Below are 72,089 nucleotides of genomic sequence, written 5' to 3'. Positions count from 1 at the left end.
ATTTCGGTCAACTCTTGAAGGTCTTTGTCAACTCCAAATTGAGCTCATGATAGCTCATTGGAAATCTCTTTGTGTCTATTTATCACTGGACTCATCAGGCAAGTCATTTGGCCAACCAAGCTAGGAGAAAAATTGATTTTCCCAAGGTCACTTCAGAGGTGCATCAATTCTCTCGAGGCAACTGTATTTTTGACATTTCTATAAAACCATGACACCTGTGTAAAAATTAAGGAGGCTTTTTCTTCCTTGACCTATTTTGGACACAAACCTCTCTTAGTTTTCCCAAATTTATCTTTCCTTGCTCAGAAACATCGTTGGAGTAAACCTATCCCGATGAACAGTGGATTTGTCGAAATGAAGTGAAATGAAGGGGATAAGGGGCTTCTAAATTCTTGAAAAAATTTTGGGAAGTAGGGAGTGATGTTAGGAAGTAGAGGGAAGTGGAATTTCAAATATTGAGTGAGGGGAAGGGGTCCAAAAGTGAAAAACACAGATCTAGCCTAGAAAATTGCCAAGTTGTAGCAAGAAACAGGGTTTGTGCGAAAATGAAGAATTTGAGGGATATCAGTGGTGGGAAGTGTTTAATAAGGTACATTAAGGATAGGGGAAGGTGCGTGAACATCAAGATACAAGTTTTGCTAATTATTTGACCATCCAAGAGAAATTTCCTTCAAAACCCTAGGAGAGGGAAATGAACCTTACCGAGGCACAACTGAAGCATGAACAAGGTGTAAAATGACCCAGTGGAACTTGACATGATGATGAAAATCCTGTAAATGATGGTACACTCATCTGAATGGTGACATGGACCGAAATTTGGACAACTTTGAAAGGAGTTAAAGCAAACCCTAGACCTAATGCCTAGTGACCAAATTTTGCTTGAAGACTCACTGAAATGACAAAATTTGACCTTGACACCTTAAAATCACTTTGTAAGAGCATCTTTGATCACTGGAGGAAGGCTGAAAAGACTGACACTAACATTGGCTCCAGTGGGGATGGTAGCTCCTTGGAGGTGCCAAGAACTACAGATCTTTGGAAAGCAGACAATGCCTTCATCCATTGGGCAATGGAGTCAAAAGCTGAAGCTGAAATGCATGACTAAAAACTGATGAATTGATGACACAAACTGACTCTAACTCAACTAAAAACTGATTTGATACTTAAACAAAACCGACAAACTGAAAAGGATGCTCAAAGTAGAGCTTATTTATCAAAACCTACTCTAACAGTTTCATTCATCACCTGATCAAGTGAAATGAAACAATCAATGCAACCAAGTAAGTATTCTAGCTGCTGTTTGAATTCTCCGCAAGTGCTTTCTTATGAACAACAAGAGAGAACTACTGAAAGGAAACCCCCATGAAAACTTGTGAACAGATCCGTTGAATACTATGGATTCTCTATCTGCCTCCAAAAACACTGCATAAGGATCTCGAAATTCATGCACACTGGGACTTAGCTCATCCAATGGATTACTTCTCTTCTCTTCATACCATGAATGCAAACTTTGATCTGAGCTTTGTGATGAGACTCCTGCTAAAAATGACAAAGAGATCGGCTCCCGGATCAAGTTTGTATTAGTACACATTTCAAGCTCACATGTAGTCAATGGAGATGGACTATGATTGCAGACATCATTCAACACATCAGCTATTGGATCATGAAAAACATGAAAAGGCTGCTACAACCCATTTTCTATTGGTACCAATGTGATTACATGATTCCCTACATGCTTCTATTCTTTACTGAAGATGTACTATGCAATTTTCCCCTCAAAAACTGAAATGATTCAAAAGAGAAAGGTACGGAATCATCTTGCATCATTTGATCATATGTGCCAACTTCCAAGTCTTCATCTACAACTTGACAATCAATGGCATTTGGGGGTTGTAAATCTAGATATGAGAAGTCTTGAACAAGGTTTTCATTGCCCTCAAGATGGTCTAGATCAAGACTTGTCGACAATTGATTTCTGATTGCATGAATGTTGTCTCTGATGAACTAAAACGAAGCAAAACAAAAAGGCAAAGATCCTTCACTTACTTCAAAATTTGCTACACTTTCCTTGTCATTGTCATAGCTAATATGCATCAGTTGATCACTATATTCGAGCTGTTGTAAGTGAACTTCTTCCTCCCACAAACTAGCTGCTGGTTTGTCTGCAAGATTAGCTTCTGTTTAGAGAACATAATCATCATCATACAGATCAAACTGAGGAAAATCATCACTATAAAATACATCATCAAGCATACATGTAATATCAACAGATCTCTCTTCTCCAAGATGATCTAACAAACAATAATTATCAGATCTATGACAACTGGGATAAGAAAGAAGAGGTTTTGGATCAGCAACTTGTTCTTCTTCAATCAGCAAGCCATGGGCTTAAACACTATACTCATTCCTTGTGGTGATCCTTTGCATCATCTCTTCCACTGCACTTGCCAAAATGTCAAGCTTTACCTCTAGAGATGTTGATTCCTCCGGATCTATGTTTTTCATCTCTTTTTCCTTCAACTTTTCCCTTCGGATCAGCAAATGAGCCTCTACATCTACTACACTATTTTGCATCTCTTCAAGTGTTGCAAGGTTCCTTTCTCTCGGCTAAAACTCCATTTCCGGATCAAAGGCACCCAAGTAGTACAAGAGAGCGGATCCAAGAGGAGGTCTTATATTAACCAGCATCGAAAAATAAACTTGGTTAAATCTGGCATAAAATTGTTGTACTATCTCCCCTGGCAGTCTTTTCAGTTGGTTATACTCTTCGATAATCAAGAAAGGGTTCTATTTGACCACCCACCTGTCGAGGAAAACTTTGATGAATTGCTGGAGATCTGAGATGCTTGTGTCAAGCAGGGTTTTGAACCAACTCTTGACTTTGCCTCACAACAAAAGAGCAAAAAGTCTAATACTGACATCTTCTTCATCAAATTCAAAAAGGTCAAGAAAGGACTCAAAATTCAATACATGTCTCTCAGCAGTGATATTGTCGCATTCACCATCAAATCTTGGTAGATATAGGTCATGATTTTTAGGGAAAGCATGGGATATAGGAGGTAAAATCAGATGCTTGTATTGATATGGAATTTTACAAGGTATAGGGGTATGTACAAAAGGTATAAAATCAGTCTTGGTCTCTTGAGGCTCATCAGTTTGAAGCCAGTCATCACAAGATTCGGAAAAAGGGTCTTGATCAAGCTTAAAGGCATGCAAATCTTTGGTATTTACAATCTTCAAAGGGAAGGAATCAAATGTAGGCCGAGAATCTCTTCTCAAACATAGTATACTTTGCAAAGCCTTCTTGACATTCTTGGAAAAAGAGAAGAAATAATTTATGACAAAGAAAAAAATGTCTTCGATGAAATTCCAACTTGAATACCTGATCTTTCCATATTGTCCCTTCATGTTTCTACTGGTCAGGTTCATCCTCCAGTGGAGTCCTTGGATCTAATCTTGAAACTGATTTGGAATTGCCAGGTGAATGATTTCAGCCTTGCGATGTTTGATCATTGTCCACCATCAACAATCAGATTTGAATTTGATTACATTTTATTGAGGAAACTAGATGTTCAGTTCATAAACTTGACTAGAGATTGACTGAAGCAACATTCATCTACTTTCGCTAATGCAAAGCAAGAGCGTTTCAAAGGCTACCTAGCTAACTTCAGGCTCTGTTTGTAGTTTATAAAGCAAAATAATGATAATAAACTTCAGTCCCCAGTATGGTCACCACTATGTTAGTGCCTAGATTTACCTCAGGCTGAGAAGGTAGGATCCAGGGCCAACATCAAACCATGCTCAACCTGGTAGCTAGACCTACCAGGTCAGTAGAGGGCTCTCTCCGGGTTAATCTCAGCAAATTATGATCAATGAGGGCTTGAGATGACCATTAGAAATACTGATTTTAGGCTAGGTATATGTGCAATAGAGTTTTATTTAATAAAATGATGTTTTGTTGGCTCAGATGGAAAGATAGATTTTGGGTGCGGGGATTGAGGCTCAGTCCTGCAGAGATCTCAATGGGGCAAGGTAGGCAATTGTTTTTGGCACATAAAATTGAATGAGATGGAAGGAATAGATAGGTTAGGTGTTGAAGAGGGCAAGAGAAATCATGGATCCTCCCCAAATAGCTGAAAACATCAAATAACTAAAGCAAACATCAAGTAGAGCACTGCAATTTCAATGGATTCTACTTACACTCTTGTTTGTTTAGTTCAGAAGAAACAACATAGAGAATGGCATACATAACACATAAGAAAATTCAAAATTACAAAGAAAAGCACTATACCAAGACAAATTTCCACATGAATCCCAAAGAGTGCTACAAATCCTGGTCTCAATTCCTCAGCCAAAATGAAAATATGAGTGTACAATGAAGTTCTTTCCTTTCTCAAGAGTCCAACCATGCTAATGACTTAAAAAACATAAGATATAGGAAAAAACAACTCATCCTGGCCTCCAGGGGTCAAGCTCATGAGTTTAGGAGCTGTTCCAACTAAATCTAAATTGAGAACTACAAATTAGGCAGTGGAACAACATGCCTCTAAAAACTAGGGAAATGATTCATTTAGTTGCAAACTGACTTCTTATGGATGAATCTACCTCCATGAGTGAAAATTTGACATAATTACATCATGATCCATCAATGTACCTTAAATTACATCACAAATTTGATGATAAGAAGGTGAAAAATTTAAACTGGCAAAAGCTAGGCGAAAAACAGAGTATACTTGGTCAAACTGGCAAAATTTTCCCTATGCGCCACGCCTGATTTCTCTATGTGTAGTGCCTATTTGGAGCCACTTCTGAAAGCCTTTCCGGTGTCCAAATGCGCTCTAGGAATTCTTGTTGGAAAGGTCTACCTTTCTACTTTCGAAATCAAGTGGAATGTTTCAATTTGGCCTCCATTTGCCCCTCCAAAATTCAGTTCTCCCAACACTGCTTCCTGTGTGTCAAAATAGGGGCAATTAGGTCATTTTTTGAGTGTTTTTGACCCTTTTGAGGGCTCAAAACTTGTCAAAATTTCTTGGCCATTGGTAGGGAAGCATATTTTTCCATGCAAAATCCAAAAATTCTTATTTTTTGTCATTTGGAGGCTCCCATCAAAAGCACGCGTCAGGTGGCGCGACGCATAGAGCATAAAACTCTATTTTTTGTGCCAAAAATTTAAAAAATGCAAAAACTGTCCCAAATTTTTTGAAATTTGGGTTGAGTCTTCTCCATCAAGCATTGTGTTGGGCCAAGGAAGCCTCAGCCAATATATGAAATCCTTCATGCTCTGTTTTCCTCCTTAATGCTCTCTTTAATTTTGCCTTCAAGCTCTTGATTCTATCCTTGCAAACTTTGTTTCTCACCATATAATGATATGCCATATGTCTCAACAATGTCTTCTCCTTGTTGGCCTTCTCCAACAACCTCTCTAAGTGGATATTAGCTTTTTCAAGCCATTACTCATGATCGGCACTGACCCCTTGCTGAAGTGAAGTGAACTCCACCTATTTGGGCTGCTTGGCGATTCTCGAATATGTTTGCCACCTCTATGAGGCCTCCTGGGTGCATGTACCTCTTTGGGAGAGTCATTGTATGTCTCTTCTTCATGATCATATGATGGATCAGATTCCATGATGAAAAATAGGAAAATTATGGTGTTTCTTGATTTTCTGCCACCAAGGGAAAAGTGATATGAGGGACTGTAGAGGGAGGGAAAAATGAGGGATTTTAGGACTGTTAGGATAGTGTTTATTTAGGGAAACAGGGGATTAGGGAGTGATATGTGAGTCTTAGGGATAACAGCTAGGGTTTGGGAATTTGTATTTTAGGAATTGGGAAATGGGAATTGGGATAAGGATAGATGATTTATAGAAATATGAGAGTTTAGGGAATGGGGGGAATAAGGTGAGAAAATGAGTGAAGGAGCGAAAGGGTGAGGGAATGGCAAAATGAACTTGGCAGCAAAATAACCACATCAAACCATAGGTAACAATTTCTTGAGAAATGGCCAAGGGTAGGGTTTGATCTTCCTATTAAACAACCACCATAAATTGAATGGAAAACTCCTTTACTAATAGTGATGTGAGCTTAACTTACTTGCACAGTGGAAGTGTTTAGCGTTTTGGGCGAGTTGATGAAGTTTTTGAGAGAATTGGGCTTAGAAGCTCTATGCGCCATGCCTCAAACCCAACGTACCATGCCTTCTCTACACGTCATGCTAGTGTAAATTTGCATTGGAAATTGCAGGCCAATGCGCCGCGCTAGTTATGTGCGCCACGCCAGTTGCCCAATGCATAATGCTTCTTTAAGGAGACTTTTGGAGGCCTTCCTAGTGTCCAAATTAGACTCAGGATAGCTCGTTGGAAATTCTATTGAGTATACTTTCTAACCCAGCTCAAAATTTTCAATTTTGAGTTCATTTTCCCTGTCAAATATCAAATCTCCAAAGACTGGTCAAAATGGGCAAAATGAGGCTGCCTAAAGGTAAAGTGCTGTTACGGTAAGCTTTTGAAGGTCTTCCTCAACTCCAAATTGAGCTCATGATAGCTCATTGGAAATCTCTTTGTGTCTAGTTATCATTGGACTCATCAAGTAAGTCATTTTTCCAACCAGGCTAGAATAAGACTTGATTTTCCCAAGGTCACTTCAGAGGTCCATCAATTCTCCCGAGGCAACTGCATTTTTAACATTTCTCTAAAACCATGACACCTGTGTAAAAATTGAAGGATTTTTTTCTTCCTTTGCCTATTTTAGACAAAAACCTCTTTTAGTTTTCCCAAATTCATATTTTCGTACTGAGAAACACCATTGGATTAAAACCTATCCCGATGAACAGGGGATTTGTCGAAATGAAGCGAAATGAAGGGGATAAGGGGCTTCTAAATTCTTGAGAAACTTTTGGGAAGTAGGGAGGGATGTTAGGAAGAAGAGGAAAGTGGAATTTCAAATATTTAGTGAGGGGAAGGGGTCCAAAAGGGCGAAGCACAAGTCTAGCAAAGAAATTTTAGGCACATGGTAAAGAAATTTATGTAATGTTACATGATAGTTATAGGATTACTCCAAGATGCCTAGTATTGCTACACGATTGCATCTAAGAGAAATATCATGGTTCTAAGAGTAGTTTGAAGGTGGTAGAAGGTGGTAGGAAGTTTTGGAATGGTGTGAGGGACCTTTCCTAAGCATAAATATATTCAGTAGACCAACCTGTGCAAGGAAAAAGAACAAAATTAATAATATCCTCTAGCTCAGTGGTGTAATTTCTAGAATGTATACAATTTGCAAAGCGAGTATAAATGGAAGGTGGAATGTTGAAGAAGTTATTATAATGCATAGGAAATGGTTATATTCTAATCTAAGAAATAATAGACCTAATCTACCCACAAAATAAATGTTTAGTTGACAAAGACAACGTCATTAAATGACTGCTAAAACACTTATTGCAGAAAGCAAAAGACATGTGAAAGGATGAGTTGAATTTGAAGAAAAATATAACTCTTTGCTAAAAGATAAATTAATTTTAGTTATTTTAAACACATGGTACATAACCAAGCTTCCAAAGGGAGCTCACTCGCTAACCTGTAGAGACAATTTTTTTGTTATAAATTAGATTTACATAGCAATGAACTAGTAGGCTAAACAAGGTACCCATATGCCTAAGCAAATCAATTTAAAATTATATGGGATAAATTTTGTGATTAATTTGAATTTTCTTAGACCTTAATACAAGTGGAATCAACAGAAAAGAATCCCATTAACATGTGCTAAAATTCAGTTGAAATTTATTTCTAAAACCAGAAATTTCATAATTATGAAATAATAAACCAATCAAAGTAGCTAAATGATGAATATGACTTTGTAGAGCTACTCTAATGATGCATCATACTTGCAATTGTATAGATTGCTATCAAAACATCTTACCTCAATTAATTAACCAATCTAACTTACAAAAAATGAATCATGAATATTAAACACATAAAAAGAAAATGGAAAAGCAAGAGATGCAAGTGAACAAGAAATGCAAAGAAGATAAATAACTTGTACGATAGGGCTTTGAGGCTCCTGGGATGGCCAAACCCAAGGATAATCATTGTATTATTAAGGAAACTAATCCTTATAAGTTGAAATGAAACCAAACTACAATATTAGAATTAATTCAAATACATCCTTGTTGGAAATGAAAGTAGAACTACTAAATAAAAAAGTTTTCTTCACAATAAGGCTAAAAAATCCATGCCCTTAGAGGATAATTTGAATTGGTACTTATATAAATTTATGGGAGGCATATTATTTATAAGGAGGTATCTTTCCCCTCCAAAATCCCTCAAAAAGTGGATTTAGTTCCCAACAATGGGAATCTTCATTAAATATTCAGTTTTGGCTTCTCCTAAAGCAAGGAACACATCCCTAGATTTTATTGTTGAGTGGAACTCAAGAATATGTTGATAATTTCTTGATATACTATTAATTTATTGGTACATTATATAGCATGTGGTGGTAGGGAACAATTGCCTAAATTATCTCATTTTGTAGATCTTGATAATTTACTTACTATTGCCTCAATATTCGGCAAAATAAATAATATTAGGCACATGATATGAAATTATCTCTAAACCTTCCTAATAACTTAGTAAAGATAAGAAAACATTATTAAGTGTAGAAGGATATATATATATAACATAGATTTTATGTGCCTAGGAAATGTTGTATGTGCCTTAATTTGTATCTAACTTGGAGGCACATCATACACCCCTACTGAAACTATTACACAACCTTTGAGAAACATATTCATCCTCCTTGCAGTATTTTTCTTCATGTATGATGGCATGTTTCATGCTTTGCTTTTTAGTCTATGTGTTTCTATTTCTACTTCTCTTCTTGCTACTCTTCATCTCTATTTCTTCCTATAGAGTCTCCAAAATGTATTCAAAATATCATCCACTTTCACCTTTACCGCCACCATTTCACTCACATGTCACAACTCCATAGCCATATAATCTTTTATTAGCCTCTATTTTCATAATTATATGGGTTACCTTTGTTTTTTCTAAAAGATAATGATTTCTAGTATTATAAGTGAATTAAATGGTTAAAACTTAGAAAAATGACATATACTTGCTAATACTTAAAAGTGGCTTGAGTTTCATGACATGTGTAGGTCATTTGGAAGCTTCCAAGGCACCCTTATGTGGCCTCCAATGCTCAAATTCGGATTACCATCAAGATATGCAAGAAGATCTGGATAAAGGTCAAATAGGATATGTGTCTCATCATTTTATATTTGAGTTGTAACTCTATGAGATTTTCTAGGGATCTAGGGAGAAAATAATGGACCTCCATTAATGAGGTAGCTTCTTATATTTTTGTATAAATAGGAGAGCCTTCTCCTTTCAAATGCATGTGCAAAGTTGGGGAAATGCTCATGTTTTGAATATAGAATTTGGATTTGGCACCATGCTCATGAGAGATGTTCACTTTGATTTGGATATGGAAATTGGAGCCTCTCAACTTTCCATCTCTCATGCTTTTGGAATGGCCACCTACAATGTGTGAGATTTATTGTTCTTTTTTAGATTTATTTATTTCATAGATTAAGATTTATTTATTTCATATATTTTCCTATGTGAGAGGTTAAGAATGATTGTCTATATTTGATTTCTACCTAGAAGTTAAGAGAAATTGTTTTTATTTTCTTTCTACCTAGAGGTTAAGAGCGATTGTTTTTATTTGCTTTCTATGTAGAAGTTAAGAGAAATTGTTTTTATTTTCTTTCATATCTTTTCCTCTGTGAGTGGTTAAGAATGATTGTTTTTCTTTCATTTGATGTAATTTCATTTCCACGCGCTATACTATAATCTCTTTTGAGTTGATTGTTGAATTAGAATAGGTGAATTTGGTCTGTCGTTATTTGGTTTTGTAGTTAGATTGATCTAAATTGAAAGTCAATTTATAGCATATACATTGCACGCATTCTTCACAAGTTTTACAAAACCCCGGGCTTGACAATTAAATGATAGGTAATTAATTTGCCTCAACATTTTGTTGTTGCTGTCAGGGAAGTGTGCATAGGAACTAGCTTTCAGTCTAGAGTTCATTTTTTAGTTTTTTCTAGATGCATGATTAAAGTATGTAGATGCATGAATCATTTAGTTGCATAACATTTTTATAAAAAAAATATAAGAAATTTTGATATTAATCATTTATGGACAAAGGATCTAGAATGCAGATCAAATAGTCCTTGGAGCACAAGGACTACATTGAGGAATGGTATCAAAACACGATTGCACCACGACATTCATCCGTTCTTCAAGAGATCTTTGCGGCACATCTAAAGGTCAAAATGATTTCTCATGTCCTCATAGACAATCACGTACATTTCGAAAATTTGAATAAGAACATTGTCGAAAGTTTAATATGTAAATGGCTCCATTGGAAACATTCATATACTTAAAAATTAAAAAAAATGAATTTCTTTCAAGTAGATAAATTAGGAAAAATAAAATTAAGCTTGATTGGTTTTTTTTTTAAAGATCTTGATTGCATTTTTTTAAAGTTTTTAGACTTTAAAATCTTTTAGAATTTTATTCATTTTCTTGCATTTTTTTCATTAACATCACAAATATTTTCAATAAAAAAATTTCATGCTTTGATTCTAAAGAAATAAAAATAAAAATAAAAAGTCATGTTAGATTTTCAATAAAAATAAATAAATAAATAAATAACATAAAAGAAAACTCTTCATGTTTTTGAATAAGGGAAATGTAAAATTTTAAATAAAAATGATCAATTATTTTTTTAAGAGAATTGAGAAATTGACTATTTAGGCTCTCATGCAACCTTTAAAGAAAAAAAAATACATTGCCTTAAAAATCAAAATCCAAAATTCATCATTTAAAAAAAAGATTAAAAAGAAATAAAATTAGATCTTGCTTTAAATTGCTGCCTATCTATTTCATTTTGAGGAGCTGCAAAAACCTCTCGTTTTTGCAGTTAAACCTAATTTAATTCCAGCACATCCATCACAATCCTGGATATTTCCCAAAGTGAACTCCTCACTTTAAGGATTTCTTATTCCCATGGCTTTAGAATCAAAAACATTGGATCTCTTGTCAAAGAAGCGATGAACGAGAGACATGTCTGCAAAGAATATCCACTCTACCATAATCAAGGATTGGAAAATTGATGATGCAAATATCAGATAAGGGTTTCTTCTTAGTTTTGAATAATGAAGGGACCTGATAGACGTGTTGCAACTGTATCCAATTAATCATCAAAAAAATGTAGGGATTCTCCATTCACAACCTATTTAGTGTTGGCAAGCAAAGAAAATCTACTTTTTCATGTCTCTAGTTGCCACCGTTGTGCCATTCACTTCCTAGAGATTCATTAATATCTTCCATACAATTCCTTTCAACCTTTGGCCTCAAATTCTTGAAGGACCACTATGCTATGCCTAATCATTTACAAGATATTATGGTCGATATTACTTGAGCAGGCTATTACTTGAGTCAATATTGATAGCATTGTGATGATCAAATTCATTGCAAGGAATGGTACCTTCACTAGAATAATCCATTCATGTAAGAAAATATCCTCCATGTTCCACTAAGAATTCTCCCTTGCTTTAAGATCTTCATTCGACGAAAAAGCCTGTTTTCCTAACATTGTAACATGTCTCTCATATAGCTCTCTCAAAAACTGTGAAAATCAAGATTCTACTAAATCAATTGATGCATCACTCGCATCTACTAAAGCTTGAACTTTGGACAGTTTCAACCTAACATCTTGCAACTCCTCAATGTACTGCTTCCTAGCATAGGCAGTCGAGCTTCGTGCTTGAGAGCAGCTTGATATTGGCAGGAGAAGCAACAACCATTATTTAATTTTAAGACCCAACAGTTACCTGAGCATTTGCCACAAATGTGTAGCATCTTAAAAACGCTAGTTTTAATATGATTTTTGGCCAGATGAAAATGAATTTGAAAAAACTAAAACGTGGGTTTTTCTCAGAATAGGGTTAATAATAAAACACGGAAATGATTTTCTCAAATTTGTAATCTATTAGGATATATTTGGGATTCTCTAGAGCCTTACCTGGCAAATTGCGTTAGAAAAAAGCATTTTTCAATGAACGCATAGACAATAGTTGCGGCCCTGATCTGATTTTCCTAATTTGGAGGAGGTAGATCTGCCATGGAGATACTCAAATGTTAGTGGCTCAACTCTTGATACACATGATGGTTTTGTTTTCGAGTATAGCAAGGATCGAGATCTGTTCTACAGCTATGGCTTCTGCGAAGGAGTCCATTGAGGGATTTAGCAGTGTCCAGATTCCTTCGAGCTCAGTTTCATTTGGATCCATTAAGTTAGAAAGAAATTTGGAGAGTGGAGGGAGATCTAAGAGCACTCTTGTTCCCATTAATCGACCAGATGGTGGAGGCAAGAGAGTCATTTTCCCTATCAGACTTTATGCCAATCACTTACACGTTAGTTTTAACCCAGGAGTGAAAATTTTCCGTTATGACTTCATTAAAATGATTTTCATGGCAATTTTGTTTTCTTTTTATTACGTTGTTTCTTATTTTTTGTGTTATATATTTTTTTGTTACGTTGTATTTTTTTTTTTTTTAATAATGTTATATGATATTTATGTTATATGTTACATTTTTTTATGTGTTTTAATGTTTAATGTATAATGTTATGTTTTTTTCATATATATTTTAATGTTATGTTTTTTTTTGTTATGTATGTTATGTTTTATATTGTACATTTATTAGATATCATTTTTTGGGATTCAACTGTGTTAAGTAAGTCATTCATCCTTGAGCTACAGGGGATCTGGGATGCAGGACCTCCCGGGAAGTCCTGGTTACTAGGTGCAAGCCTCGGAAGTGATGATTGATGCTATGTGATTCATTTCACTAGTTTCAATTCCACTTCTTCACCCCTGTGAGCATCACCCGATGCAATGATTGCTAAGTGGACTATTCAAAAATCATGATAATTAGTCAATTACGACTACCTCTCATTGAAATGGTCATAGATGAATGACTTACTTAACGCAATTGAATCGCAAAAAATGATATCTAATATAATGCACTGCGAAAACCCCAAATAAAAAGTACTTAATTGTACATTTATGTTATAGGATTTTTTTTTCTTGTTAAATTTGTTTTTATATATATTATAGTTTGTAGATAGATTTTTCTTGTTATGTGTTTTTTTTATGTACATCTATTTTATCTTTATTTTTTTCAGTTTTGTAAATATTTCATTAATTTTTAGATGTGTGTTTTACTATTAATTTTTTTCTTAAGAAAATTGCCTTGGGAAATTGTCATAAACAATTTTATGTGAAATTCATTTAGTGACTGGAGCAAATTGAGAAAAATTTAATGTGATGGTCCACTCAAACACACCTATCGAAGCAAGAAATAAAAAAATATATATGTATAAAAAAATATAAAAGATAAAAAATAAAAAAATGAAATTTCCTAATTGCTAATGTTTTTGGAAGAGGCATTGGTCAATTTGAAGATTGGATTGGTTATTTGTTTATAACAAAAATGCATAGATATGTGTACTTAACTGTCTGTTTAGGATTTTAGCTATATAAACTGTGCAATTCTGCAGCTGAACCACAATTCTGTAGCTGAAAAACAATTATGCGGCTATGTATTTAACTCAATAATCTACTTGTCAACAATGAATTCTAATCAGAAAATCAGGATCAAAATTTGTTGGTTTTGTCTAGATTATGTTTTCAAGCATGATGCATGAAAGAAGAAAAACTATGAAGGTGCTTTATCTGCAAGATCGATTGATGAATTTTTTATCAAAGATTCTTTTGCAGGAATCATTAAGCATTCACAAATAATAGTTCTTTATCTGTATGAAATGTTATGATTAAAACATAAATGGAGGAAATTGTTTACCTATGCACATCGTCATTTTTTTAGAAATAAAATTTATTATCGCAATTGTGAAATTGGACTAACCATTTGAAATGAACACACGTCATGAACTTGTCAATGAAGCCAATTTTTCGTATGTATGTAGTGAAATTAATCACTTCTTTTTCAACACACTTACTTTGTTGCAGTGTTAGTGCCATGTTTATTTTTAGGTTCCAGGGCAATCAGAGAATTGAAGGAAGCCAATTTATGCATGATTCATTTTCTACGACCAATTTAGAGAAACATGAACCAACTGAATCCATTTCTATCATCCATAAATGCCATCACCTTTCATCTCCAAACTCATAAGCTATCCAAGAATTTTCACTAAGCATCATCATCACCATTTTCCTTGCAAGTGTCGCATGTTTTCCACTTACATTTTCCATTCACATTTTCATAATTTCCATTAAGACATTCAACTCGCTTACATGTTGATTTGTCCTTTTGCTTTCAGTTCACTTGTTTACCCTCTTCTCATTTTCCTTTCCATTAAATAAATCTTGCTTGATGCAAATTTTCCATATATATTCCTTCCAAAATCATTTCATACTCGTGTTAGATGATGGAGGATCCATTAAGGCCTCCCTTGTAACAAGTCTTGTCCTATTGACATCAACACATTATCTAGGTTCAGGGCTAGAGTCTTTATTAGTACCTTGAGACTTCTATGCATCAATGACAAGTTTTCTCAGTGACAATTATGGGAATACATCAATGTCCCTTGATCGTTAGATGTTGCAAGTGGGTCAACATGAACTCATCTATTCACACTTTGCAAGATGCACTTAGGTACCTTGGCACTCGTTGACATTAACAACGAGTTTGCCTCACATTGGTTAACAGAATTCATTAATGGTTGGTAATCCAATGACTTCTCTTCATGCTCGACAACAACACATTCATTCACATGACTAGAATTGTACCATCGAGTTTTTAGCAAATGAAGACTATATCATTTCAGCATTTTGTAGAAGATACAGTAGATTTAGTAGCAGCAATAAAGACTCCACCTTCTCTTCCTCATCCACCATTTATGCAACCAAGAAGCAGATGAAATTATACATTATATTCCATGATCCAGCAGCAGTTACAACTTCTCTACATATGCACAGTTTGTCCACTTCCTAGGTAGGTAAAACTGTGTTCTTTTCTAGCTTTTAATCATAGAACTCCTTCAATATTGAAATTATAATTTTTGGAAAATGCTTCACCATATTTCCTTTCTCATTTGAAAACAAACCGTAAACACCTATAGTTGGGGGGAAGGGACATCCATTTATGATCACTCTTCATATCACTTCATTCCATTTCACTTCATTTCATCCTAACATACTCATCGTGATAAATTATGATTGCATTATGGTTCAAAAGTTATTTAATTTGCAAATAAATGCCTAAATGATGAGCATATTATATGGATATTTAAAGATGCATTCTTAAACATGTTTAATAAATATTGCCGCAAAAAAACGAAACAAGGTATTGATACACAAGAACCAATACCAATTAAGATTTCGCTTTCACACAAGAACCAACCAAACATGTTGCAATTCAATGTATGACAAGGAATACTTTGCAAAAATAATTGACGTTGTCAAATGCAAAGTTTAAGGACAATTGATATAAGCCAATCTCATTCAAAAGAAAATCGTGATTAAGAAATTCAGTAGATTGCATGAGGACATGTAATAACATTAGTTGGAGGGTATGTAGAGTCTCCAAAATGTATTCAAAATATCATCCACTTTCACCTTTATCATCACCATTTCACTCACATGTCACAACTCGATAGCCATATAATCTTTCATTAGCCTCTATTTTCATAATTATATGGGTTACCTTTTTGTTTTCCAAAAGATAATTATTTCTAGTATTATAAGTGAATTAAATGGTTAAAACTTAGAAAAATGACATATACTTGCTAATACTTAAAAGTGGCTTGAGTTTCATGACATATGTAGGTCATTTGGAAGCTTCCAAATCACCCTTATGTGGCATCCAATGCTCCGGTTTGAATTTCCTTCAAGATATGGAAGAAGATTTGAATAAAGGTCAAAGGATATGTATCTCATCATTACCTATTTGAGTTGTAACTCTATGAGATTTTCTAGGGATCTAGGGAGAGAATAATAGACCTCCATTAATGAGGTAGCTTCTTATACTTTTGTATAAATAGGAGAGCCTTCTCCTTTCAAAGGCATGTGTAAAGTTGGGGAAATGCTCATGTTTTGAATATAGAATATCGATTTGGCACCATGCTCATGAGTGATGTTCACTTTGATTTGGTTATGGCATTTGGAGCCTCTCAACTTTTCCTCTCTCATATTTTTGGATTGGCCACCTACAATGTGTGAGATTTATTGTTTTTTTTAGATTTATTTCTTTCATAGATTAATATTTATTTCCTTCATATATTTTCTTGTGTGAGAGGTTAAGAATGATTGTCTTTATTTTCTTTCTACCTAGAAGTTAAGAGCAATTGTTTTTATTTTCTTTCATATATTTTCCTGTGTGAGAGGTTGAGAGTTATTATTTATATTTTATTTCTACCTAGAGGTTAAGAGAAATTGTTTTTATTTGATTTCTACCTAGAAGTTAAGAGAAATTGTTTTTATTTGCTTTCATATCTTTTCTTGTGTGAGAGGTTAAGACTGATTGTTTTTTCTTTCATTTCATGTAATTTCATTTCCGCACGTTGTACTATAATTTCTTTTGAGATGATTTTTGAATTAGAATAGGTGAATTTGGTTTGTCGTTATTTCGTTTTGTAGTTAGATTGTTATAAATTGAAAGTTAATTTTTAGCATATACAGTGCACGCACGCTTCACAAGTTTTACGAAACCCCCAATTTGACAATTAAATGATAGGTAATTAATTTGCCTCAACACTTCCCCTATCTCAGTTTCCTAATAAATTCCTAATGTAGGTTCATGTTGCCTCTTCCTCTGAGGTGATTCTTCAATTATAATGGGCTTTGTTTATGAGGGAATCGCCTTGCTTTTTTTTTTCTTCTTAGTCTTCCTGTAGCACTTAACCTTGGGAAAAGGAGGAATTCATTATCTCATGTTTGAATTAATTGTCCTAATGCACTCCCATTGGTAAAGTGATACACTACTAATGTCATTCTCATTGAAGTGGATATATAGGCCTCTTATTACCAACCAAAGTTCTTGGCCACTTGGATATTAAAATCATCCTCAAACTCATGTGCAATATCATTGTCATACCCCCTCATCCCTTCAAAAAATCCCGTCTAGTTGCAATTTTGAAAAATGGAAAGCACTTCAGGATGTTACTATATTCTCTCTATGTTGGTGAGTTTTCTCTTCTTAAATCTTCTTCCCAGATTTGAAAACATTGAATTCTATGTACAGGGCTACTGTTTTTCTTATATCAGTGAGTTTTTTAGTTCACAGGAGTACATGTCCTTGATACCTCCCACAACACACATTGAGGTATTCCCCCAATGTCTTTGCCTTCCAACCTTTGTAAAACTCTTCTCAGAATAAAAGAAAAATAATTTGGTGGCAAAAAAGGGCTGTTAGAAGAAAGATAATTTCCTACAATATCTCTAAAAAGGGAACAATTTTGACAATGGTTGCCTCATTATTCAACTGTGGGAGTGATTTTTGGATTCTTATTCATGAAACATCATACTATCCATCAAACTCTCATGAACACCCTTGACCATCAATCTAAATCTAGTTTTCTCACTAAATTCAAGAATTGAAAACACTTAACAAAAAGCTCTTTCTTCAAACTGAGGGAGAAATGATGGTGAATAACTTGAAGAAAAAGAAAGGAATGATGTGATGACCAACCTGGTGACTTGGAGACCTTTCATCCTTGGATAATGTACCATTGTGCATCCTATATTATCTATAACAAATTGTTTTTCATCTCTGTTATTTTCCTTTGTACCCTATAACAATTAATTAATCATTATCCAACACCCCAGTAGATTTTTTTGTATATAGGAGCTCTCTTGTAGCACTCTATTAACTTCCTCTAGCAATTTATTTGTCTCCTATAGTAGCCTTTCAAATCCTGTAACAAGTTGTTTTGTATCATGTAGTAGTTTTTATAGGTTCCTGTAGCAGCCAGTTTGCATTGGATAGGTGGTGGGTCAACCATTTTTATGTTTTTTAAACAACATTTCATAGAAAAACTTTGATTTAAGTGAGTTGGCCCCACCTATATTTTTTCACTTTTTTTCTTCCTAAGAATATTACATGCAAAATATCGAGTTAAGTGAGTTGGCCCCACCTACTTTTTGTACTCCGTGATAACATGCCACTTTCTTAGGTCCTTTTTCACTTTTATCTCATTTATCTTCCATATGTATGGGTTTCCTTTGGAGAAAATTTAAGTGATTTCTAGATAAGTTTGAGGCTTCCTAGCCCTAAGATTGGTTGTAAAATATATTTCCTTCTCACACATGTAACGTTTTCTCAAGCTATAATAGATTCAAAAGGTGAGGTTAATGAGTTACATATATGTGCATTACCATGAGTGTTTTTTGTTTAGGATGTTATTGGAGATGGCGATGTGACTACTAGAACTGATGATGCGGTTGTTGGAACTCCTCCTGATGGTCCTGAAGTTTTTGGTGATGTACTATGTAAGTTTGAGTAGTCCGTTCATTTCCATCGGATGTCTTTTGTAGCATCATTTACTAATGGAAACCTCTCTAGTTCAAGATGTCAGAATATTATTACTTTAAATAATTTGGTGTTATCTATTCATGATCATTAAGGGTCCCATGACAACCTAGAGGGAACCATGTAACTACTAAAGTCTTTCTTTTGAGTCTACAGAAGCTATGTGGTCTTCAAAGTTGCCAAACTAGTACTCCAAATTAGATTTTGTAGGGTTTACACAGGATGCTACAGGACTATGTGGTTTCCTGTAGCATCCACATAGACCCCTAAAGTTCATAATTTTCTCTGAATGTTTCCTTCTAAAATTTTTATTATTCATGGGAAAATGTTTAGTGGTATTTGGAGAGCCTTTTAGTGATGATGATGGATGAAGAGTAGGTGCAGGATTGAGTCTTTAGTGGATGGTGAGTGCGACAATGATGAGGAAGTGAAGGATTATAGATAGGATGCATAGTAGGCTCTTTTATAGACTCCTTCTCTTGCCCCAAATGTGAAAAACTACAAATATTCCCATTCTTTCTATGCTTGACAACTTCTTGTAGCAATGTGGGGACTTTCCTGAAGTAGCCTATAACTTTCCATTAGCATAATTGTTTAGCTGATATCTTTGAAATGGTAGATTGTATTCAATTGAATTTTTTTTAGAATGTTACCATCGTACTTATTCATCTCCCAATAAAGAATCTAGGTCAATGGATGCACAAATCTTGAAAAAAAAAAATTGATGTAGGTGATGGGGACCGACTACTTAAAAAATATACACTGGAAATTGCTGAAATTTTTTGATCATGTTACCATCATCATTATTCATATACCATAAAAATATTGGCCAATGTATGAATGATTTTAAGATATGGTCAAGACAATTTATGCCCTATGTTTTTTTAGCAATTCTGGTATATCATGTAGAAGCATAGAACTTTCCGAGACAAACACAAGACAAAAATAAAAATTAATAAGAAAGGTTTGGGAACGATCGGTGAAGGTTGAAAATGGAAAATACTAATGGATTGACCTAGCCTTGTCCCTATTTGATCATATTGGTAAATATAGTGAAATGTCAAGCTGAACTACCCTTGACTAGATGTTTATTTTTCTGATCAACTTCTTCTTATGGTGTTAAATTTTTGTTATTGTTTTTTGCATAGGTTGGAGAGAAATTGTATACATAAAAGAGAGATACCTAAAGAAATTTAATTTTTTTCATTTTCTTTAATTTTTTTTCTCTTTTTTCCTAATCTTACTGATTTCCTCGATGAGGTTTTCAATCAGCAGGTTTGCCTAAGTGCCCAAGAGGAGGTTTTCACCTAGCATCTTGTTTCCTTTCTTTTTCCAACACATTGACTGTTGCATAGAGGTTTTCAATAAATGATCAAACCTTAAGTGCCTAAAAAAAGGTTTTCACCCAGGATTTTATTTCTATTTTTCCAATTTTCTGTTTTTCCTTTTCTATCCTACTCTAGTTCAAAAATAAAATCTATTTCAAGTATAGGAATAATTCCAATGGAGCCATGTACATAAAAATATGACATATAAACTCATGTCTAGCCTCGAAATATATGCTTTGACTTGTACCTAAATATGATAGAATAACTGCTTTGATGATGCCAAGAATTATTGAAGAAGAGACTGGTACTCTAGCCTGATGATTTTATGGAACCAAGGTTCAATATAGGTATGTTTCCCTTGGTTCTTTTACACATATACATCATATTATATGTCTTCTTCTTCCATGAAAATTATATCTTCAACATTTTGTTGATTAGTCTTTTCAACACATAAAGAATCTAATGATAAGCATAAGACTTCAATCTCAAGCGCCAACAGCTTCTCTCCATCAAATGTGGTACATGATTATTTAGTCTCTATTGGATCATCTTCTTCTAGATGTTGTTCTTCAATGACATCAAGGGAATACCTTTTTTTCAATATTCTTCTTGGCCTAAGATGAATACCATTTATATGAAGAGGATTTGTTTGGAAGTTTTGTACCTAATCATTGTAAATGGGCTCAGTTATGTTATTATTTGTTTTCAAAATTGGCTGTCCATGTAGTTCAGTGTGAATTGATATTTTAAATGGATGTGGTTGGGGTTATGGTTGTTGTGTAGGTGGATCTTATGGAGCATTGAATTTGGTATGTTTGATATTGAGGATATTGTGGACTTCTTCCATAAGGACCTTACAAACCTTGTTTCCAAAATTGGTTTTTGGGTTGAGATGGCTAAGGATGCCAATGAAAATGTGTGTTCCAATTGCTTTGAGATTGTTGTGCATAACCTTGAAATTGTGAATTAGGTTCTTGCACCATTCTGGGTTGAATAGAATCCCATGGTCTTATTAGATCTACATAACAAAGTGTCTCCTGAGTTTAATTTGCTCCATTTTCTTCCAAGTAAGCTTCCTTCAACCTTGGTAATGCTGAGAAATACTTAGTAAAATGTGATTCTACATAGATAACACAAATTTCAACATTATCTTTTATCTTATTTTGTATTCTTAACATATTTATTGGTTTACTTAGATTTCTAAGAATTTTTGTTTTAATGTTATCAAGAAAATTTCCCAGTTCAACTTAACTTACCGATCTCAATGTTGATTTACTTACTCTTTCCCTTCCTCTTGATATTTGCTTGCATATTTCAAAAATTTCTTGAAATGATAATTGGTATACGTCCCCTTTACTCATTAGATCATGAAAATCAATACACTCATCTCTAATTTTTCTAAGTAAGAGGTTTTTTATTGTGTTAAGTCCTCCATCATGTAATTTTCCCTCTTAACATTATACATAAATCTCTCTATTGGATCCTAATGGCTCTCATATTATTTTTTAGTCATTCTAAACATTTCATCATCAATAACATGATATTTATATTTTCCTAGAAATATCCTTTGCATGTCATTCCATGATATTACTAGTTTAACCCATATATTTATCAACCATTTAAGAGCTCTATCCTTCAATGTTTTTGAAACCAAATTCAAATTTTGATTGTTTAATAATTAGCCATAAGATCCACAGAGTGTTTCATATTCAAAGAGAAAGAATTCTTGATCTTATGACCTTATACCGTAGAAGTTAGGTAGAAAATATGGAGGGATGTTCGTCATATGGACATTGATATGAGTATCCTGAATGGGAAATCCAAGAGGATCTTCCTTGTTTCTATCATCTCCATCCATTTATTCTACCTTCTCTACCACCTCTTCTTCCTCTACGTGTAAAAATGGATAATGATGTGGTTCTTATAGCACCACATGATCAAGTGTTGTATTACGGTATTAGAGAATTATTTTTTTGTTTTTGTAAGTTTTTGAATATAATGTTAATGTATTGTAACTTTTTATTTTTGAAATGAATAATTCGTAATGTTTCTTGTTTGCTTGTGGAAAGTAAAAGAAATTAATCAACTAGGGAGGAAAGAAAATGTGTACTTTGACACATCCCCAACAACAATGCCAAAAAGTGATGAGCCCTAGTATTGCAAAAGGAATGTTGTAAATCCCAAGGCTACCAACTTTAACTATCAATCCAAATTTAATACATACTTAAGAGGTATCAACACTATGTGTTCAACATGCAATGTGTCATTCTTTCACTCACTTGATGCAATGAATTGAATTCAGATGCATAGAGACCACTTTGGAAAAACCAGAAAAAGGAAAACTACCTAACATATATTTTCAAGTTATGGTTGAACCATATATTGTTCTATTGCATGAACTAAACCCTAATCTATGAAATAAAATTCCAGAAAATAGATCCTAATAGCTATTGCAAAAAATTAATCCCAATCTATCTTGCATAAAGTAAATGGTAGAAATGAACTCTGATCTATCTTGTAGGGAAAAAATCTACTCTATTTTAGATAAGGTAAATTTGATTCTACTTTAAAAAATTCAATCAAATGTTTGAAAGTTAAATTACTTGTGTTTTATTTAAGAAAAACAATATACCCTAGTTGCAGGATTGAAGCTATAACAATTTAAGTAAAGCATCTAGAGGGTCTCCAATCTTCCCAAGTTCATCATCGGTGATTAGAGGACATTGCGGTGGGATGAGAACAAAAACCCAATATTTAGAAGCAATTACGGTTGCATTCTCAATAATTATGTGTAATGTTACAAGAACGCCAAAGGATTGCTACATGATTCCCTGTATTGCTACAAGAATGCATTTCAAAGAAATTTGATGGTTATAAGGGAAGTTTGAAGGTGGGAGAAGGTGGTAGGAGGATGTGGAAGGGTGTGAGGGACCCTTATAAGCCCAAATATACTTAGTATACCAAAATTTCCAAGGAAAAAAAACCAATAATAACAATCTCATGTAGCTCGGTGGTGTAATTTCCAGCATGCAGACAATTTGCAGGGTGAGTAGAAATGGAAGGTAGAAAGTTAAAGGAAGTGATTATCATACATAGGATATGGTGTAATTTTACTCTAAGAACCAATAGACTTAATCTACAAACAAAATAAATTTTCATCTAGCAAAGACAAAGTGATTAAATGAACGTTAAGACATTATTTTCAAAAAGAAAAATGCATGTGAACGAATGAGTTGAATTTGGAGTAGAATATAACTATTGAATAAAAGAGAAACTATTTTTGGTGTGCCTTCACACATTTTACATAACCAATATTTCCAAGGGAACTCACTCACTAACATACAAAGACAATACTTTTCTTATAAACTAGTTTTTCAGAATAGTGAACTAGTGGGCTCATATAGGTACCCAAATGCCTAAGATAATCAAGTGCAAATGCTCTCGGATAATTTGTTTTATTAAGTTTATTTATTTTAGGACTCGATCCACGTGGAATAAACTCTAAGGAATCCTATTAACACGTGCTAAAATTCAACATACATTTATTACTAAAACTAGAAATTTAAAATTGTGAACTAGTAAAACAATCCAAGTAACTCAATTATGAATATAACTTTTTAGAGTTGTTCGAAGGATGCATCATACTTGTAACTATATAATAACCTTCAAAATCAGTCACTTAAATCATTTAAGCGTTATGGCCTACAAAAAATGAAGCATGAATACTATGTGTAGAAATAAGAAATGCAAGAATAAGAGACACACGTGATCAAGAAATGCAAGAATAAGAGACACATGTGATCAAGAAATGCAAAGAAGATAAAGAAATTCCACAAAAGGGCTTTTAGGATCCTGTGATTGCCAAGCCCTAGGATACTAAAAGTATTATGAAGGAAACCAAGCCTTAGAAGCTGAAAATGAAACCAAACTTCATTATTAGAATCAATTCCAGTATATCCCTATTGGAATTGAAAATAGAACAACTAAATAGCAATTTTTCTGCACAAGAAGATTAAAATATCCATTCCCATAGAGCATAATTTGAATTGGTACTTATAAAAATTGATGGGGAGGCATACTACTTGAAAGGAGGTATATTTCCCCTCCAAATTCCCTCCAAAGGTGGATCTAGTTCTTGACAGTAGGAATCCTCATTAAACAATAAGTTCTCACTTCTCTTATATCAAGGAACGTGTTATGAAACCAACTCACAAAAAGATAGAAAATATGGATAAATGGCTTCAAAATAAGCCTCTTTGAGGGGAAAACCTCCTTTGCATTACACAAATGAACAATTCTTGGATGATACAAATGACAATACCTCCTTTCTATATATAGGAGTCTAAGGGGTCATAATATAATCAGAGCCGACATAACAATAATAATGTAAGGGCACAATAATAACAATAGTCGGTTTCTATGGTGCACAATAATAACAATATGGGGACTACATGGGCACAAGAATATAATAAGGGGGTTTTACTAATAACAATAAGGGGTTACATTAGTATTATAGCGATGTAACATGCCCCTTTCCTTCAAAAAGTATTGTCCTCAACGCTTGAGTAGTTCTTGATGCTTCTGTATAAAATTCTTGTCCTCCCATGTGTAATATTCAGGGGGTGATTTCTTCCACTTGATGAGATACTTTGAAATTGACCGATTTTGTAGCTATCGTGTTCTTGTTTCTAGGCTCCAATATGATTTTTCCTTCCTTGTCAAGTTCTGGCAATATTGTTTGAACTGGGATCTTCTGCAACTTTTGAATGAGTGTCCACACTTCTTCGTCCTTCTTCCATTCATCCCTTGCTTTGTTTATTCAATCTGGTTGGATAATAGAAAGAGAAAAAAACAATGCTTCCACATCCTCATCCTTTCTTAAGAGTGCATCTGCAACAACATTTTGCTTCCCTTTTTTGTAGATGATTTCAAAGTCATAACCCAACATACTTGTGACCCATTTTTTTTGTTCTTCTAAAGATAATATTTCTTCTAAAAAATATTTAAGACTATCATGATCCATTTTTACCTTGAAGTGTATTCCCATTAGGTAAGGTCACCATTTCTTTAGTGCATTTAGTATTGCCAACATTTCCTTCTCATAAATAACTCTCTTGAGATGTAGCCGTAAAAAAACCCAATCGCCCACATCAAAAATTCTTTCATTGTGATGTTGATCTGCCTGTTGTTTCATTCGATTCTACACGAAAGTGGCATTATCCTCTAAATGTTGGAGAACTTTTTGTTGATGCTCGATGTGATCTTTCACTGCATTAATCTTTTTCTTCTTGATATTTCCTTCTATCTTGAGAGTTTGAGGGGTCGTAATTTCTTCTAATGCATTACAAGATATGGTTCGATTCATTTCTTAATGCTCGATGTGATCTTTTACTTCTTGAACCTTTTTATTCTTGATATGCCCTTCTATATTGATAATTTGAGGAGTGGTAATTCCATCTAATGCATTATAGTATATGTTCAAATTCATTTCTTATTTCTCGATTTGATCTTTCACTTCTTGAACCTTTTTCTATTTGATATGTTCTTCTATCTTATGAGTTTGAGGAGTGGTAATTCTTGCCAATGCTTTACAAGATATGATCGGATTAATTTCTTCTTTCTCTGGGGTTGGTTCCTGGTGTATATCCTCTTCTTTTGATGTTTCTTGATCCTTTTCATCCTCCTCTTCATAACATATGTAAAATAATCTCTTCTTAGCACACTTATGACCTTTAGTGTATTTGCTATCACAATTGTAACAAAGCCCTTTTTCTCCTTTTTGTTCCAATTGTTGTCGTGTAAACCTTGTAGGTTGTGGAAGGCTAGGAGAAAAGACACTTCCATAATTATAGTCGTGAGTGGTGGGATTCCTTTTTTCCATAATTTCACTTTCAATTTTTCTTGCCAACCGGAATGCCTTCTCCAATGAATCGACCTCATGTTGAATATTATCCTTTAATGTCCCTGTGAGGACATCAATCCTTTGCTTCTCTAGAATATCATTTACCCTTATCTTAAATTTTAGAAAGTTCACAATGTGCTCTGCCATTGAACCCTTTTGTTCGAGATTTATCAATTGGCTAAAGAAGGTGTTACTCTTTGTATCCTCATAATGTGCTATCATTTCTTTCGTAAAAATTGACGAAGTGACAAGTGCTTTATGAGAACAAATCCCTTTATACCATAAAAATTGATTCGGTTCTAAATATAAAGATGCAATACGTACCTTTTGTAACAGTTGAACCTCATGTAGATCAAAATATTGCTCCATCTATATTATGCAATGTATCTGATCCTTACCATCAAACTTCCTCATATCGCCTTTTCTTGATTTTAGTAGCTTGATCTTCAAATGACTGTAACTTTGTACTTTCATTTCTCCAAGTTCTGAAATTATGTCCTACAGTAGCACTCTGAGTCCTCTTTCTAACCCCATAAGTTTGATCAGATTTGATTCTCCAAGAAAGAGTTATGCCCAATCTCCTAATATGACTTGATTATATAATTTTTCAGTAGATCGAACTTTTATGACGTGCCACATGTCACTGTTTCAACCTTCGGATCTAAAAACTATATACAGAAAACTACATTCCATTCTCATTCTATAACTTCTTACACAATTTTAATTTGTTTCTCAAAGAGAAAGTTATGACGATTTTCCCAAGGTCAGCTATTTAGAATGTAATTCAGGAGTTTGCAAAAATCTTAACTTCCTCATGTTATATCTCCGAACATATAGCGAGACAAGATCTGAGATTCGAAATCGAGCTTCACCAATATTTCGGCTCAAATGGGTTACAATTTCAGAGTCTGAACCTTCGTAGAAAAAATATAATGGAAAAAATTCCACGATGACCTATTTGAGATGAAATTCTAGAGCTTAAAAAACCCTAACTTCCTCAGATCATATCGCCAAAAATATAGAAAGACAAGGTCTAAAATTTGGACCTGAGGTTCAGACTGATTTCTTCTCAAATGGGTTTTTTTTAGCTTCTGAAACTTTGTAGCGAAAAAGTTATAGCAAAAATTCCATGATGACCTGTTTGGAGCAGTGAAGCCCTAGAATCCAAAGCTCTAATACCAAACATTATGAAACCAGCTCACAAAAAGACAAAAAACATAGATAAATGCCTTCAAAATAAGCCTCTTCGAGGGGGAAACCTCCTTTACATTACGCAAATAAACAATTCTTGGATAATACAAATGACAAGAGCTCCTTTCTATATATAGGAGTCTAAGAGGTCATAATATCATCAAAGAAGACATAACAATAATAATTTAAGGGCACAATAATAACAATATGGGGACTACATGGGCACAAAAATATAATAAGGGGGTTGTACTAATAACAATATTGGGTTACACTAGTAGTATAGGGACCTAACAAAACACGTCCCTATATTTTCTCAATCAATGGAGGTATAGAATATAACAATAATTTGATGATATCCTATTCATTTATTGGTGCATCTTTTAGCATCTTGTGTTAGGGAGAAAGTCCCTAAATTCTCTCATTCTACATATCTTCATTATTTACTCAATATTTTGTAAAATAAATAATATTAGTCACATAATATGCAATTATCTCTAAACCTTCTTAAGAACTTATTAAATATAAAAAACATTATTCATGCAGAAGGAGATATTTCATATAGCCCTTATGTGCCTAGGAAAGGTTATACGAGCCTTAATTTTCATCTAATTTGGAGGCCATTGCATACTCTCAAGTTTGACAAATATGAATGAACTAAAAGTGATGGAAGGAAGATTGTAGGAATATAATAAAAAGCCTTACAACTAACCTGAATATACCATATATCTATTTTAGAAAGAAATCAGATCGAATGGCTCAACAAATAACATATATGAATCATACTAAATGAGGACATCAATCTATTGCTATAAAGGGATAATATAAACAATGTGTTTATATTATAAACTTAGTTTTAAACATAACACCTCCAAGATAAATAATGGAATTTGATCCTCAACTTGGCCTCTTTACTGTTCCATATAATACAAATATGCTCAAATGAATATATTACAAAAATAATAAAAGATAAAACTAACAAAATAGGATAATCTACTACAAAATAAAACATGAATCTTTTGATCAAATTTGCTAAAAGGAAAGTGCTCAAAAATACAGATTATAAGTTCTCTGCAAAATCCAACCCCTTTAACATTTATACTTGACTTCTTTATTCCTTGCAAATCTAAGTTGATGCCTAGAATCATGAAACTGTGTTCTATGAAAAGAAATGAACTTGACACCTATAGATATGTGTTGTCTCAACAGCCTAATAATTTAGGAAACATTGCTAACTATTTTAACTAAATGTCCTTTTATCCTATTTTGAAGAGTATATCTTTTACCAACAGTTAGAGTATGACTCACAAAATTTATTCCATCTCCAATTGTGACTCGATTAGAATATACTTTGATCAAGTGATTCCATCTTTTACCACAATTACTAAATGCAAGTTATATTGAGAATTGTGCTTGGCAGATGATCTAGAGAATAGAAATAATAATCAGTGGGAAAAAAGGTACCTTCATGGTCACAAATTTCAGCTCCATAATTAGAAGTATAAATTTTTTCATCATTACCATTTCAAAAGTATACTCCTACTTTATCCCTGGGTTGTGTCCACATGTTTGAACACAATCATTAAGAAAGGAAAAATTTATTGTTCAATACCTTGGACATCTACCAAAATCCAAATAAAATAATTTTCTATTGATGAAGTAATTGAAAACATTCACAAAACTCATGAACCTCTGTAAAATATTTGTATGCTTCACTATTGTCTTCTATTTAAAAGCAACCCAATTTTATTACTAATTTCTATTAAAAACTGCACTACCCTTCCTTGTGGGGCATTAGTGCAATATATAATGTAAGTAGACACAAAATGCATATAAATATGATGTCTATTTTCTATGATTGTCCCTAATAGACACTGATGTAGATGTCTATGTTTCTATGTAGATAACTCTATTTTGCATGTTCTGTACATTAGCTCAAAATTATTGATTTTGGTTCCACCTTTGAATTTCAATTGATAGGAAAATCCCTTTCTTTTTCTCAACTCTAAGATATATCTTTCCTCTAAAATCTTTGTCAAAAATTTATAAATATTGATATCCATCCTACAAAAGCATCCGTTAGGTTCTATATAATCATGTAGATTTTCAAATCATAAAATCCCTTCCTGTGTGTGAACAGTGACACAGCTTATCTTCAACATTGTGTGATGACAAGCCAAGTCAGCCTCAAGTCCTATGCTTACTATCTCCATGTATAACTTGGAAGCATCATCAACCAGGCTATCATTTCCAAATGAAAAAATCAAATGACTGAAATGGGCATGTCCTAAGGCCAACCCTTGTTGATGCATTCTCTTGATGAGGTCTTTTGCTTCTTGAAATCTTTGACAGTTTGTGTAAGCACAAATTAGTGAAAGGTGAGTATAGGAATATAGAGAATAACATGAATCCTACATTTCAATGAAAACTTAATGTGCTTTTGTATGTTTTCCTGACCTAGCTTATGTATTGAGAAGGATATTGTATGATATTTTCCCATGTTATATATCCTCTTGCTACATCCTGCTAAATAAATTACTACCATCAAGGAAGAAACTTTATAATTTGACATGTTAAGCCTATAAGTTCTAGTATAAGCAACACTAAGTCATGAAAATTCCTAAGGAAGCTCTCTGGAATTGAATTCCTTTTAGAATAACTAGAATGTGTTCGAATTATGATACAGGTATTATCCTTGATGGCAACTCACTCAGATGAAAGATCACAATATATTAGGTAAACATTAAAGAGTTACGGATCAGTCTTCACAGAATGAAGAAAGAGAGGTATACGCAGGTTCACCAATAACCAAGCTACGTATACATGCAGGTTCACTGTATACAAGTCACGTATACGTACACACGCACTTTCACAGGAGGAAAAGCATGTATACCTTGGAAAGCTAAGTTTCTGGTCCAAGGTATTTTTTCCATGGTATTTTGATCCATGGTATTGGTCCAAGGTATCTGGTCCGTGGTATTGACCCTAGGTATTTGGTCCAAGGTATTGGTCCTAAGTGGTTTTGGTCCATGGTATTGAGAAAGGCATAAAAACTATAAAAGGTGGAGAAGATCATTAGGCCAATGTGTGTAAGTATCGAATATCTGATGAAGTGTGAGATCTAGCATGCATGTTATTGGGTTATGGTGCATTGCTAGATTTGAACCAATGATGAACCTTAGCAGATGATGAGGGATTAGATCTAATGATGGATCGGGATCTTAAGGTGTAAAATGAACTATCATTATGTGTTTTTGCTCATGTATATTCTAGATCTGAATATTGATGCATATATTGTTCTGTAAATGATATGATCTAGGTATAACTAATTTTTGGAATAGTTGTAGAACTCTAAATTTATATTTGCAGATTTATATGTTGGTTGGATTTGAGAAAAGCACATATACATGAAGGTTCAACACATGGAAGTAGTGTATACCTTATAAAATATGTTTTAGTTGCTACTATTTGTTGTTGCAGAGTTCTGGGTTCTGGTTTGGGTTCTGGTTACTGTATTCTGGTGACACTATTCTGAATGATTAGATTAATGGGTTGTTAAAGTGATTGATTGATTCTGTTGTGGTTGGTTCAAAAGGTGATTTGTTGATGTAGATATATTTGATGATTGAATGATTTTGTTAATGGATCCAATCTGAAAATTTATGAAACGTGGTTGTTGGAGGAAGAGAGAAGGTCATAGCCTTCTGTAGGTCGGCGCCTATGTACCAACAAACATATCAGCTAGTACAAGAGATAGGGGGTTGTAGCTCCCTTCCAGTAGTAGCTGGAAAATGAGAGAAGGTTGCAGCCTTCTGTAGGTAGAAGCCTGCATACTGGTATAAGTCTGCACCAGTACAAAATTGTAAACATAATTTTCTTATTATTAAAGGAAGACAGAGATGACAACAGTAGGTGGTTTTTACCCACATTTGTTTTCCACCTTATATCTTGGTGTTTATGTGTGATGCTTATGCTTTATTCTAATTTTACTCCACTGCATAATTAATATCTGACATACTGGTTAAAGTTCAATACATGATAAATTGGGTAAATCAAAATTTCTCTGCATATACGCTAGTAGCTTTAATAACAGTCGCGTGTACACACTGGTTCACATAACTAAAGTAGCGTATACAAATATGACTATGGAAATGAAAAATTATTGAGTTACAAATACTGATTCACCTCCCCTCTCAGTATTATTTCCAACAATTAGTATCAAAGCAGGTTCTTCAAAATAAGCTTGATCGTTTGAAGGAAGATCCATCATCATGAGTAATCAAGAAAGTGGGGGATCCATCAAACTGCCAATCTTTGATGGGAGAAACATTTTCTATTAGAAGATAAGAACCACAACCTACCTTCAATCACTTGGAACAGATGTCTTGGAAATTGTGGAAGGATGATATACATTTCCATCAGCAATTCCTACAGATACGGCAGGTAAAAATCAATATGAAACCAATGCCAGGGATATCGATACATTATTGGGAAGTCAGTCACAATCAGAGTTTGTCAAAGTTATGCAGCTCGAATCAGCCAATGGAATATGGGACAAAATAATTCTAAGCTACGAAGGAGACTCAGGTAAAACGTGCTAAACTGCAAACTCTCAGGATTCAATATGAAACTCTTAAGATGCACAATGATGAAAGTATTCGTAGTTACTTCTTATGTATAGATGACGTTGTTAATTGAATGAAAAATCTGGGTGAAGAGATAAAGGAAGTTACCTTAGTTGAGAAATTTTTAAGATCCTTGTCTGCTAAATTTGAATCAAAAGTATATGCCATAGAAGAAAAATAGGATCTATAGACTATTACTATGACACAACTTCACAGAATCTTAACTGCCTTTAAGATGAGAAAAGGAGGCCCATCAGATATCAGAGAAACCACATTTAAAGCTTCAGCAAAAGGAAAAGAAGAACTCAATGAATCAGGACATATTCCAAAAGAATAAGATGAAGTAAACTTTGTCAAGAATCTTCAATGGGGTTTCGGAAGATTTAGAGGTAAACTACCTTTCAATTTTTTTGCCTGTGGTAGAGTCGATCATTATGCTACCAAAAGTCCTCGTCAAGATAAATATGATAAAGGGAAGGAATCTGCAAAATGGAATAAAAAACAAAGTGTAAGTAAAAAGAGCTACTGTACTCATGAAGATAGTGATGGATTATCAAAGAGTCATGAAGATGAAAATAATAATGACTATAGACTTCTAATGGCTTATGAAGATGATAAATTTTTGGATGATTTGGAAGAAGATGAACTTCATGAAGAAATATCTTAACTCAAAATCTGTCTAGAAGAAAAGAATATGATTATAGATACCTTGACATATCAACTTGTTGAAAGAGAAAAACAAAATGAAAAACTAGAATGCGAAATTCTGTGTCTAACAAAGGATCTTGAGAAAACAAAATATCTCAATCTTAGATTTGCTAAAGGATCAGAAACCTTAAATATAATTATCAAAATGCAACATTCTCCTCTGATAAGGACAGGTCTTGGATATATTGAAGAAGCACCTCAATCACAGAAGCCGTCAACCTCCACTAAAAGCTATCTTGATGCAACAAAGAACAGTGAACAGTATGACAATCGTCAGCAAAGTTATAAAGCAGATCACCAGGTAAATTAGGCTCAGTTTTCTCCGAGGATGAATAGAAGTCACAACCAACCTTAGGTAAATCATACTCGATTTGTTTTAAAGATGAATAGAAACTACAATCACCAAATCAATAGATTCGATAATTGTAGGAACTTCTTCAATGGTCAATGTTTCTCATGTCATAATTTTGGACACAAAATTGCTCAATGTGTTGCTTACAAAACCACGATGACTAGAGAAGCACAAAATCAAAGGAATGTGACAGGGATCAAGAAAAGTTCCTATAATAACTTTTCTCTTCTTGAAAATGAAATAGAATGCTCAATTTGTAAGAACTTTGGCCATGAAGAATCTGAATGTAGGAGTAAATTTTGGCAAATATCTCAAAAGGAGCAAACTCCATTAAATCCCAAAATATGGAGAAAGAAAGAACTGCAAACAAGAAGATGTGGTATAGCCTTGTATGCAGAAGGACAAGAAAACCAATGGTACATAGACAGTGGATGCTCAAAACACATGACAGGTGAAAGAAAAACTACACTCATATAATGCCTTAGAAAAAGAAAAGAATGTCTCTTTTGGAAATTATACTCCTACTGTCATAAAAGGTAAAGGCTCTAGTTTCTTGAAAGAAAAAGTTAAAGTTGGGAATGTTATGTATGTTGATGGTCTAAAGCATAACCTGTTGAGTGTGAGTCAAATGTGTGATCAAGGAAATGAAGTGGTGTTTCGATCAAATGGATGTGTTGTCCATGAGTTTGACAGATGAGAAACCATGATCAAAGGTATGAGAACTCCAAACAACTTATACATACTCAAGGGAGGACAACAACAATGCTATCTAAGAAAAAATGATGAAAACTGGTTATGTCACAGAAGATTGGGACATCTAGTATTTTCTCAAATAAGAAAAGCATGCAGATTCCAGGTTGTTCATGATCTTCTAGATATCAGCATTCTTGAAAATACTATATGCAAACCATGTCAATTTGGTAAGCAAACTAGATCCTACTTCATCGAAAAGGAAGGGTAAGCTAGTAAGCCTCTTGAACTTGTTCATACTGATTTATGTGGACCATCAAGGAAAATGTCACCTCGTGGAGAAGAATACTTTATATTGTTCATTGATGATTTTTTCGAAATGTGTTGGATAGGTCTTCTAAAGCATAAAGATGAAGCATATGAAAATTTCAAAGCCTTCAAAGCTTTGGTTGAAAATCAATCAGATCGCAAAATCAAATGCCTCAAATGTGATCGAGGAGGGGAATTTACCTTAAATGAATTATTTGACTTTTGTGAACAACATGGAATAAAAAGGCAGTTCTCCACTACAAGGACTCCTCAACAAAATGGAGTGGAAGAAAGGATGAACATAATTTTTCAACAAATGGCTCGAGCTATGCTAGATGAATCTAGAACTCTTGCAACCTTCTAGGGTGAAGATGCGTTTGCCGTCGTCACTACTCTCAACCAAGAAAATGTTCGGGTAAACACCACTCAAGCACCACATGAAATTTGGTATGGTAAGACTCATACTGTAAAATACTTCAAAGTTTTTGAAAGAAAATGTTACATCAAGAGCACTGATGAAAAACTTGGTAAGTTTGAACCTAGAGCAGATGAAGGTATTCTTCTTGGCTACTCTTCCCGAAGTAAAGGATATAAATGTTATAATAAAAGGGGAAAATTATTGAAAGTATTGATGTTGTGGTTGATGAAGCATGCAAAAATCCATAACAAATAAAAATGGAAGATTATGACAATGAAGAAGATGAGGATTATTTTCCCACATCAAATCACAATGATTTTGAAGAAGAAACCAATGAAGCACCAGAAGAAGAGATAACGGTAGAAGAAAAAAATTCATCCAGGTATGTTCATAAAAATCATCCAGAAACTCAAATTTTAGGGGAAAAGGGGCAGGTGTGTAGATAAGAAGAACTATTATAGAGGCCTCAAGCTATCTAGCATTACTATCTTCCGCCGAACCTCAAAATGTAAATGAAGCATGCAAAGATGAATGTTGGGTCAAGGCCATGAATAAAGAACTTGAGCAAATTGAAAAGAATAATACTTGGGAATTAGTTCCTAGACATCATGATAAGAATATCATAGGAACAAAATGGATATTCAAAAACAAGCTGAATGAAAATGGAGAAGCTATTAGAAACAAGGCCAGACTTGTTTGTAAAGGATATGCTCAATAAGAAGGTATAGATTTTAAAGAAACTTTTGCACCTGTTGCTAGACTTGAAGCCATAAGGATGTTTCTTGCTCTTTCTAGTTTTGAAAAATTCAAAGTATACCAAATGGATGTAAAATTTGCCTTTCTTAATGGAGACTTAGAAGAAGAAGTCTATATTGAAAAACTAGAAGGATTCATTCTTGGAAATGATGCAAATTTTGTATGTAGACTTAGAAGGGCTCTCTATTGTCTAAAACAGGCTCTAAGGGTCTGGTATTACCGTCTTGACAAATATCTCCACCAATAAGGTTTTTCAAAGGGGTCAGTAGATAGCAATCTATATACAAAGATTGACACTGATAAATTTCTAATAATTGTTGTTTATGTTGATGATATCATTTTTGGTAGCAATGAAGAATCTATGAGTCAGAATTTTGCTTCAGTAATGCAGCAAGAATTTGAAATGTCCTTGCTTGGTGAGCTTACCTATTTTCTTGGTCTACAAGTTCAACAAAATAAAGATGGTATTTTCTCTCACAAACCAAATATCTCAAATAGATCGTGAAAAAATACAACATGGAAGATTCTAAACCAGTATGTACCCCAATGGTAACATGATGCAGTCTCAGCTCAAATGATGAATCAACAACAGTACATCAACCAACTTACAGATCCATGATTGGCAGTCTACTTTATCTAACAGGTACCTGATTTGACATCATGCATGCAGTAGGAATAGTTGGAAGATTCCAAGCAAATCCAAAGGAATCACACCTTCAGGTAGTCAAAAGGATTTTCAAATATCTTCAAGCAACAAAAAACTTTGGTTTATGGTATCCTAGAGATATAGATCTTACACTTCATGCATATACAAATGCAGATTGGGTCGGAAGTGTTGATGACAGAAAAAGCACTAGTGGTGGTGCATTCTATATAGGTTCCAGGTTAGTGTCTTGGTTGAGTAAGAAACAAAGTTCAATTGCATTACCTATAGCTAAAGGAGAATACGTGACTGCTACATCTTGGTGCACACAACTACTTTGGATGATGCAAACCTTGCAAGACATTCAAATCACATGTACTCCACCCATCTTCATTCTATGTGATAATACAAGTGCCATTAGTATTTCAAAGAATCCAGTCATGCACTCCAAAACCAAGCACATACCCATCAAATATAATTTTCTACGTGAAAAAGTGCTTGAAAAAAAGGTCAAATTGGAGTATGTTCCCTCCAAAGAACATGTTGATGATATATTCACTAAACCACTACCGAGAGAGACAATTGAATATCTCAGACAAAAGCTGGGAGTAGTTGCTGGATCATCTTGCTATTAAATCCTATTTTTTCAGACGAGGGTGGTTATATGGAAGTTTCATGAAGCGTAGTCATGTACATATGCGTATTTCTATGGGCACAGTCGCGTATATGTTGGTTTGAAGGAAAGAAGTGGGCCAAACTCAAGAGAAAGGGGTCTGCTATGGTTCTGTCAATTATCTGCTCTGTTTGATGATGGTTACAATCTGCTGATAACATTTGGAAATATATTGGTCCTCATAAAATTGTTGATAACTTGATGTATATCTCATTGATGATGATGCTTTGATATCTCTTACTGACATATGCAATGATGAGATCTGACAGTGAATAGGTGGAACAGGTTCAGGGGGAGAACATGGTATGCTTCTAATAAAGCATTGTTGGCATTATGACTAGAAGTCTTTGGTACCTAATGATTTCTTACTTTATGATGATAGCTTGATACTCACATATGTTGATTATGATGGTTGATTATGTGGGATGTTCCCTAGTGATAACATAATGAAGGTTCTTGTGGAAAGATCATACAATTATTGATAAAGATGTCTATGGTGTTTTCACATACATATGATATGATTTTGTGCTACCACTTGGAGATATGACATATGCTTAGTTGATTCAAGGAAGGTTAAGATAAGGGAATGAAGCAAGTTGATCTTGATGAGATCAAGAGGATGAGTTGATATATGCCGACATACTTTGTCACAGGTTGATGATATTTTGGGAACTAATGATGGACATATACAGGTTGTTGGTCTGGATGCTATTGACAGATGCTGCTAATGGTGCAGATCATATGATAGTTGCTGATGACTATCATGGCCTCGTTTAAGATATTTGGTCTCTATTACATATATCATGTATATCATTTAATGTAAAGGTCATGAAAATACCTAATTTGTAACCCCACTATGCATGGGATGGATGATGTAATGTTTCTTGTTGGTATATCCCCACTTGGTTGGGAGATGGATGTATGTATGAGTCATTGGTGATAGGAAGGTCATTGATGATGTATGTATAGAGTCATGTTATTCCTTTAGAACATCTTGTTGTAGATTTTGATTGTGCTCAGGGGGAGCATGGAATTGATCATGGGAGCTCAATCAACACACTTTAGCATATCAAAGAATTCAGCAAGTACTCAAGGGGAGCATGACCCTTTGCCCTTGATGTCAAAGGGGGAGAGTGACTTGGTGTGGTTGTTGCCAGCAAGTCCAAAGGGGGAGTTTGTTGGCATTATGATAGAGGTATTGTCCTTGATGGAAACTCACTCAGATGAAAGATCACAGTATAGCAGGTAAATAAAAAAGAATTACAAATTAGTCTTCACATAATGAAGAAAGAGGGGTATATGCAAGTTCACCATTGACCAAGCTGTGTATACACGTAGGTTCACTGTATATAATTCGTGTATACATAAACATGCACTTTCACAGAAGGAAAAGTGTGTATACCTTGGAAAACTAAGTTTCTGGTCAGAGGTATTTGGTCCATGGTATTTTGATCCATGGTGTTGGTCCAAGGTATCTGGTCCGAGGTATTGACCATAGATATTTGGTCCAAGGTAATGGTCCTAAGTGGTTTTGGCACATGGTATTGAGAAAGGCCTAAAAACTATAAATGGTGGAGAATATCATTAGGCCAATGTGTGCAAGTATTAAATATCTGATGAAGTGTGAGATCTAGTATGCAGGTTATTGGGTTATTGTGCATTGTTGGATCTGAACCAAGGATGAACCTTAGCAGATGATGAGGAATTAGATATAATGATAGATCGAGATCATAAGGCGTAAAATGAACTATCATTATCTGTTTTTTCTCATGTATATTCTACATATGAATACTGACGCATATATTATTCTGTAAATGATATGATCTAGGTATAACTAAAGTCTAAAATAGTTGTAGAACTTTGAATTTATATTTGTAGATGTATACGCTAGTTTTCTTTGAGAAAAGCGTGTATACACGTAGGTTCAACACATGGAAGTAGTGTGTACCTTATAAAATATGTTTTAGTTGCTATTGTTTGCTGTTGCAGTGTTCTGGATAGTGGTTTGGGTTTTGGTTACTGTATTCTGGTGACAATGTTCTGAATGATTAGATTGATGGGTTGTCAAAGTGATTGATTGATTTGGTTGTGGTTGGTTCAAAAGGTGATTGGTTGATGCAGATATATTTGATGATTGAATGATGTCGTTGATGGATCCAGTCCGAAAATTTATGAAACGTTGTCCCTAGAGGAAGAGAGAAAGTCATAGCCTTCTATAGGTCAGCGCCTACGTACTAGCAAACATATTGGCTAGTACAAGAGCTAGGGGATTGTATCTCCCTTACCTTAGTAGATGGAAAACAAGAGAAGGTTGTAGCCTTCTACAGGTAGAAGCCTACGTATTGGTATAAGTCTGCACCAGTACAAAATTGTAAACATAATTTTTTTATTATTAAAAGAAGACAGAGACAACATCAATAGGTGGTTTTTACCCACATTGGGTTTCCACCTTATATCGTGGTGTTCATGTGTGATGCTTATGATTTATTCTACTTTTACTGCACTTTCTAATTAATATTTGACATATTGGTTAAAGTTCAATACATGATAAATTGGGTAAATCAAAATTTCTCTGCATATATGCTGGTTGCTTTAATAACAATTGCATGTACAAGCTGGTTCACTTAGCTAAAGTAGTGTATACAAATCTGCCTATGGAAATGAAAAATTATGGAGTTACTATTACTGATTCACCCCCCCCCCCCTCAATATTATTTCCAACAGAATGTATAGGTTTCTGTTACGAATCGAACATCTCATTCCACGATTTCTCATCATATGGTATTATTGCATCAATTAGTTCCTCATTCCCATCACCAGTTACTGGTGGAAGCTCTCTTTGGGACCTCTTGATCCCTTGATTGTACATAGTGGTTCTCCATGTGTAATTTGAATATGGTTCCTCTTACAACTTCATATTCTTATCGTGTCACATAATTCAATAGGATGAGGAGATTTTGAGTAATTTCCCAAATATTTTTCAACACTACTCAAATAACTAGTGACAATGGAGGATGAAAAATCATTTGAAGATTCTAAGGGAAAAAGGATTATAATAATCGATTTCCATCCATATAGAATGACCCTTGCAACATGGTTGATCCTTAAAATTTATAATATCATTCTAAAGAGATAACATTTCCTTACATCCATCTCAATTTAAATCACATATGTTGATAAAATAGGCTACCATAGCACGTTGGTCTTACAATTCATAGCTAAAAGCGGAGCTTTACATGTGAGCACTCATAAGGAAAAATTTAGCAAATCACTGAATGGGAAGTTTGAATTTACACAAAGTTTCCTCCCTTGTTGAATTTCATCATCATGATGGCCACCATCTTCATTTTTGTGTCTTCAACTTTTCATTATTATATTTTTTCCATTATTTTTCCTACTCAAAGTCCCAACAATGGAAATGGTCCTTGACCCTAGCACCTTTCGTGCCTTGTGGAAATTCTACCATAGAAGATATTTGTTGGCTTTACCCTATAAAGCACTCCAAATGATATAGAAAAGATAAGATAAGTATGTATGAAGTTTTTTTGTTCCATTCAATGGGTCTATGAATCAAAGATATTGGGAATATTGATCTCAAGTGAATCCACTCCCTAGAGCTATGCACAAGAATATTTATTCACTTCTATTATAGTATTGACAATCCATCAGATGAACTATTTTCACAAAGGTTAATCAACATGACAAATCTCAACCTAGAATTGATGCTACATCTATGTTAATCGACCAATCACACTTATCATAAATATGCCATGTTGTGTCTAATACTAGTCCAATGAGGTATTTTGAACAAAATAATTATGGGTAAGTGTAACTTTGATGTGATTTCAATACATACAATTGGTTGATACCATTCCATAACTAATGCCAATAGTTAGTTGATCCCCCAAGATTGTAACTCGAATTTGATCCCAACCATTATGAACCAAATTTGTTGTTCTAAACTCTACACCATTGTTTCCACAGGGAATTAATATTATACTTTAAATGTGGCTGGCCTTGTAAAATTATTTTTTGCAGTTCATTAGATATGAAGCACATGAGTTCATTTACCATGAATCAAAGATATGCTATGAGGTAATTTTTTAGAGATGGTATGGCGAAAACCATAAGCGAAATATGAGGAGGGGGGGGGGGGGGGGGGGTCCCTAGTGGTTTTGGAAACCATTAAGGGGGTCTCTAGAATGGTGTCTTTGTTGCCACATAAAGGAAATGGTTTACCCCGATGGAGAAAGTGTTGATCCCCCCACCATTAAACATCGAGCATGAGGGGGGGGGCACAATGGATAATAGTCATCAATATTTCTCCTGTCAATTGTTCATTTCCTTTAATTGTGTGGAATCCACTCTCAACATCATATGTGAAACATTCCATGTAGCTCCATTTGATAACTCATTGGATTCAAAAACCTACAAAAAATTTGCAACGAGGAAAATCATGTCATAAATATCAAACAATGTGTGATTTCTATCATTATAACATAATGAAGGGATGAGAAAGCCACATAATCTTTATTGATCCAAATGGCTTCCAAATTTCTTTTTAATTATATTGATCATGAGGACATGGCATTAATAATGATTTATATTATAAGAAACCATGAAAGGAAACTCAAATGGATTAATATTGTGTAGTTCACATCACCTTGTTGAAGAATAAGAGTCACTATAGTGTCCAAAACAAATCATTTGTCATGCTCTGGTACTATCAATGGTGGAGAAAAACCAAGTGGTTTTAACCTGAGTTGAGTTTGGAACTGAGGATCTCTCACCATAATTCTCATATACCCCATTAGAGAGATTTTGGGCTAATGTATTAGGGCTTCATTGATTATATCTTGTCCCACACACATAGATTCCATGATAGTCAACACTTTCTGGAACATGTGAATGTTTTGGATCGTTAACTCTTTTTCCCACCATCCATTGGTAAAAGCAACACGTTTAGGCCCTCATGAGAAAATATCAAACATATTGGTTATACTTTATTCTCCATGTGGCTCAAACTATTTTACTATATACGGGATAAGCCTGATGAGAGTTGTTCCTCCAATGCATTTGAGGTTATTCCCTCAATTCATCGAGTGATAATATTTAGGTTGTCTACAAATTGTAAAATATTTTAGTAGTTGTGGAGAAAAATGATTGAGTGTGAAGGGATTCTACAAACTATTTTATTGAGACAAGAGTTTGAGCAGGCTTCCAAACTCCCTTCACCAAAATAGTTTAGCATTTCCAAGTTCCCTCTTCAAGACTGCAATTTCTAGGTTAAAGCCACAAGAGAACTTTGTTTCCAGTTCGAAGGCATATGCTCCTCCTGGAATGCTTTAGAAATGGAATTTTCCATCTTTGATCTCTCCCAAATATTTTAAGACCCAGTCACTTTGAGACACAAGGGTGAACCAAATGAAGGTTCGAGGAAATTAATAATTTTTTAGGAAATATTGTGAATTAGTAAAAAAATTAAATTTTTGACTAGGATTTTTTTTTCTTCTTCTTTTTTTTTTTTTTTTTTCCTTTATTTTATTTATTTTTATTTTTTTTGCAGTAGAGATATTGCATTTGAAGGAAAATTTTGAGGAAAAGCTATATTGTAAAATTCATATAAGGTGAAGAAAAAATATCCTCATGTTATTCAATAAAAGCTTTTGGGAACCAAAATCCTTCGCAAATGGGGAAGTGTGATCTAGATTTCATAATTATATTACTTTTGATCCATCTTAATGCTCTAAAAGTGGAAAACATGGAGGAATCAACTCACAGGACCATTTTTACCAGTAGGACCTACTTTGAAAAACTAGGTCTTGTAACTTTCCATGAACCATTTGAGGCATTAAATAAATTTTCCTTGGGGTAAAACTTTTTTTCTTAATAAGTGTACATTTTTTTCCTAGTTTTCACATACAAAACATTCCAACAACCCAAGAAAAACCTCAATCAGGGTTTGCAAGCAAATATTAGGTCGCTTGAAAGCTGACCTTGCTATTTTTACCACCATAATTTGAGATAATTCCATGTAATTTAACATTATTCATGGAAAGGGGCTAACCACATGATAATGATAAAGTATACTATAGAAGCGTCCATAATTTAACTCTAGTTAAGATTTCATGGAGTCAAATATAACAACTAGTAGGCTATCAGGTTGTGTTATAATCATTCCACTATGAAGAAAATGGATTTCATTCTATTCAAGTGAATTTTGTTCTATAGATGAGAGAAATAGTTGAGAGTGGATAAGGAGAGAGAAACTAGAGATTATTTGTGTGTTGTATCAACCCAACCACAAGCCCTATTTCTTTATACTTACATCCAATTTTCATTAAAAGAAGGAGAGCACAGTAGCCTCAACTTCTAGCTAAGTTATTCCCTTGAAAGTATATTTGAAGGTATTTCTTGTGTTATAATGGTTAAACCGATTGTATTTTTGTCTATTCTCTATTTTACACATTTTACATATTGCATGCATCAACCTGTAACTTAATAAATTCACAAGTATAAGGAAAAATAATCCAGATAGTATATATTTTGGATTTTTAAGTATAATTGTAATAGATATGTTGTGATGGACTATCTAGTGGAATATCCATGACAATTTCTAGATCACATTATAGCCCAAATTCTCTTTCCTTTTATAGTTTCAAAAAGGATGGTAGAAATTGAATTTTTATTCTCTTAAGGGAGCCAATTCACTTATATGGGAGCTAGGAAGGTAGACGTGTCAGCATGATTGATTTTATTTTTTGGTTTTCTCATATCTCTCTTTGGAAAATTCCCATGGAAAATAACTCAAATGTTTTACTTCCCACTTCCTTTGTGAAATCCCTTTTCAACATTCTTTTATTTTCTTTTTACATAAATTTAAAGAAAATTTTAATTAAATGTGGATCCATCAAATATTAGGATGAGTTCTGGTTGTTCTTTTATATATATCTTATAGCTAAAGGAAAAAGGTCGATGGTTGACTTCAGTGAAGGTCCAACTAGAGCTACCAGACCCCATGGAAAATACCTCAAAATGTTTTGCTTCCCACTTCCTTTGTGAAATCTGTTTCGACATTCTTTTATTTTCTTTTTACATAGATTTTAAGAAAAACTTAATTAAGTTTGGATCCATCAAATATTAGGGTGAGTTGGGGTTGTTCTATATATATATATATATATATATATTACAACTAAAGGACAAGGGTCGATGGCTGACTTCAGTGAAGGTCTAACTAGAGCTACCAGACCCACACAGTGTTGGGGGTTGAGATTTTTATTGGTTGGGGATGAGAACTCTTCAAATTCACCAAGGGGACCCACCCGCTACGCCAACGTTTGATTATTTAATGAGATCCATCCGCATGAGGTTTAAACTCGACTATTTTTTAAAATTTCAAAGAATAATAAGGGGGCTCAGAGGGGTGACCTTTGAATAATATCTCGCCACTTGAAATACTATTCTAGAAGTTAGGAATTGTTCATTTATCAAACTCATTTCATGCACGAGGATTTATCCACAATCCGTCAAGATTTCAAAACTCTTTATTTTTAAAAGAATGTTCACACCAATAAATTCCAACATATAAATTATGTCTAAACTTGTCTAAGACATACCAAATTCATTCTTCAGTGGAGAATTACCTTGATTCACCGACTGGTTAAGAATATGTTTTCTAGTCTGAGCTCACTTTCCTAGTGTTTACCTAGGATGTAGAGTGTTGTACCTAAAAAAAATAATGAAATCATAGATGCTAGTCTAACCCTAGAATTGAATAGTAGAATGTAATATGATGAACTCATCTGCGACATAAAATAAAGTATCTCATTCTTATTTTTCTATCCCTTCGCACCAGTGAGATCTTTAGGCATACATATTTATACATAAGAAATGAATATATTCCTAAATGGAAAAGGAGATGTTACCAATAGGAGCCTCCCTAAAAATTATAGTTGGTCTTCTCTAGAATCTCTTTACTAACAACCTAGCTAGTTTTCCAAACAAAAGGGATACATCAACAAACTAAAAAGTAACATATGGGTGTATTTGGATTTCAAGGGACACATTGTAAAATAAAATATGAAGAGAAAGGAATATTCACAGAAAATTTTAAGGATGGAAATTTATCTTAAATTTTAGAAACTTCGGCGAATGTTAATAGTCCCTGATATGAAAATTGTAAAATCTTTAGTGATATTTTTCTAAAATTATTAAAATTTCCAAAGTTCATCATATAATATCTATGAAAAAAAAATTGATTTATAAGCTAAATAAAAATATACTATAAAATTTAGGAAAAATTGTTTTAGTAAAAATGAAAATTGGTGAATTTTATTTTTTGAAAAAACATCAAAAATTAGCCCACCTATGAATATTAGCCCCTAAAATTTTTCCTACAAACATTTACATGGAATTAAAAAAAAAAAAACAGAACATGAAGTAATGACCCTGCATCAAACTCCCTTATAACATAATATTAAATGAACTCATGTCCATGAGTTCGGCAATAGTGCTACCATGTCTTATAATTTCTTCTTATATCATCCAAATTGCTTCTTCTACTGGAAGGCCCTTCCATTTGACCAAGTACTCATAATATTTTTTGTTCCTGGTTCCTTTGATGACCTTTTGGTCAAGGACCATGTCCATCTGCATATTATGGGTTGTATGCAGCAAAGATTCCCAAAGAATCTTCTCTTTTCCATCACGTTCTTATTCTCTACGCTCCTTATAAGGGTATCAATATGTAACATTAAATATAGGTGAAATCCCTATACTGGTGGGGAACTTAACCTCATAAGTGTTAGCTAAGAAATTCCCCAAGAATTCAAAGGGGCCAATTTCATTTAATTTCAGCTTATTATATTCCTCCTTTGTAAAAATTTCCTTCCATGGATGTGCTAAAACCAAATCCCCAACTTCAAAATTTACATCCATTCTCTTGAGATCAACTCTTTGTTTCTATCTAAGGCTAATTTCTTGTAATTACCTTTTGACCTGCTCAATTGCATCATTTGAATAGTTGTGGCAAAGACTTCTTCATCAACACTTCGATCTTCTCTTTTCCCCCAATTTCGAAACTTATAAATAATTTTGGGATGCATGTCATACACAATCCGAAAAGGTATTTTCTTGTACTCCTATTAGGAGAATCATTATGTGAAAATTTAGCTTCTTAGAGTATTTGATCCCATTGTTTATTATGTTCATGGAGTGAAAATCTCAATAGTTTTCCCAAAATTCTATTAACAGCCTTATTATTCCCATTCATTTGGGGATGGGAAATTAGGTTATATACTACGTTTGTTCCTAATTTCCTCCACAAAGTCTTGCAAAAATTTCCAACAACCTGTCTCTTGATCTGATACTATACCTATGGGTAATCCATGTAGTCTCACCACTTCCATGAAAAATAAATTATCATTTTGAGTAACATCATTTTTTTAAACAAGGTATAAAGTGTGCCATCTTAGAAAATTTGCCCACTACTAGAAAAACTGAGACATGTTTTCTCTGATATTTTGGCAAAGCAAGAACAAAGTCCATAGTAATGGCTTCCCAAGGCCTATTGAGTATGGGCAGTGGCTTATATAACTCAGAAATATGTTTCCTTCCTTTAGTAGATTAACTATGGTGGATGTTTCCACAAACCTTTTAGCATCTTTCCTCATACCTGGAAAAAAATAAAAAGAATTTATTTTTTCATATGTCTTGTCATGGAAAAAATGGGCATCAATCCCTCCATTGTCCTTCTCCTTCAACAAATTGTATCTCATCGACCCTCTTGGAATGCATAGAATGTTTCTCTTAAACAAAAATGCTTCTTGAATCATGTACTCAAGCCACATACTTGTATCTCTTGCCACATGGTTTTCACAAGCTTCATTGAATTATTTGAAATATGGACTTTCCATATATAATTTTTGGAGGCATTCATAGCTCAAAGTGTTAACTTGTAGTTCTTGCAAAACCATACATCTCCTTCTCAAAGCAACAAAAACTTTGTTAGCATTTCCATTAATATGTTTCAAAACAAGAGAAAATTTTTGCATGTATTGAACCCATTTGGCATGTCTCTTGTTCAACTTCAGTTGTCTAGTTATGAATTGCAATGAATGATTATTGTGTACATAACAAACTCTTTGGGAATAAGGTAATGACTCCACTTATTAAGGGATTGAATTGGTGCACATATTTCCTTGTCATTGGTGGAATGCATCTATTAGGTCTTATTTAATTTATCATTGAAATATGCAACTGGCTTATCGTCTTGGCAAAGAATAGTGCCAATAGCCATCCCACTTCCATCACACTTTACCTGAAAAAGGATTTTGGAAATTAGGCATAACAAAATTGGCTTCTAAATTATTTTCTTCTTTAAAAATTGGAATGCTTCTTTCTTTGATGTTTTCCATTTAAAAGGTTGTTGCTCCTTTCTGATAGTTTCCACTATCAGTGAACTAATACAGCAATACTTCTGAATAAATTGTCAATAAAAGCTATCCAATCCATGGAAACTTCTCACTTCATGGTTACTTGTTGGAGAAATTCAATCCTTAGTACCTTTCACCTTCTCAGGGTCACTTTTTAGCCCTTCTAAAGAAATTACAAATACTAAATAAACCAATTATGTCTTAAGGAAAGAGCACTTTTTCATATTATTAGATTTTTTTCCTACTGCAATTTTATTAATACCAATTTTAAAAATATGAGATGTTCTTCCCTAGTCATATTGTAGTGTTGAAGCCCTGAAAATCGGGTCTACAACAAGGGGGGTACCCACCTAGTCCGGAACTTGAACGCAACTCCTTTTTCATTTGGGATGGTTGGTCTGACTGGGGATAATGGGACCAATTTCCCAATTTGTATGTGTGTGATGAGAATTGATATTTCCTTTCTAATAATTTCTAAGTAAAATGCTTTTAATCTAAGTCTAATTTAAAACATGCAATTGTATTCTAATGAGCATAAATATCTATTCTAAAACTAACCCGAGATATAAATTTTCAGTTATGAGATATAAAATAATTTCTAACAACAATTGGTAATAAAGATCATTCAATTGCTACAAGAAAAGAATTCGAGAAAAATAATTTTTTTCTTATAAAAAGTTAGCTGAAACAATTGTGAGAAGCATATCGCATTATAAGTCATTCATACATTAAGGCATAAACAGAATAGTCGTCACTGTACAAAAGTGCCAAATGATAACTCAAACACTCAAGCCTTCATATATAAATAACTGAACATAAATATCACTTTGACAAATAAGCAGAAATCATTAAGAGATAAAAGTAGCATTGATAACAAGTTCTACTCATGAGCTTCAACAATATATATTTATCTCTTCCTAATTCAACATCTACTAAGAGTACAAAAGTGCATTTCAGTAGCAGACATTAAACACAGATATCAATAAATCTCATTCCATTCATTCATCAAAACCTCCTCTGAGGGTGCAGAAGTGCATGTTCTGAGGAAATGTTTTTGACAAATTTCAGGACCCCTCTCTAAATGCATGAGAGGGGTTAAAATACTACTAGATAAATACTAAAAATAGTCTATTACAAAAATATAGGAGGAAGTTTAAATGACCTCTGATTTTTGTTGCCCTGTGAAAAAAGAATCAGCAAGTGTTGGTGCTATCTTCTCGGCAGAGTTCGTAAGGCATTTGAGAGTCATGCATTGACTGTGTGGTTTAACCAAGTACTGCCAGTAAGAATCCCAATTCAACTTGGTTAACTTCTTGATGGACTCTGCTCTTTCTTCATCCTTTTGTCTCCAACTTCTCTACAAATGTTGTGCCTTTGGGAGAAATCTTGGAGCAGTTTCTGATATGAGGTTCGCTTTGTGCAGGTTTTCATTGAAACGACCAATGAAGTTGTTTGCCGTTGTAGTTGCTTCTTCTGTTGCCTCTTTTGACTTCCTAATTTGTGCGTCCCACTTATGAAAGAGCATTTCTTTGTGGGCTTCATTGAGTTGGAGTGCGCTTGCTTTCTTTCCTTCTTCTACTTCCTACCAAGCCAAACTTTCAAAAATCTGCATATCGCCTAAGGATATCCCCAATAAATACCACTGGTTTTGGAGCGCGGGTCTCACCTTTAGCCTTTAGAGTTTTTCCTTGTGGTTTTCCTCGCTTAAGTGTGACTAAGCACTCAGAGGTTTTCCTTCTTGAGGGGTTATGCCTAGCAATGCGCGATTAGCGCTGAGTGCTAATTACGCATCAAAAACTGCCTCCTTTTCCTGTTCCGGGCTTCCCCGATGCTAATTTTGCCTCTTGCGTGGTTTTGGTAGATGATACATAAACCGTTAATCTTGTGGAGTGAATGACTTAGTGAGGTCTTGGCTCTAAGTCTTGAATTGTCTGTTTGTTGTATCAGTGCTGTCCAGTACCCACTTAACCATGTCTGTGTATGGAATAATTTTAGGTCTTGTCACTATCCGGTGTAAGAATGAACATGCAAGTTCTGTGATTGATGCCTTAGACAACCCGCGTGAGCCTGCTGTTCCTTTAACCTCCATAACTCTGGGACTTTCTTCTTAAAGAAGACTGTACATGCCTTCCCAAGTAGTTATGCTGACATCTTTGTTATAGGTGGTGTCTATGTATAAGGGCGTCATTTTTTTGTCCTCAACAACCGGAGCTTTTCCCTTCTTTCCCATTACGCTTTGAACATTGTTGCATATATTATTCTACTTTCTACTCCTGTAAATTTACAAGTAAGGAAAGAATAATGGTAAGAGATAAGGTGACGAGAAAGCTATTAATGCTGAAATCATATAAAATATATCACCCTACATGAAACGATCTTTCGATCAGATCTAAATCTTATCCCATTAATGACCATCAACTACTCCATTAAATCGACATTAATGCCCATAACTTGGCATTGGATTACGAGAAAAGCTTTATTGAATGATGAGCCCTACGGATCTGCGATAAAGTGATTTTGCAATTTGCTTCACAATATCGTAGATCGCAATATTGCTAATCCGTTTTTTTGACAATCATTTATCAACACATTCTTCTGTGAGATGTGATTTGAGAGATGCCCTATCGCATATCGCTGGGTAAGGGTATTTTACCTTAGGTGATACTTGCGGCATATGAAAGCTGCAATGTGCGATGGGTCTTTAAGGCGTATGATCTTGCATCGCATTTTCGCAATTTCAGTGGTTTTCTTATATGATGCCCTCCATTACCCTTTGCGATGCGAAGTCTTATTGTTGAGAGAATGATTTTATTCAGAACTTATCATAAAACTTAAGTTGCTTTTGGGTTTTGCGACTTTTTTCCTATTTTTATGATAGTATGTTTTATTCAAAGGGGAATATAAATGCTACTTTTTATTTTTTAGAAGGGTCCCCATTTATTTAGTATTAGTAATAAAACTAAATAAAAAGGGGGGTTGTTGGTGGCCACAACAATTGGAAATTCACTTGGAAGAACCAGTTATCTCTGATTATCTTTTGAATTTTCTAAACTTCTAAAACAGAAAATTTTTCTAGAAAATCCATCTTTATTATAGAAACATAAAGTGCATTATGCTTTCAGCCGTCAATGGTAGTTTGTTTCTCTTGTGTTAACTCTGATTATTTACTTCCCAAAGCTAGTCATTGTATTTACATAAGCCACTACTTGGTTTATAATTATAGAAACAAAGACTTCTCCGTAGATCAGTTTTAAGTATGCTCATTTGTCGTAGGTAGAGCCTCTACTGCTAGCAGGCATTCATAGCCTCTACAGGGTTCCCTGTTACCCAGCAATGATCATGTATCCTACTCGGAGAAATATATAATTTTCAAAGATAAATCCATATCCACATTTTTTTCTTTTGTTTTCTTTTAATTTTTAAAGAACAATGTCTTGGTTTGGTAGCCAAATTATGATAATTCCATTCACTTGATTTATAACTTTGCTAAACAAGCTGGCTCGTGATGAGACCCCTTGTCTTTTGATTGCAATAATATTGAGTCATTGCCCTATTTTGGTATGCAGTTTTGGCAATGTCAGCAAGTTATAATATCTATGATCATGATAAGTCAGCTCGTGATGAGACCTCTTATTCTTTAAGTTTATAGTGTATGGTTGGATTATTCCTTGAAGCTCGTAATTCTCTAGGTGGGGAGGAAGTCATTGTTCCTTAAGAAAAGCTCTGGACTACAATTGCAGAGTTTTTGGAAATATCTTCTCTATAGAGAATCTTTGTTTTGTTATTGATGCTTTTCATTGACTTATATAAAACAAACTCCCACTAAAGGTTGATTTTTATCAAAATTCATAAGGCTGAAACTAGTAACATTTTCAGGCTTATAGCATTTGTCTGTATCTTTCAATAATAATGACCAATTTTCCAAATCAGTTCTATTTATACAAGCAAAAAACAAAATCTAAAAGAAACACTAGTCTTTTTCATGAATTCCAAACGTAACCATTTACAACTTGTTTTATTATCAAAATACAGGTATAAACAATAGTTTACAAAAATAGAAGAGGTCATCTCCTATGGAAAGTATTTTTTGAGGATCTGCCCATTAACAGGTAAAGATTCTCTTTTCCCTACTAAATATTGCAACATGAAAGTGGATGGTCCTATGATTTCCACAATTTGTAATGGGCCAAGCCAAATTCGTTGGAATTTTGAATGTTTGCCTTTTTCTTCATGAGCCTTATCCCATTTTAAAACTAAATCTCTACTTTGAAAATCTTTCATAGTTACCATGTTTGAATCAGAGGAAACCTTGACTAATGCTTGATGATGAGCGTGTGTTATTTTAGCCTGTTCTCGTTGCTCTGCTAGCTTAAGGATCTGTAGTTGTCTTAGTTGTAAAGATGAAGTTCGTGTTTCATCAATAAATTGAACTAAGGCCAAATAAGGAATTGCTAGGTGATTTGAGAGAACCACTTCCTTCCCATAAACTAAATTAAAGGGAGAAGTGCTAATGGGGGCTTTTTGTATTATTCGGTTTGCCCAAAGAGCATACATCAAAGATTTGTGCCAATTTTTATGATTCTGATCAATGGTTCGCTTAATGATTTTGATTAAGTTTTTATTCTTCGATTCAGCCAACCTGTTCCCTTGTGGGTAATAATTTGTAGTATATTTAAGCTTAAAACCTCTTTTAAGTGCAAATTTAGTCATAACATTGCCAAAAAAATATGACACATTATCAAATATTAAAGCAGAGGGTAAACCAAACCTGGTGATTATGAACTGATCTATGAAATCAATGATGTGCTCAGCATTAGTTGTCTTGAGAGTAACTCCTTCTACCCATTTAGTAAAATAATTTGTAGCTGTAAGGATATACCTATGATGTTTAGAAGAGTGAAGAACGATCTCACCTATTATATCCAATCCCCATTGAACAAAAGGTTGATCGATATTGATTGTTTCAAAAGGAAATGATGGTTTCTTTTGTCTCCCTGTAGCAGTTTGACAAATTTGACATTTCCTTACATAGCTATGTGCATATTTAAATAGTGTAGGCCAATAGTATCCTACACGCAAAATTTTATGTGTTGTAGCATCTCCCGCATAATGTCCACCTGCTGGTCCATCATGGAGTTCCTGCAACACCTTTTCAGCTTCAAATTTCTCAAGACATCAAAGGAGAACAGAATCATAATTCATCCTAAAAAGTACATCGTTTATGAGTTGATACTGCTTAGCCTTCAATCGTAATGCTCTTTTCTTTGTATAATCTAGATTTTAAGGAGCATATCCATTCTTTAGATAAAATATGATATTAGCATATATTGATTCAATATCATTTAGGATTACCTCATACATTTGTACTTCTTGATTTGAAGATGGTATTTCAGAAATAAGCAATGCTCCAGCCAACATTTTGCAAAAGCCTTGACCCTTTACAATATTTGCTGGCTGGATCTCAGCGTTGTATTCTCGTAAGGCAGTAACACAATTTTCTCTCCTTTCACCCACATCTTTTTGTACTAAGAGATTTCTTACCACTCGAAATGGCACTATGATTTTTGTATGGGTTTTAAGAAGAAAGGGTCTAAAATGCTTGATTGCCTTGAAAACAACATAAGCTTGTTTCTCAATGTCAGAATAATTTAATTCAGCCCCTTGTAGATTTGAATTGAAGAAGGCAATTGGGGCTTCCGCCTTGTCTTGATTGGCTTAAGTGAGTATAACAACATATGATTTATTAGAGGCAAATGTATACAAAATGAAAGGATCAGAAAAATTTGGAGTCACTAAGGATGGGGCATTAACAATCTCTTGCTTAATTAGATTGAACGCTTCATATTCCTTTTGGCCCCATTTGAAGAGTGAATTCTTCTTGATCATTGTTTTTAATGGTGACACAATCCTTGAGAAGTCTAGAACAAATCTTTTAACAAAATTAATCTGGCGAGGGAAGGATTGCATGGCTTTCTTGTTATTATGCAAGGATATTTCAGAAATCTCCTTAATTCTGTCGGGATCAATATAGATTCCAGATTTTGACACTATAAATCCAAGAAGTTTTCCTTCACTTAATGAAAAAAAGGAATTTTTTGGATTAAGACAAATCCCATACCTTTGGCAACGTTGGAAGATTGGTTTTAGGTCTCTAAGGTGATTCCCACAATTTTTAGAATATATAGTTATGTCCTCCAAGTAAATCACCACTAATTTGTTTACTAGTCCCTTAAATGCGATATCCATGGCCCTTTGAACTATGGCACTAGCGTTAATCACACCAAACAAAATATTTTAATATGTGTAAGTACCCCATTTGGTTTTGAACGTGGTTTTCAGTTGATCGTTGGGATGGACTAGAACATGGTTGTAGCTGGAGAAACCATCTAAAAAGGACATTAATTCTGATCCTGCAACTGCTTGTAATATTTGTTCCATAGGAGGCAGGGGAAAATTATCCTTTTGGCAGGCTTTGTTAATATTTCGAAAGTCAATACATATTCTAATGTCTCCATTTTTCTTTCTGACGAGAACCAAGTTGGAAACCCATCTAGAGTGTCGAAAGGGAAAGATAATCTTGGCTTTCAATAATTTATTGAGCTCAGATTTAATCTGACATTGTAGATTAGGATGGATCTTCCTCAGCTTTTGTTAGACAAGTTTCTCATCAGCTATCATTGGGATAGTATGTTGAATGATTGAAGTGTCGTAAGTCTTAAGGTCATCGTAGTTCCAGGCAAAGACACTTTTGTATTGTTTCAAGAGACGAACAAAGGCTAACTTTTCTTCAGGGGCTATGCCAAGACCTAGGTTGATATTCTATGACTTAGTATCCATTCCTAGATTTACTAATTCATAGTTCAGAGTTGAACTTTGAAGTTTTGAATTGGTAGATCTCTTAAATCAGTCTTTCAAATCATATAAGTCTTCCAACTTGACTACAGATTTTGGTATAGCATTATTAGTGCTTTCATTTTGTAACTGTTCATCATGTTGGTCCTCATCGATTATTTGATTAGTGTAAGATCCTTCCGATGATAGGAAACTTACAATATTAGGATCGTTGTTGAAAATTCTCTAGTTTGTAACATTATCAAGGATCGAGGGCCTAAAGATCAATTCAATTGAGAATATGTCTGGGGTATAATCTTCTGATGGAATGATCTTGGAAGCTACGTTTTCCAGGAGGTCAGCACTAGCATTTTGGAGTTTGGGAATAGATGAAATATTAAATTCTATAAAATGTTTAGTAAGATCTTGCACTGAAGATTGATAATGTTTTAAATGACCTGATAGATAATGTATAGTATTTTGTACCTATTTAATAACAATCTCAACGTCTCCCAAGACTTGTAGATACTTGATATCTAGTCCGATTGCCTTGTATAGTCCTTGGACTAGGGCTTCATATTCTGCAGTGTTGTTTGTGCAATCAAACTCGAGTCTACATGTTAGCATATTTTTTTTTTCCTCGGGACTAACTAATACACATTCTTCTCCTGCTCCATCGTTAGACTTAGAACCATCAAAAAATAATTTCCAAAATAAAGATTTATTTACACGACTATCTATAAAATTAACACATTTAGAACTATATGTTTGAGAAAAGTTTTCTACTTGAGACAAAACAGAATGTTCTAAGTAAGGTGAAGTATGAGAATTAAAATTTCCTAAGAAAGAGTCAACAGAACAGTTGCCAATTATATTGTTGTTGTATGCTACAAGTTCATTTTCTCCTTCCAATTCCGTCACTATGTATTTTTGGTGTCTTTCTCGCTCAACCTTTATCTGATTCAGTTTACCATTGTAAGGGAGCCACATATGTGACTAGTCGGTCGCAAAGTATCCATGAAGCTTTTCAAACCAATCCCTACTAAGAATTAAGCCATAAAATTCGGGAATGTCTGCAACTAGAATATCAATGACTTGGCATACCTTTGGATTAGATGACAACCTTATGGTAACTTGATTTAGTTCACCAATTACTTCAACCTATGATCAGTCCAGTTGAACTATGCACACTGTAGATTTTTGAGGTTGGACATTTAACTTTGCACATATTGTTTTAGGTGAGATATTAGATGAAGCTCCTGAATCTATCAAATAATTATGCAAGTTTTTATTGAAAATTTCGTAAGTAAGAAGGAATGGTGGAGTATGAGATTTTGACCTACCTCCAATTAAAGCAATATCATTCAGATCAACTTTATTAGCAATATTAGTTGGAGGTCTTCCCATCTTATGAGAAGCTTTCGAGATTACAACAACAGGCAGAGGTGCAACAAGTATTGCATGTAACTCTTTCAAAAGTAGCTTCTGCTAATGTTTCAGTTTGCTAAATTCATGAAAAGTAATGTGAACCCTAGTCTTCTTCATGTATTCAATAATATTATACTCCATCTCATTAGAAACAATCAATGTTTTAGATGAAGTTGGCGAATCGGATTGGACTGGGCTTGTTTGAGTCACTTTAGGTGATGATTTCTTACTTGCAACTTTATCTTTGGATGTCAAGCTTGTGCTCTTCTATTTAGGACGAGGTTGTGGAGGATCGAGTTGATTTCTACTTCTAGTACTGACGGGTGATGCATCTTGATCCTATTTTTCTAGAAGGATGAAGTTCCACATTCCCTGTACTTCTGTAAATTCATCTTCATCAGTAGGTTCCTCATTAGAAACTTCCTCTTCCTCTCCTTCAGATTGTACAATTGTTATAGCATTGGGTGGCTTTGAATCAGTTGAAGGATTTTTTCTATAAGGCTTGTAGGGCTTTTTAGAAGAAGTCTTTGCTACTTGTCTCTTAATGTCGACCATTTCATTAGACATGGTTTTTAGGAATTTCTGCAATCCTTCTAAATCAAATTGGTCTTTTGATTCTTTTTTCTTAGGAACATCTCTAAAAGTAACCTTCTTAGATTTTCTTTCATTGATAGTGTTTTTCTTTTCTAAAGCTAAGATACGTTTTTCTACAACTATTTCTTCCTTCATGTTTTCAACCAATGTTGTCTTGGCAGCCCTATCAACAAAGATCGCTATGTTTGATGGTAAAGCAGATATGTACCATTCACTTTGAACTTCTTCGCTAGGCTTAGAAGTGGTCGGAATTTTATTCAAAAGCTTGTTGAAACATGAGTTAAAATCTTTAATAGGTTCTCTTGACTCAGTCTTTAGATTTGATAGATCATTGATCAGTGTTGCTGTAGATCTGTCGTCACCGAACTTAGTCAAGAATTTCTCTTGGAAAATTTCCCAACTAGTGATGGATCCTGATGGTAATGGAAAATACCAGGATCCTACTACTCCTTTTAAAGTGTAAGGGAAGAGCTGGACAATAGCATCTTCATTAGTAACCCCATTTAGATTTACAAATAACACAAAATTGTTTATGTGTTCTTCTGCTAGCATGCTTGCTTCAGGATTAAACTTAGGAAACCCTTTTTCAGGATGGGTCGGTATTTGACTCAAGGGCAGGAATTAAAACTGCCCCAGGGTTATTCCATGGGGTTTGGGCCATTGCTTAACTACTAATAGAGGAAAGCACAGAGGATGTTCCTTGTGGTTGGGAAAATGAGGATATTAAAGTTCCAAATGATTGAGAAGTAGATGTTGAAGTTCCAGTACTCTGATGGACAACAATTTGATGTGGAGGAGTGGATGGTTGACTTCGCAATGGAGAAGTTGAAATGGATGATCATGATGAAAGAGTCTCACTATCAGACCCTTTAGGTGACTTCCTTGCTCTTTTCCTTTTAGGTAGAGGTAGTTCAGTTGGTTCAATACCAAAATTTTCACTCTGAAATCTAGTAAGAGGATGAGAAGGATTGTATTGCGAAGTCACACTATCTTGAGATATTTCAGACTTTTGTGGTGATATGGAAAATCCTTGAAGTTTATGAAACAAAGACTCAACTTTAGGAGGTTCAACAGTAGATTTCTCTGAAATGTTTGGGTTTGTGGCAGTGGTTGTTGTTTTATCGACTTGTCACTTAAGATTTAAATATTTGAAGTGTGATGGAGAAGTTGGGGGAGATGTTGAGGGCAATTTACTCTCAGAATGGTATTTAGATTTGGATTTACTAGCCATTCACAGTTCAGGGCCCTCCTTCTAGCGCAAAATATGTTGAAGCCCTGAAAATTGGGTCTACAACAAGGGAGATACCCACCTAGTCCGGACCTTGAAAGTAGCTCCTTTTTCGTTTGGGATGGTGGGTCCAACTACGGATAATGGGACCGGTTTCCCAATTTGTGTGTGTGTGTGATGAGAATTGATATTTATTTTCTAATGATTTCTAGGTAAAATACTTTTAATCTAAGTCTAATTTAAAACATGCATTTGTATTCTAATGAACAGAAATATCTATTCTAAAACTAACCCATGATTTAGCTTTTCAGTTACGGGATCTAAAATAATTTCTAACAGCAATTGGTAATAAAGATCATTCAACTACTACGAGAAAAGAATTTGATAAAAATAATTTGTTTCGTATAAAAAGTTAGCCGAAACAATTGTGAGAAGCATATCGCATAATAACTCATTCATACATTAAGGCATAAACAGAATAGTCATCACCGTACAAACGTGCCGAATGACAACTCAAACATTCAAGCCTTCATATATAAATAACTAAACATAAATATCACTTTGACAAATAAGCAGAAATAATTAAGAGATAAAAGTACCATTGATAAAAAGTTCTACTCATGAGCTTCAACAATATAGATATATCTCTTCCTAATTCAACATCTACTAAGAGTACAAAAGTGCATTTCAATAGCATACATTAAACACAGATATCAATAAATCTCATTCCATTCATTCATGAAAACTTCCTCCGAGGTTGCAGAAGTGCATGTTCTGAGGAAACATTTTTGATAAATTTCAGGAACCCTCTCTAAATGCATGAGAGGTTTTAAAATACTACTAGCTAAATACTAAAAATAGTTTATTACAGAAATATAGGAGGAGGTTTAAATGACTGTCCTCATATAAGGCAAAAATAAATAAAAACTAAAACTAAAACTGAATTTGGAAATTAACTATCTATGTATCTTTTCTCTGAGATCGCAAGCATTTAGCATTGGCTTGAGGAGCATTGGTTGGCCGACCTTCGATTTTAGTTTCCCTGCGAAAGTAGAACCAGCAAGTGCTGGTGCTATCTTCTCGCCAGAGTTCATAAGGAATTTGAGAGTCATGCACTGACTGTGCAGTTTAACCAAGTACTGCCAGTAAGAATCTTAATTCAACTTAGTTAACCTCTTGATGGACTCTGCTCTTTCTTTAGCCTTTTGTCTCCAACTTGTCTGCAAATGCTGTGGCTTTTGGAGAAACCTCGAAGCAGTTTCTGATATGAGGTTTTCTCTGTGCAGGTTTTCATTGACACAGTGAATGACATTGTTTGTCGTTGTAGCTGCTTCTTTTGTTGCCTATTCTGCCTTCCTAATCTATGCGTCCCACTTATGAAAGAGAATTTCTTTATGGGCTTCATTGATTCTGAGCGTGCCTTCTTTCTTTCCTTCTTCCAATTCCTGCCAAGCCAAAGTTTCAGAAATCTACATACCACCTAAGGATATCCCAAATAAATACTGTTGGTTTTGAGGCGCGGGTCTTGCCTTTAGCCTTTAGTATTTTTCCCCATGGATTTCCTAGGTTACATGTGACTAAGTGATCAAAGGTTTTCCTTCTCGAGGGGTTTTGCCTAGCGATGCGCGATTAGTGATAATCGCACATCGAAAACTGCCTCCTTTTCCTGATCTAGGCTTCCCTGATGCTAATTGCACCTCTTCCGTGGTTTTAATAGATGATACATAAAATGTTAATCTTGTGGAGTGAATGACTCAGTGAGGTCTTAGCTCCGAGTCTTGAATTGTTTGTCTGTTATATCAGCGCTATCTAGTACCCACTTAACCATGTCTGTGTATGGAAGAATTTTAGGTCTTGCCACTATCCGGTGCAAGAATGAACATGCAAGTTCTGTGATGGATGCCTCGGACAACCCACATGAGTCCATTATCGCTTTAACCTCCGTAACCCTAGGACTTTCTTCTTCAAGCAGACTCTACATACCTTCGCAAGTAGTTATGTTGGTGTCTCTGTTACAGGTGGTGTCTTTGTATATGGGCGTCATTTCTTTGTCCTCAGCAACTGGAGCTTTTCCCTTCTTTCCCATTACGCTCTGAACATTGCTGCGTATATTATTCTGCTTTCTACTCCTGCAGATTTACAAGTAGGGAAAGAATAATGGTAAGAGATAAGGTGACGGGAAAGATATTAATGCTGAAATCATATAGAATATATCACCCTATGTGAAACAACCTTTCGATCAAATATAAATATTATCCCATTAATGACCATCAACTAATCCATTAAATCGACATTAATGCACATAACTTGGTATCGGATTACGAGAAAAACATTACTGAATGATGAGCCTTGCAGATCTGTGATAAAGTGATTTTGTGATTTGCTTTGCAATATCGTAGATCGCAGTATCACTAATCCATTTTGTAAAAAATCATTTATTAGCACACACTTCTGCAAGATGTGATTTGCAAGATGCCCTATCGCATATCACCGGGTCGGGGTATTTTACCTTAGGTGATACTTGGGGCATATGAAAGCTGCGATGCGCGATGGGTCTTTAAGGTGTATGATCATGCATTGCGTTTTCGTAATTTTGGTAGTTTCCTTATATGATGCCCTCCATTACCCTTTGCAATGCGAAGTCTTATTGTTGAGAGAAATATTTTATTCAGAACTTATCATAAAAGTTAAGTTGCTTTTGGGTTTTGCGACTATTTTCCTAAGTTTATGATAGTATGTTTTATTCAAAGGGGAATATAAGTGCTACTTTTTATTTTTTAGAAGGGTCCCAATTTATTTAGTATTAGTAATAAAACTAAATAAAAAGGGGGGTTGTTGGTGGCCACAACATGTAGACAAGGATATAATCCAAATAAACAATAATTAACATAATAATGAATTCTTTGAGGACTTCATTCATGAGACTCATAAAAGTACTCGGTGTGCTAGTTAAGCCAAAAGGCATAATAGATCATTTGTACAAACCATCATTGGTTTTGAATGAAAAATTCCACTCATCTCCTTCTCTCATTTTGATTTGATGAAATCCACTCTTCAAGTCTATTTTGGAAAACATCTATAACCACTAAGATAATCGATTATATTGCTGATGTAGGGTAAAGGGAATCTATACCTAATGGTTATCTTAGTAATAGATCTAGAATCATTACAAATTTGCAAACCTCTATCTTTCTTTGCACTCAAGACTGTCGCTACAACACAAGGACTCAAAGCTTGTCTGATCAATCCTTTGCCCAATGGTTCTCGGCCTTGTTTCCCCATTTCCTCATTTTATTGAGGTGTCATTCGGTAAGTTGCCTTATTCAGTAAACTGGCTCCTAGAATTAAATCTATATGATGATTGATGCTCCTTACAGGTGGTAAGGCATTTGGCAACTCATCAATGATAACACAATAAATTCATCTAACATTGACTGGATTTCAATAGGATACTCATTGAAATTTTTATACATAAAGACAATCTTAGGCTTACCAATTAAATCGAACTGTACCTCTTCTTCTCGCTTTACTTCCTACAATAGTTCCTTCATTGTCATCATTAGCATGCTTGTGTATACTTCCTCTTTGACTCCTTTGTCCTCTAAGGGAAATAACACATGCCTTCAATTATATTTCTCAAAAGAGTAGGTATTATTCCTCCTATCATGAATGGCTCCTTTGTCATACTACCAAAACCTTCCTAACAAGACATGGCAAACATCCATAGGCATGATGTCACATAACACCTCATCCTTGTAGTTTCCTTTCTAGAACTCTAACTTTATTTGTTCATTTCCGAGGATCTGATGTCCCTTTTTCAAACATGCCACTCGATAAGGAGTGGGGTGTAGTCCTAATTTCTACACCATTTACACATAGACCAAATTATCTATGCTACCATTTTCCATAATCACTTTGCTGCATTTTCCTTTGGACTTGCAAACTATTTTGAAAAAGTTCCTTAATTTTGCTAGCTTTTGCTTCGCCCTTTCTCCTTTAATTAAAATCCTCTTCATCATTATGGATTCACCAAACTTAGGAGTTTTCTCTTTCACCTCTATTATTATAGCATCATCCTTAGATTTTGCAACATGCACTCCTCTCTCACTTGTTGATTTAGTTTTATGGTTGGAATGAAATATGACTCATGTTGCCACCTATGTAGTATTTGAATTCTATTTCCCTACCTCTTCCTCTTCAAAAAAATATCGTTCCTCTTTACTCTCCCTCTCTTGGACATTGGTTGCTTGAACTCCATGCTACTTCTCTTGGGGTTTGAAATTTTCCCCTGTTGGGAGACCCTTTCCCTCTAGCTAGACTCCTTCCTTTACTTCATTGGCTCTATTTCATAGCCAAATTTTGTTGTACCCTCATTGTTTCCTAGTAGGCATCCTCCACAATCTTTAAAGGAAAGAGGCCAATTTCGTCTTGGATTTCATACCTTATAATATTTATGTATTTGGCCACCCTTTTGACATATTCCTTGATGTGACTAAATTTAATATTTAGTATGTAGAATCCTGTGTTTATTCTTTCATCGTCATGGACTTCTACCTCAAATCTTGTGTTTTTTTGAAAATTTAAGTTGGTATTCCTTGGGCATAAAATTTCTCTTGAATTTAGCCACCGTTCTATCATAGCTTTTAATCTTCACTTTCACTTTTTTCCTCTAATCCTCCTATAACTCATCCCATGATAGTGTCATGTGCCACCTTAACTTAGTCACAACGTACTTGACCTCCTGATCCTCCTCAACATCCTTGTAATCAAAATACTTGTCTAGGGTGTTGATCCAATCCAGTAGCTTTTCAACATTCAGGTTGTCATCATGTAATGACACTTCCATATTTGGTATGGACCCGACCTTTATAACTAGCATTATCAGTTGTTTATCTAGTTTCTCCCTTCCTAGAGTTCCTTCCACCTCTTCATGAGAACTCGTGTCTTCACTCTCAATGATGCCTCCCACATCAGGTTCTCATCCTTAGGTAGTCTACATGGCCTCTATTATTGTCTGGATAGGCCTTAACTCCAATCTCAGGTCTTCATCCATTCCACTCCTTTCTCGGCCTCATCTTCTATGCAACATACTAGTAGCTCAATTATTAACAAATTCTCAAATTATTTTACTAATTACAAGATTTCCGATGCACAAAAGCTCTAATACCACTATGACACAACATAACCATGACCTCTCTTTGTTTTTCCTTTTCTTTTTTGGTAAATGCCCAATGAAAATAACTCAAAATGTTTACTACCCACTTCCTGCATGAAATCATTTTTTGACATTCTTTTTTTTTTTTTTTCTATATATTTAAAAAAAAAAAAATTAAATGTGGATTTGTCAGATATCATGGTGAGTCAAGGTTGTTCTTTTTTTCTTTCCTTTATTGTGCTTGAAGAAAAAAGGTCAATGGTTGACTAGAGTAAATGTTTGACTAGAGCTAGTGGATTCATAAAGAATTGGGGCTTGGTATTTTTATTGGTTGGGGATTAAAGCTCTTCAAATTCACTAAATGTGCTCGCCCATTGTGCTCACACACAAGGTCAAAACTCAGCTATTTTTGAAAATTTCAATAAATAAGAAGGGGGTAAGGGGGTTGACCTCCAACTACTTTCCCACCACTTCAAATTCTAGCCTATAAGTTGGGAATGTGACATTTATAAAACTCACTTTTGTTGTTGGGATTTATTCACAATCCATCAAGGTTTGAAAATTCTTTTTCTTTTTAACATAATGTTCAAAGCAATAAATTCCAACACATAAATTTTGGCTAAACCTATCTAACACAAACCAAATTATTTTTTGCGTGGAGATTTACCTTGATCAAATGACTATGTAGGAATACATTTGTTGCCCTGAACTCGCTTCCCCAGTGTTTACCTAGGATGCAAACCATTGTAGTTCTCAAAGAAATAACAAAATCAAAGACGATAGTTTAAGTGCATAATAGAAGAACATCAGATCATATGATGAACTCGTCTAGGACATAAACTAAAGTACTTTTTTCTCGTTTTACTAGTCCTTCTCGCCTATGAGGTCTTTTGTTATACATATTTATACATAAGAAAGGATTATCTTTCGAAAGAGAAAAGGAGACGTTGTTAGGTCCCTATACTACTAGTGTAACCCCTTATTTTTATTTGTACAACCCCCTTATTATATTTTTGTGCCCATGTAGTCCCCATATTTTTATTATTGTTCCCCATAGAAGCCCACAATTGTTATTATTGTGCCCTTACATTATTATTTTTATGTCGACTCTGATTATATTATGACCCCTTAGACTCCTATATATAGAAAGGAGGTGTTGTCATTTGTATCATCCAATAATTGTTTGTTTGTGTAATGTAAAGGAGTTTTCCTCCTCAAAGAGGCTGAATTCTAAGGTTTTTAACTTTATTTTCTATATTTTTGTGAGATGGTTTCATAACAAGTGGTATTAGAGCTTTGGATTCTAGGGTTTCGCTGCTCCAAATAGGTCATTGTAGAATTGTCACTATGACGTTTTTGCTATGATGTTTCAGAAGATAAAAACAAAACCCATTTGAGAATAAATCAGTCTAAACATCGAGTCCTAATTTTAGATCTTGTCTCGCTATATGTCTAGAGATATGATCTGAGGAGGTTAGGGTTTTGCAATCTCCAGAATTTCATCTCAAACAGGTCATCGTGGAATTTTTGCTATAATTTTTTTTCTACGAAGGGTTAGACTCTAAAATTAAAACACATTTGAGCCAAAATATTGGCGAAGCGCATGTCTGAATTTCAGTTATTTTGCTGCTATATTTTCAGAGGTATAATCTGAGGAAGTTAGGTTTTTTGTAGAATCCCGAATTACATTCTAAACAGGTGACCTTGGGAAAATCTTCATAATGTTCTCTCTGAGAATTAGATTGAAATTTCATCAGAAGTAACATAAAGAGGACGGATTGTAGCTTTCTGTGTATAATTTTTAGATCTGAAAGTCGAAACAATGATACATGGAACTTCATACACATTCGCACTACTGAAACATTATACAATTAGGTCATCTTAGGATATTGGGAATAACTCTTTCTTGGAGAATCCAATTTTGATCAGACTGGTGGTATTATAAATAGGACTCAGAGGACTACTGTAGGAGGAAATTTCAGATCTTTGAGAGCCACAATTATGGAGATACAACGGATTCAATATCGAGATCTTACAAAATGAAAAAAGAGGAAGAAATGCATCGTGATATATCAAACTTACGAGAACAAGTGCAACAAAATTCAATCTCAGAAAAAGCAATAGAAGCTAAGATGGATGGTTTGAAGAAAGGCATGGAAGATAAAATGGAGGGTTTAAAGAAAGACATGGAAGCTAAGATGAATGCCATGGAAGCTCAGATGGATGGTTTGGAAGCAAAGATGGAAGGCAAAGTGGACGATTTGAAGACAACTTTGACAAAGTTGCTATAAGAAATGTTTATGAACAGAGAAAAGGTAGTAAAGAAAACTCATGATGAGAACAAAACTAATGTTAATCATGATTTCATAGACTATAACGTTGGATTCAAGACCCACCACATTCTAAAGATCGATATGAGGAGGTTTGATGGCAAGCATCCCGAAACATGGATACTACAGATGGATCAATTTTTCGATCTCTATAATGTGCAAAACACACAAAAGGTATGTATTGCAACTTTATATTTGGAACCAAATCAGTTTGTATGGTGTCAATGGCTTTGATCTCATAAACAAATTGTCACTTAGGCAATTTTTACAGAAGAAATGATAGCACATTATGAGGATACAAAAAGCAACACCTTTTTTAACTAATTGATAAATCTCGAACAAAAGGGTTCAATGATGGAGCACATTGAGGACTTCCAAAAATTGAACATAAGGGTAAAAGATGTTCTAGAGGAGCATAGGATTGATGTGTTTATAGGGAATTTAAAGAATAACATCGAACATGGCGTTTGCCTTTGGGAACCTGATTCATTGGAGAAGGCATTCAAGCTGGCAAGAAAAATGGAAAGAAAAATTATGGAAGAATGGAAGCCTACCACTCGCAACTATAGAAGTGTTGTTTCCCATAGCCTTCCACAACCTACAAGGTTGACACCACAAAAATTCGAAGAAGAAAGAGAAAAATCAATTTGTTATAGTTGTGATAGAAAATACACTAAAGGTCATAAATGTTCTGAGAAGAAATTAATTTACATAGGTTGTGAAGAGGATGAAGTAAAGGAAAAAGTAACATCAAAAGAAGAGGATATACATGAGGAAAAAACCCTAGAGAAAGAAGACATGAATTTGACCATATCTTGTAATGCATTGACTCGAGTTACCACTCCTCAAACTATCAATACAGAATGACATATCAAGAAGAAAAAGCTAATAGTTTTGATTGATTCGGGTAGTACCCATAATTTTATTCATTATAAGATAGCCAATGAATTGAATTTATTCCTATATCCAACGCCAGAGTGTCAAGTGATGGTTGCAAGTGGAGGAACCATACATTTATCTGGAAAGTGCCATAATACTAAGCTATCCATGGGAGAATATGTATTGAATAGCCCAATGCTTTCCATTCCAATGGGTGGTGTTGATGTTGTACTAGGAGTCCAATGGCTACAATCCTTGGGTACAATAGCTTTTAATTTTCAAGAACTTTTCATGGAATTTTCTTCGGAAGGAAAGGAAGTTGAATTAAGGTGTATCACAGGGAAACCGGGAAATATAATTAGCTCTAGTGGAATGACAAAGCTTCTAAAGAAAGAACAAAGAGGCGTAATTGTACAATTGTGTTCGCTAGAGGTTCCCACATCAAAATCATCTATTTCTCCAGATCTCCAAAAAGTCTTGGATAATCATTCCAAGGTATTTGAGACTCCCAAAGGCATCCCACCTATTCGTGATCATCATCATGCTATTCATTTGATACCAGGAAGTGTTCCTCCAAAAATCAGGCCTTACAAATATCCATATGCGCAAAGGAGTGAAATTGAACATATGGTTGTAGAAATACTAGAGGTTCATATAATTATCCAACCAAATTCGATAAATGAAGCAAGGCATAAATGGAAGAATGATCAAGGAGGGTGGGAACTCATTCAAAAGTTGCAAAAGATCCCAGTTCAAACAATATTTCCAAAACTTGACAAGGAAGGAAAAATCATATTGCAACCTGAAGCAGTCATAGACCCAAGAAACAAAAAACTACAAAATCGATCAATTTCAGAGTATCTCATCAAGTGGAAGAACTTACCTGCTGAAGGTTCCACATGGATGGATGATAACTTTATACAGAAGAATCCAGAACTACTCAAGTGTTGAGGACGACACTTTTTGAAGGGGAGGGGCATGTAGGTCCCTATACTACTAGTGTAACCCCTTATTGTTATTAGTAGAACCTCATTATATTTTTGTGCCCATGTAGTCCCCATATTGTTATTATTGTGCCCCATAGAAGCCCACTATTGTTATTATTGTGCCCTTACATTATTATTGTTATGTCGGCTCTGATTATATTATGATCCATTAGACTCTTATATATACAAATTAGGTCTTGTCATTTGTATCATCCAAGAATTGTTCATTTGTGTAATGTAAAGAAGGTTTCCCCCTCGAAGAGGCTGAATTCTAAGGCATTTATCTTTGTTTTCTATCTTGTTGTGAGTTGGTTTCATAACAGACGCTTCTAATAGAAACCTCCCTAAAAACTACAATTGGGCTTCTCTAGAAGCTCTCTACGAACAATCTAACCAACTGTCCAAAGAAAAGAGACACATCAACAAAGAAGAAAAAACATATGGGTGTATTTGTCCTTCAAGGGACACATATCAAAACAAGTATCAACAGAAAGGAATATTTACATGGAATTTTTTCAAAAAAAAACAAAAATCAGAGATATAGAACAACATTGTATTAATGATAGAATATGCAAAGGAAAAATCAAACTTCTTTAATCAAAATACACATTTACACATTTGATGGCTTCTTTCCTTTCTTCCCCTTCAATTTTTATGGTTTTGAGTGTTCTTACAATGTTTGAATTAAAACTAAAGTTCATATTCCATTAGATATTGAAAAAAAGTTAGAGTATACCTATTAACCATACAAAAATATTTATTTTCTTAAATTTCAAAAATATTTTTATGGTAATTAACTATACCTAAAATTCTAAATCTTTAATAACTTTATTTCTTTTTTTCTATATTTTTCACAATGTTACATGTGTTCATTTAATTTCAAAAATAGTTACGATGGAAAACACATTTCTTTGTAGGCGAACACATCTCTCTCTCTCTCTCACTCTCTCTCTCTCTCTCTCTCTCTCTCTCTCTCTCTCTCTATATATATATATATATATATATATATATATATAGAGAGAGAGAGAGAGAGAGAGAGAGAGAGAGAGAGAGAGAGCAAGGCATGCAAGCATACTCAATATTCTTTGGGTAAAAAATAAGCCAATATGAGATCAACTAAACTACAATTAGAGCCACATCAACAATTTGTGCACACACGCACCCCACCCATAAAAACATGAGAGGAAAGAAAAGACACTTGACTACCAATAGGATCTACATGAGGAATCCCACCCATCCTTCAACCACATTATCTTAGCTCCCCTAAGCTATACTAAGGTTTCATATTTTCCTAGTATATTAAAAAGTTTCCTTTATGGAATATTCTTCACTTTTGATGTGCTTCATCCATTACATCGATTCTTTCACATGCAACTTATAATTGAAATGATTTTGCATGTAATAACATTGAAAGAGAAAGTGTGATTTATTTGGCCTATTATCTTTATAGCATCAAAAAATCATCTAAAGGTCCTACTTGTGCTACCTATGTGTTAATAATGCTTTCTCTTTAATCAACTTGGAGTATATACTTCATTGCACAAATTATAAGTACTCTATATACATATAAAGAACAATGCACAAGGAAATAAATCTTACCTCATTGCTATAATCCAATCAATGGCTCCTTGAATCCAAGTTCTTAAAGCCAAAATAACTTCAACTACTATCTTCCCTTAATTCCCCTAAGGCTACAAAAACCATAGTTGAGAGAAAAGCTTGCTTATTTCTTTTGCTATCTAGGGTGATAATAGCTTCTCAACCCCACACAATTGTGAACACTAAATAAATAATGCGACTAAGCTTTGGGCAGGTTATGATTGTGAGCCTTCACCCGAGGTAGTCTTAAAGAGATATAGAATATCTTCTTTCCTCACATCCAACCACAATTACAGAGATTGAATTCCAAGATTTGAATATGTCCTTAAATTTGGCCAAATCAAGTAATCAGTTAATTTCTATGTTTTGTTTATATATATGACCGAAATGATTAACTATACTTTAGACTTCTTGTAAGAAAAAAGAAATAAAAGGCTCCATGAAAGTTTTATTGCATAGATGTTCAAAACATTAAGAAAATATCAATTTACTTACATGTGAATCTATAAAAACATGAATTTCAACAGTAGTTTTTAAATTGAAATCAAAATATTAGCTAATGACTACATCTAAACATAATCTCTCAATTATAAACATATTTCTAAATTTTCTTTCTCTATAAACCAAACTTTTAATATAACACAGAATAACTCATTCTAAAAATATTTAGAAATATTGAAAAAGAAAACACTAAAACTACGAATGAATACAAATTCTTAATTAGAAATTTTTTTTAGATGTAAAATTAATTTTAATTACCGTACATAACATTTTATTGAGTACGGAAAATTGCAAACGCCATAAAGGGAATCTAAATTTTAGAATTCCCGCATAAAGAATCCCTTTGACTACCAAGAACTTACATACGATAATAACCTAGTCACCTACCCGCCGACACTAAAATAATACAATTGGAAGAGATAAAAACAAAAGCAATTCCATTGTTACCCTATAAAGTTTTCACTAAGAATGGATTCAACGCACCAACCCTAAACCATCCACTCTCAAGATCGATCATTAGGTTTACGCCAAAAGAGGAGACAAGGAGGAAAGGGAATTCCATTCTTGGCATATAGAGTTTTGACTAAGAATGGATTCAACGCACCAACCCTAAAGCATCCACCCTCAAATTGGATCACTAGGTTTATGCCAAAAGACGAGGCAAGGAGGGAAAGGACAAGGGGCCGTGGAAATCTCGAAAATTCAACCATCCACCTTTATGAGGGAGGAAAACAATATACAAAAGTTCTGAAAAGGTGATTTGCCATTACTTGTCATATCATTCCAAGATTTTTAAGAAAGTAATACCATCTTAGTATCGATACGAGCGAATATAAGATCGACAGGATTGAGTGCTGTTGTTTTCATTATGCTGATGAGGGTGAGTATGATTTTATGAATGTCAAATTAGTTGCCATTCCTTTTTACATGTTTATTCCATGAGCCGTCGTATTTCCAAAAGTCAAATGTATTGTCCTCAAGTTCAAGCGAATCTGTTCGTGAGTAGTAGACTCTCTATATAAATCTCGAGACCTTCTCTAACGTCTGTCCATCGAAAGAAGCTTTTGTCTTCTTTGCTGGTGTTAGCGTCGGCGGGGATTATGACAGGACGATATATTTAGGAAGACCCTGCAATAGAGCATAAAGAGTTTGATTCTTTGTATGGTTCATAGTTACCCAATTTTAACAATAGAGCATAAAGAGTTTGATTCTTTGTATGGTTCATAGTTACCCAATTTTAATTTGAATTTGATTTGATACGAAAAAAATTTGATTATCTAAAATTCAATATGAAAAGAATTCAGAAAATCTCAAAATTAAATTATTTTTAAATTAAAAAAAAAATCTATATTCCAATATATATTTCAAAAAAATTCATATTCTCAAATCTTAAATTTTATTATAACCCTTAAAAATAAAAAAAATAACAATATTATTAATTAAACTAAAACAGTATAATTCTCTCCTAGTAGATTTAGCATTTCCAAAAAAGCACACTTTCAAACAGTTGTTTACACTGTATATTTTGTTATGCATTCTACTCAATTCAAAACAGAGACATTTTCAAAAAATTGTTTACAGTGTAGATTTTGGTAGTCCAGGTATGCGTTTTACTCAATTCAAAACAAACAGGAAGGGAGAAACACACCTCAACTTTAATTCATTGTTTCTATTTTGTTACAAGTGGGGAATAGGAAAAGTATAAAATTCAAATAAAAAAATTGGACATTATATATTTTATAAATATTTATAAATAAAAATTTATTTTTCTCTGTTATAGGAATTTATTATTTTTAACACGTATAAACTTACTATTTTTTAATACAAAATTTATTGTTTTTAAGTATAAACTTACTATTTACTATACTTTCCTAATATAGAAAGTTCTATTTTTAATTTTTAAATAATTTTTTTTATTAACAAAATCTTTACCAAATTAAATAGTAAATGTATTTTTTTTAATATAGAAATTTATGTTTTAAATAATATAGAAATTTCTATTTTTAAATATTAAATCTTATAATAACAATTATTGGTTTTTGAGTTAATGGTAAATGAGTGCACTGTCAAGGCTCCTTGGGATAAGTCACTGGTTCAATCCCTTGTGTATGCTTACCTACCCAAAAAACAATTATTTTATCAATTAAATAATATAAAAAAAATTATTTTTAAATATTAATTTTTATACTAATATTTTTTTTCAATTAAATTCCATTATAATTGTAATATTAGTAACATACCATTTTACTAAATTCCATCATAATTGTAATATTCATAACCTACCATTTACAGTTTATCATAATTGTAATATTCGTAACATACCATTTTACTAAATTCCATCATTACTGTAATACGCTTGACATGTCATTTACAGTTTATTGTAATTTTTTTTAATATAAAATTTTTGTTGCCGAAATTCATCCATGATAACTGTAATAAGTTAATAAGTTTAACCCACCATTTACAATTTATTATAAAAAATTAATATTAAAATTTTATTTTTAAAAAAAAACCCGTACCGCAATTTCCGAATTTGCAACCGAATCGAATCGTACTGTGGTATTTTCGAATTTTCCTGGCCAGTACGGCCCAACTTGGTAGATATGGTATTGTTTGCTAGTTTGTTGCATCATAAAGACATGACAAACTTGTATTGTCTGCTAGTTTGTTAAAATTTGTTTTTTCTAGGAGAGTTTCAAAATTATTTTTCATTGCCTTAGAATGTTATAGCATAGTCTTCTCATATACTCTCTATGACTTTCTATGTTTTTGGATTAGATACTAACTTTGTTGGTATTTGATTCTTTACTAATTTTTCTTGTGTTGCCCCATACATGTTTTAGCTCCTAATTGTTATAGTTTCTTTCGGTATTTGGCTTCTCATGGTTAAGCTACATTCGGTTTCTCAGTATAGAAAGGAGGAGGTTATGGGGAGCTCTCTTTAGTCTAACGGAATGCTGTGTCGGGATGATTTAATCGTTCGTTCGTGGACTTTATTATCTTGTAATGTTTTGTTACAAGAATCACCGCACTTTTATGAAATCTGTAATTTCCACCCTGGGGATCCTAGTTACTGGTTTGGAAGGTTTACCAACACTTGTGGGTTTTGGTGTAACGAAAAACCTCTTTTTGGGGGATAATTCTCATCCGTGGAGGACCCGCTAAGAGTTTATTGAGCCTCCTCTTGCCGTCATTGTCACTGAACCAATGTCATCCTGGCATTATCATTTGGTTCAGTCTTCTGATCCGCAGTCTTATGCTGAGGTTGCCGGGTATCCCTCTAGGGAGTTCGTTGCGGGTTTTGGTGTAACGGAAAACTTCTTTTTCGGGGATAATTCTCATCCGTGGAGGACTAGCGAAGAGTTTATTGAGCCTCCTCTTGCCGTCATTATCACTAAACCAATGTCATCCTGGCATTATCGTTTGGTTCAGTCTTCTGATCTGTAGTCTTATGCTGAGGCTGCCGGGTATCCCTCTTGGGAGTTCGCCATGCAGGAGGAGTATAACTCCCTCCTCGAGAACTAGACCTGGGATTTGGTCCCCCTTCCTTCACAAAGGAAACTTGCCTGATGCAAATGGGTCTATAGGACCAAGAGTGTTGTAGATGGGCAAATCACTAGATAGAAAGCCAGGCTAATAGCCAAAGGCTTCTAACAAGTGCATGGCATTGATTATGATGAGACATTTGCTCCAGTAGCGAAAATGGATTCCATACACCTTGGACTTACCATTGCGGCTGCCCAGGGTGGGAAGTACATCACATGGATGTGAAGAATGCCTTTCTTCAGGGAGACCTAATTGAGGAGATCTACATGGAGCAGCGACATGGTTTCATTCAAGATTCATCTTTGGTCTGCAGACTGAAGAAGTCTCTCTACGGCCTTAAGCAGGCCCCGAGAGCTCGGTATGCGAAGATAGATTC

At 34.2% G+C, this 72,089-nt stretch overlaps 1 pseudogene; it reads right to left on the bottom strand.

Moving 5' to 3' along the window:
* Positions 1 to 28,924: 28,924 nt before the first annotated feature.
* Positions 28,925 to 61,563, bottom strand: LOC149178439 (uncharacterized; annotated as a pseudogene).
* Between the last annotated feature and the right edge of the window lie 10,526 nt (positions 61,564 to 72,089).

This window comes from Pinus tabuliformis, chromosome 4_1 (genome assembly GCF_031772625.1).
Source record: "Pinus tabuliformis cultivar Carrire ecotype Pingquan chromosome 4_1, CPIR1, whole genome shotgun sequence".
Lineage (NCBI taxonomy): Eukaryota > Viridiplantae > Streptophyta > Pinopsida > Pinales > Pinaceae > Pinus > Pinus tabuliformis.
The sequence above is the reverse complement of the archived record's forward strand: the minus strand, read 5'-3'. Positions and strand labels throughout refer to the sequence as shown.